The sequence below is a fragment of the Physella acuta genome, unplaced genomic scaffold, assembly GCF_028476545.2.
Source record: "Physella acuta isolate Inbredline_101_S28 unplaced genomic scaffold, ASM2847654v3 ptg000391l, whole genome shotgun sequence".
Classification (NCBI taxonomy): Eukaryota; Metazoa; Mollusca; class Gastropoda; family Physidae; genus Physella; species Physella acuta.
Window position 1 is genome coordinate 197,747 of NW_026731910.1, and position 72,089 is coordinate 269,835.

General features: G+C 39.2%; 3 protein-coding genes across 3 annotated transcripts; all 3 read right to left on the bottom strand.

Annotated features, from left to right (window-relative positions):
- Window positions 1-7,875: 7,875 nt before the first annotated feature.
- Window positions 7,876-17,355, bottom strand: LOC131942156 (uncharacterized). The gene is made up of 13 exons (XM_059301889.1): window positions 17,278-17,355; window positions 14,852-15,078; window positions 14,499-14,607; window positions 13,203-14,210; window positions 12,808-12,923; window positions 12,391-12,478; window positions 12,170-12,255; window positions 11,872-11,934; window positions 11,595-11,686; window positions 11,071-11,144; window positions 10,738-10,969; window positions 10,131-10,233; window positions 7,876-9,733 (listed from the first exon to the last, which is right to left on the bottom strand). The coding sequence occupies exons 2-13, from the start codon at window positions 15,061-15,063 to the stop codon at window positions 9,529-9,531; spliced, it is 2,388 nt and encodes a 795-aa protein (XP_059157872.1). The 5' UTR covers window positions 15,064-15,078; window positions 17,278-17,355; the 3' UTR covers window positions 7,876-9,528.
- A 1,566-nt stretch (window positions 17,356-18,921) lies between these two features.
- On the bottom strand, window positions 18,922-25,476 carry LOC131942154 (putative ATP-dependent RNA helicase DDX56). Its single transcript, XM_059301887.1, has 17 exons — window positions 25,260-25,476; window positions 24,709-24,870; window positions 24,279-24,359; window positions 24,070-24,143; window positions 22,380-22,550; window positions 22,083-22,173; window positions 21,927-21,991; window positions 21,698-21,802; window positions 21,545-21,616; window positions 20,988-21,092; window positions 20,784-20,900; window positions 20,536-20,636; window positions 20,139-20,215; window positions 19,934-20,023; window positions 19,565-19,670; window positions 19,180-19,289; window positions 18,922-19,020 (listed from the first exon to the last, which is right to left on the bottom strand). Exons 1-17 carry the CDS (start codon window positions 25,323-25,325, stop codon window positions 18,946-18,948), a joined length of 1,668 nt encoding a protein of 555 aa, XP_059157870.1. The 5' UTR covers window positions 25,326-25,476; the 3' UTR covers window positions 18,922-18,945.
- Window positions 25,477-40,639: 15,163 nt separating this feature from the next.
- On the bottom strand, window positions 40,640-41,987 carry LOC131942153 (beta-1,3-galactosyltransferase 1). The gene has a single exon (XM_059301886.1). The coding sequence runs from the start codon at window positions 41,595-41,597 to the stop codon at window positions 40,830-40,832; it is 768 nt and encodes a 255-aa protein (XP_059157869.1). The 5' UTR covers window positions 41,598-41,987; the 3' UTR covers window positions 40,640-40,829.
- Window positions 41,988-72,089: the final 30,102 nt, after the last annotated feature.

The window sequence follows — 72,089 nt, forward strand, 5'->3', positions numbered from 1 at the left end:
AAAAGAAACGTGTTTTCAACTGTAAATAATTTGATTAAAATCCTCCGCCTATCTCACATAAGCTTATTTCTATACATAAAACATACACCTAATTCTTCACACACATACATATAAGCGTATAGGATTCACCAATTCTAGCGTTCACACAGACACACACTCATGCATACACACCTGTATTCTTCGACACGTAAATAAAATAACCCATGTTAACTATTATTTTCTCCACCACCCCTTTCCCCCTTTCCCCACTACCCCCTCCCCCTCACTACACCACCCCCAATTCTCTCTTCCCCCCCCCCCCCCCTCTCTGCTGTCGTTCCCGCTAGCTCCAATCGCTGCAATTCACTAATCGATGTTCAAACAACGCCCGTGTCGTACACAATGACACCGTACCTGGGATCGCTTTATAACCGCCACACCCCCCACCCCCCCTCCCCACACACCTCTCCTACAAACCTAAGGTATAATCATCTTTTTAAATTATCTTTTTGTGATCAAAGAACACGTTTTTTTTTTCTTCTCTCCGGTCACAGTTTTTAAACCTGCGAATCGTAACCACGGTTTTTTTTTTCACGGCGAAGAATTAGGGTAGATTTTCGTTTCGTTTTGTAACTTGCTTTATTCTCGCCGCACTATTAACATACACTTTTTTTTTTAAATTTCTGTCGCGATAGGCTCGGAGTGAAAGACATGGGTTTGTATTAGCGAGGACAGTTAAAAGAGATTTGTATGACACCGTCAAGTGTAGCAGGGTGGGGGTACAAGGGGGTGGGGGTGGAGGGGGGGGGGGGGGTTGACCCCGCCCACTACAGCCCGGGGAACAGTTCTTTTTAACGGTCGTGTAAAGAGGTGAATGGAGGGCTTGAACAATATACGCCATGTTTGAAGGGAATAGTTAAACAGTTGAGTTATTGTTACGGGCGAAATCTATCAATGATGTAAAAAAAAAAAAAAAAGTATTAAAAAAGTAAAAAAAAAAAAATATCATCTTAAAATTACTGGGAAAAAATTGATGTTACATCCTTCTAACATGAAATTACTGATTTTTTTAAAAGAGTAAACAGAAACGGACAGTGTCTTATATTGTCTGATTTGTGTGTGTGTGTGTGACACAGATGTGTTAATTTTCACCTAAATTTGAGTGTAAAACTTTAAAAATCTGTATCTAAATATTAAAAGAATGTAGTGTGCTTTAAAATAAATATTTTTCTATGTTTATTTTGTAATATTATTTAAGCCAATACATTTTAATCAGCGTTTAATATAAATACTTTTTAAAAAATCGGGGAGCGTATTGCATTTAAACCCAAAGTATGTTCTGTTTGAAGATAAACGTAACTTATCATATAATTCGTATAATAATCACAAAGCAAACGAAATGTAGTCGGGGGGGGGGGGGGGGGTACGGGAATCAATTTTAAACGCTTTATCAGCAACGTGTAAACTAACAGAAGATAAAGGATTAGAATATCTCGTTTTCATTTATTTTTTTTTCAATTCTCCGGGCGGAACACACGCACACTCGCAAGCTAAATTAACTCCCTGTTACTGTAGCTTCCCATAATTGAAATACATTCCAGCAAAACTACTGAATCAACGACGGTACTAAGAACGTCCTTTTTTTTTAAAACCGTCCCCCCGGTAGAAAAGAAAGAGTTAAGAAATATCGAGGCGTATCACACGGGCCTTTCAGCTAGTAAATTAATCCTTTGACCCGTTCGTATCTACGCGTAGACTTTCAATTCTGCTTGTACTCCATCACCTAGGGCAGACAAACGATTAACAAAAAGATAAACAAGACCTCTTGAGGGTACGCGCATACATTTCATACTGTGTTTATTTGCTTCAAGGCACGGCATATCGCGGAGTTATATTTTTATTTCAAGTTTCCAAAACGGAAGTCTTCATTGGCGACAAAGCTTGAAATATATTGTAATTTGTTTGTTTTTTTAATATTAAAGCGCGTGAAGGAATTTTGTTTTAAAATTTATCCGCGTCAAAGATGCGTACCTTGTATTAAAAATATTGTCTCTTTGATCTTTTAAAGTCATGAATGCTTTGATGTTTACGATTCTGAGCTTAAGGAGTGTAAAAAAAAAATCATAATAATACAACCTCCCTTATTTTTCCTAACGCCAACAGCCCCTTTAATTATATTACGGCTTTTGATCGTTGTTTTTTTAATTTCTTGAATTTGTATACGCTAGACATTCTCACGTTACTGACCTGTTGAGGCGCTGATTGGGGGCTAATAATAAGACTATTATGAACATAATTATGGCCCTTTGATGCTCTCTTAAACTGGATGTCAGAGGATGAGAAATATCATAATCCACATAAAAATAAGGCCGTTTAAACACATATGATATGATATATGAGTATGACACTCGATTTTTTTAGGTGGAGTTGTGTTAGCTTCAAAGCGATCAGGTAGAAAACATGTTTTTTTTTTCATTAAAGGTGTATCAGCGATATAGACACAAAAGTAGAAGGTGTTTTCGATTGAAGTGAGTGAAAATTAATTATCATAACGATGTAGAAATGGAGTTCATCATTGAGGGGTTCAGTTGTGAGGTGGTTGGGTGATGAGGTGGTGTAGTGACTGAGGTGATCTAGTGATGAGGTGGTGAGGTGGTGTAGTGGTGAGGTGGTGTAGTGGTGAGGTGGTGAGGTGGTGTAGTGGTGAGGTGATCTAGTGATGAGGTGGTGTAGTGGTGAGGTGGTGTAGTGGTGAGGGGATCTAATGGTGAGGTGGTGTAGTGGTGAGGTGATCTAGTGATGAGGTGGTGTAGTGATGAGGTGATCTAGTGATGAGGTGGTGAGGTGGTGTAGTGGTGAGGTGGTGTAGTGGTGAGGGGATCTAATGGTGAGGTGGTGTAGTGGTGAGGTGATCTAGTGATGAGGTGGTCTAGTGATGAGGTGATGTAATGGTGAGGTGGTGTAGTGGTGAGGGGATCTAGTGGTGAGGTGGTGTAGTGGTGAGGTGATCTAGTGATGAGGTGGTGTAGTGGTGAGGTGATCTAGTGATGAGGTGGTGAGGTGGTGTAGTGGTGAGGTGGTGTAGTGGTGAGGGGATCTAATGGTGAGGTGGTGTAGTGGTGAGGTGATCTAGTGATGAGGTGGTCTAGTGATGAGGTGATGTAATGGTGAGGTGGTGTAGTGATGAGGTGATGTAATGGTGAGGTGGTGTAGTGGTGAGGTGGTGTAGTGATGAGGTGGTGTAGTGGTGAGGTGATCTAGTGATGAGGTGGTGTAGTGGTGAGGTGATGTAGTGGTGAGGTGATCTAGTGGTGAGGTGGTGTAGTGATGAGGTGGTGTAGTGGTGAGGTGATCTAGTGGTGAGGTGGTGTAGTGATGAGGTGATCTAGTGGTGAGGTGATCTAGTGGTGAGGTGGTGTAGTGATGAGGTGGTGTAGTGGTGAGGTGATCTAGTGGTGAGGTGGTGTAGTGATGAGGTGATCTAGTGATGAGGTGGTCTAGTGATGAGGTGATGTAGTGATGAGGTGGTGTAGTGGTGATGTAGTAGTGATTTAGTGGTGAGGTGGTCTGGTGGTGAGGTGATGTAGTGATGAGTTTTTTGTCGTGATGAGGTGATCTATTGATGAGGTAGTGAGGTGGTGTAGTGATGAGGTGATCTAGTGGTGAGGTGATGTAATGGTGAGGTGGTGTAGTGGTGAGGTGGTGTAGTGATGAGGTGGTGTAGTGGTGAAGTGGTGTAGTGGTGAGGTGATGTAGTGATGAGGTGGTGTAGTGGTGAGGTGATGTAGTGGTGAGGTGATCTAGTGATGAGGTGGTGTAGTGGTGAAGTGGTGTAGTGGTGAGGTGGTCTAGTGATGAGGTGATCTAGTGGTGAGGTGGTCTAGTGGTGAGGTGGTGTAGTGGTGAGGTGGTGTAGTGGTGAGGTGATGTAGTGGTGATGTAGTGGTGTAGTGATGAGGTGATTTAGTGGTGAGGTGGTGTAGTGGTGAGGTGATGTAGTGGTGATGTAGTGGTGTAGTGATGAGGTGATCTAGTGGTGAGGTGATCTAGTGATGAGGTGGTGTAGTGGTGAAGTGGTGTAGTGGTGAGGTGGTCTAGTGATGAGGTGATCTAGTGGTGAGGTGATCTAGTGATGAGGTGGTGTAGTGGTGAGGTGGTGTAGTGGTGAGGTGATGTAGTGGTGATGTAGTGGTGTAGTGATGAGGTGATTTAGTGGTGAGGTGGTGTAGTGGTGAGGTGATGTAGTGGTGATGTAGTGGTGATGTAGTGTAGTGATGAGGTTGTCTTGTGCTGAGGAAGTGAGGTGCTCTAGTGGTTTTGGTGGTGAGGTGGTCTACTGGTGAGGTGAATTTTTAAGGGCGCTATTTCATTAAGCGAAATGTAACCATGAATGGTGTTTTTCTCATTAAGTGAATCACAGTCACTATGGAAATTGAAGTATTTCTCATTAAGTGAATTTACACATTATGAAGTATTTCTCATTAAGTCAGTTCAAGTCCCTAAGGAGGATATTTCTAAAATGAATTATACTCATTAAGTGGATATTTTTCATTAAGTAAATTTTCCCCATTAAGGCAGATGTACGCCCGAGTAAGACGTTTGACGACCCCCCACGGTTGTATCATGACCCACTCATCCAGTCCGTCACAAACAACAGACCCCCTCATTAGGCGGACCCCGCCGCCTATGTCAACCCCACGACTGCTGGATGAGGGCTATTAAAGGAAATTCGCATGTCTTGGCGAATCCCATAGAACCACAGGTCAATGAAAGGGCTGAACGTCTTTCAGCATTTATTTAACTTACAGGTGTGCTTGGAAATAAAATAATAAACTTTGAAATATTTGAATGCGTTTTAGTGCAAAATAAATTAGCTTTGGGTAAGGCTTATAGTTTGTAATGGAGCAGGCCGTTCTATAAATCGTCCGGCTTCGCGGATGAATGTCTAAATTTAGAATTTAGAAGTTAATAAGTTATAGATGATTTAGGTCAAGTAGACGGAAATGACAACACGGTTTTAAAATACGGACTTTGAGAGCGTCATTGGTAATGCAATACAATTTGCAGTGGCGTACCTGTGTTTGTTTACACTTTGGAGTTTGAGCTACCCCTTTGCACTGAGGCTAAACCTACTAATCTTTATTTCTATAATGGTTTTAAAAATAATAATGATTATTATAGATCTATATGTCAGTGATGTTTTGTGTACAAAACAGAGTTGTAATTGTGTTGTTTTAAAAAAAATGTTAACAATAAGATAGCCAATCACAAAGTTTTGTATTTACAGTGAGCCGAGAAGGATATGTCTGTCTTGAACAGCGAGTTTGTTTTTTGTTTATATAAACTCAAATATGGTAACTAAATCCAGTAATAATAATGCGAATAAAACATCTAGTTGAATACGCCCAAAATAACGAGTCGGTTGTGAATGTAGTTGCTACGCCACTGCTGTTAACACTAACAGTCCCCACCTTACGTCAAAATCTACGAAAAAAAAAAGGTAGCTCTAAAGCCTGGTAAGTTGTATTCACTGTACGTCAAATCATCTTTATAATTATTATATAACATAAACACATCCAACGCAAAAGAGCGGGATCTTCAGAATTAATTAAAACAACTGATCAAATAAACTTTGCCCTCATCAGTTCCCCGTGGACAGTTTATAAGCACTCTACTCCTATCTGTAGTGAGACTTGAACTCACTCTCCCCACCCCCTCAACCACGGCCTCGCTAATTATGTGACTAACTCGAGGCCAACCAACACATGAAGGGGACGTGACTCTGTTTTAAAGCAACATTACCGGGTTCTCTTTCCACAGTGCCCCGCCTTTGTTTTTTCACCTCGTAACGAGTCCCCCCGGGGTCCTCTCGTCACCTCTTCATCTTGAACGACAGAAGGTCGATGGGGGGCTGAGTGACGATGTCGTGACGCTCCTGAACACGCAGGTACACACACGAGAGCACGTTTTAAATAAATTCAACGCCACTTCTACAAACGATGTTTTGCATCCCTCTCTTAAGTGTGAATATGGGGAGCAGGACATTACCCCCCCCCCCCCAACCCGTCAATGACCGCCCGGACATTTTCCTCCGGAGTAACAACCCTTCTGTCATTTACCCCCCCCCCCCCACCCAGTTAGGGTTAGATAACGGTTTAGAGTTGGTGTTAGGATTGGTGTTGGGGTTAGCTTTAGGTTTGTGGTTCTTCAGAATGGGGGGGGGGGGGGAATTGTCAGGGGAGGGGGTAATAACTCCGGGGTAATGTCCTAAACCCATGAGTATGGACCCCTATTAACCTTAGATGCAAACCACCAACTGATGTACATACATTCAATCAATACAGAAAACGTTGGGTAAAAAGTATAGAATTGTTATAATTTCCTGTCTGAAGGTCAATACACATTTCACTGACCTTGAAAAGTGAAGGGAAAGCTAGGTCAGTCCTATGTCCAGCCGCCTTGACTTTCCCATGTGCCAGTACAGCTGGTTGTCGACAAGGAAGTCTAACAAGCTTGGAACTTTATGGTTGGTAAGTTGTGCTCTCAACCTACAACAACGTACACCAGTGGCGTAGCGAGGTCGGGTACCACCCGCTGCGACACTTAATGGTGTCACCCCTCTAGAGGCGTAGTGACCCTTCCCGGGGCAAACTTTCAATTTTCGCTTTGCACCCCCCCCCCCCTCAAACTTTCAATTTGCACCTATTAAAAGACTATCTAACACTCGAATTAATCACTTAATGAAGTGGAATTATCATTTTTCTCTATATATTTTGCTATTTTTTGCCTTGGTGTCACCCCCCCTAAATGGTGTCACCCGGTGCGGTCCGCACCCCCCGCTACGCCTCTGACGTACACAATCAGCTGCAGGATGTTCGATATGTAAACAATGATTCCAGATTTTGCATAGGTAATTTGTGCAAACAAGACAATAATAGTCTCTTAACTAGAGATTTTTCATATATCATTTCCTACCACTGTAGTGCTGTATGCTAGTGCTATGAGAATGTACATTTGTGAACGTAGGTTCCATTATAAAAAAAAACAACTTATTTCTCTTAAAAATTGCTTAATGTGTTGAAAATTTTGTTCCTTTATACACTATTGTTTTTTTGAAAAACCAGTCGACATACTTGTTTCATGAGGAGGGAATTATTGAAATGTAATTGTTTGTGAACCTGTTAGATCTAATCAGGCAGGTAAAAAGTATATGAGTATGGATACTATATGCGTAAACACAGGTTTATGTTAATGTATGTCCAAAAACTTAAACCACAAATTAGACCAGTGTATGTTAGAACTAAACGTGAAACAAATCTGTACACAAAATAAACAACACACATTTGTCCACAGAATTGCACTTAAAATTATAGACTTAAGCTTATGTGTATATAGGTGTTTACCTTATGTACATGTACAGACCTACACTTTGTGTGTACACAGACCTCTATTTAATGTGTACAGACATACATCTGGTTTGTAATGAACTTCACCTATTGTTTTCACCAACATTCACCATATGTGTAAACACCTGATGTGTATATAGAAGTTTACCTGATGTACAGACCTACACTTTATGTGTGCACAGACCTACAACTGGTGTGTACACTGAACTATATTTTACATGCACAGACCTATATTTGATAAATACATCTTTATGTAGAGACATAAACATAATGTGTTTAGACCTATATACAATTTGTTTAGAAAAAATATAATAAGTATACATGCAAGCCTGATGAAGACAAATCTAATAACATTTAAGTTCATTAAAATATTTTAGTGGAAAATATCTGTCTGAGTCATTTATCCATCCCATTCCCTAAAAGTTTTAAGGACTATCAAAACAAAAATGAAGTTAGGCTTATTTTTATTAGTAATACCTTTTTTCTTCCATTAACTTAAGAACATGTGTAGTCAAAAATATCAATTAAACATCTCCAGAGATGTAAATAAACAAAGCAATGTAAAACATCAATGGGATTATTTTTTTTGTTTACATAATAAATGTAAATAAATATGTGATTGGAAATTCATAATCAAATCTTTCAAGATACTGTTTAAAAAATTCTGCTTTATTACAGTCAAAATGGGCAATCAACAATTATTCAACACAAAAAAATATCTGTCAGACATATACACCAACTTACCATAACATTGTTGTCAATTAATACTAAATTAAGATCAGCAACACAGCAAGCATTCATTTTATCATTTATAAAAAACATGCAACAGTAATACTGTGATTCCCAGTTTTTTAAATGAAATTGCAATCTCATTTAGGTTAAATATAACATTATTGTATTATTTGCAATAAAGCAATGATTTACTTAAAAAACTAGAGACAAAAAAAAAACATTACAAATTTGTGCCAATAGTGCGAATACAGAGGAACACATACAAAGGGAAGCAACCAAGTTTTTAAATGATGCTTAATATTGCTTCGAACATTTCTTTACATATTTTAATTTATTAGAATGAGACGAACATTATATAGTACTAGAACAACCTAGCTAAGTTTGTTTTTTTCAGCAATGCACAAAATGTTTGTTTCTTTAAAATAATTTGTGAACACATTTCATTTTTCTTCATCAAAACTAAATTACATCATGTAGATTCTGAGAGAAAAAAATTATTTACATAACATACAAAACCAGTTCCAAACATTGTTACTGTGGCTGCCCTCTAAAAGCCATAAATCTTGTCACCTACCAAGCCCTATCACACTTTTTATATAATTTTAAGTTCCGGAGCTATACTAGATATAAGAAGATAAATTGAACGATAGAATTGCAAGGACAAAAAGAATACTTTGGGCCAACATGCAACATTATTTATAAAGCTCTTTAGAAGAGAGAAGGTATAAAACTGTGCATGTACTTGTATGCTTTTCTGCCAATATTATAATATTTGAATAACAAATAGTGTCAACATATTTTGGTAAAATTAAAAAATATTGCATTTTATAAGTAAAAATCATTGTTCCTGTTAAAATATTAGAAAAGTCATTAAATGAATTTATTATTCACATTTTTACAAACCTAATTCATTTTTTATTACTACTGTTGTTAATATTGAATTTCTCTGAATTTTTAAAAGTTTTGATTTTTAAAAATTATTTTTATGTATGGGAAGTAACTAAAAAAAATTGAATATTCGATGTATAACAGATTTTCAACATTGTAATTTGTCTAAACTTACAAAAAGATTATATACATCTGTGTATTTTAATAAGGAACATTTTTGTTAAAAAATCGTGGATCCCTTCACAAAGGGGACACACTTTCCAGTTTGGAAACCACTGCCTAAGACAGCATAATAAATGCAATGATTTTGTTCTCAACAATTAAGGAGTTTAAAACAATACAAAATCACCAAGAGACTCCCTTGTTACCATTCTCAAACAAAACAATCAGGCATATATATCATTGAGCCATCCTCCTATTTTCAATACATCCCTGACTTCACATCAACTATGACTAACCATACATTTAAACTTTTCCACCCACCCAATCCCCACCCCTCACACAAACATGCGTCTGACCAAACTCACAATGCCCAAGTATTACTGTCTTCTGCCAAATGCAGGCATGAGGAATAGTCCAAAATCTGGTCGACCATACACCGCAGATGCCTTTTGATGTCTGTGTGCTGCCGACTGTTCTGTTTGTACTTTATGGTCATGACCAGTTTCTTGCACAAATAATTGGCCCACAGAATGTTTGAGTGGGGACTGAACACTTCCCAGTTGTTCCTGTCACAGCAAAGAAAATAAGTTATTTGTATTGACTGTGAACAAGTTATAAGCACTTACTAATCAATCAGAAAGTATTTAACATCTATAAAAAATTAAAACATAAATTTGAATATGAGCTAACATGTTAACGTTAACTTCATCATCTAAAAACAGTTTAAGTATGAATCAGAAAAAAAATCATTCTCTTAAAAACTAAAACAAGACGGAATATCAGCTTAAAAAAACAATGGAAGTATGAAGTAGAATATAAGTCAGGTCTCCATAGAGATGGGTGGACTTATGGACGTCTAGCAGTCAGAAGTCCAAATCAAGATCCGAACTAAAACCCTTTGGGCTTGTAGCCAAATGCTCTACCATTCAACCATACCACCACCATGAATGAAAAAGTACTCACCCATTTTCTTTCCGCATGTCCCTATACACATCAAACTGAAAGTCACCTGTTCCTTCAAACAAGCCCTCATCTGTTGAGATGTCACAGAAAACTGCACATCCATCTGAAAACATGAGATGAAATTAAGGACAATTAGTTTTAGTGGTATTTTTTTGTCAAACCTCAGATCAAAAAAGATTTTCTCTTTAAAGAGATGTATTATCAATTTTACCAACAAAGCAGTCAATACAATTTAACACTTTTTATGCTTAACAGAGCAGTACAAATTTTAAAGTATAACTAAAAAAAAGTTTATAAGAATTTTTTGTAGAATAAGTTTAGAATTCAATTACCAATAAATGACAACGTTACTTTGTTAAATTTAAGGACCTCGATTCTTTGTAGTATTTTTTTCTTTTTTTTTACATAATTCCAAATATACTTATAGAACCTTTGCTTAACTGAATTATTCATTATGTGGGTTTTGTAACTATTTCTAAACTTTCCTAAAACTTTATAATTCATAGCTTCATGATAAAAACAGGTAAACAGTTTAGTATATACAAGCCAGGGCGATCAAAAAATCAATTATGAATTAAATTTAAAAAAAAACCACAGCAACACTCACCTTTCTGTAAACGTGAAATTGTGAAGTCAATAATTGTAGCCATGACACCCTCTGTTGGAAACTCATAGCTTTCACCCTTTAACTTAAACTTGACTGTCTCTTCTTTACAGGGGCGGACTAGAACGTTTCCAATGTGAAGATCTCGATGTTCAAACTCTAGCGCTTCTTCTGCTACTGCTAGAGCGAAGACAACTTGTCGCAGAACACTGTATGCCTCTCTTTGGTTGGAAAACTAATAAAGATAGATTTTATTTTTATAAATCATCAGAAAAATACAACTTGGTGGACATGAAGACATTTTTTTTTAAAACAATTTATCTTGAGATTTATTACCTTATATTTTTCTAAAGCACACCCGGCATCCACAAATTCAAACACAATAAACAGTTGATCGTTTGTAAACATGTCTGGAAAAATTTTAATATTAACTTAATTGACAAGTAAAACAAGAGACAACTTATTGAGGTCCTGTAGATTTTTGGTTAGCCTTCTTGTAAACTAACATAAGAATATAATGCAGTACTATTTTAATAAGTTATATTTTAAAATTTTTGTTCTGCATAGGCACAAGTTGTAGCCTGTTATGAGCTACCAGTCCATGACCTGAGGTAGATGGACTCAGTCATGCACTGAATTGGAGGAGGGGGGGGAGAGGGGTGAAACAGATTTAAGACAAGGATGGGTCAACACATGAAATCCACAATCACACCAATTCTGTGTCATGCCTCTACAGTGGTGTCGCTTGGTTTGGTGTCACCCGGTGCGGCATTTTTTTGCCTTGGTGTCACCCCCCACCCTGCCCTCGCTACGCCTGTGCCTCTACTACTCAACAACCCAACAACTGCAGATCAACATACCTGGTCTGTCGTTCTCTGAACATTTCTTCTCTGCATACAGATCCCACTGTTCCAGCAGCTTCTCTGGGAATTTCCCTTTCACGTATGAAATTCTTTAGGAATTTTGAAACATTTCATTGAAAAAATGCACAAGCATATTGTAAAATTAATAATTAAAAACAAAATATGTTTATTTTTATTAAAAGTGGAACTACATATTTTTAAGCTTTAATTAATAAAGGCAAATAAAATATAAATTTGGTAATATCTGGTCGAGATCAAACTAACAGGTACTTACTTGTTTACTTGACAAAAGTTTTCAGTTTGATTTGTCTCACCTAATGCTAAACCACTTAGTTCTCTGAAACAAAGAAAGTTTACAATCATCATTTATAAGTGTTCACGCTAAAAACTTAAGAAAAGTGGTGGAGGCATTGACTATTAAGGTATTTGAAATACACAACGTAAAGAAATATTTTTTTCCACATACAATTGAATTCTTCTCACATCATCCAAGTTTTAAGATACTTATTCTACATTGTTCAGCTTACAATCAAAAAATTCTCTCTATACTAGCTTAAGCACAGGCGACTTACTGAGCAATAACCATTTCTGGGAGGATTTCCTCAAACTTCTTTTGTGGACACTCATTAACAATTACATCTCCTTCTATTGGAATGATCTGTGGAAGAGCAATACTTTAACTATTAATATTTTATAACAAACAAAAAATATGTCAATCCAATGTAGTTAATATCAAACAAGGGCTATAATGATCATAAAATGACAATGATTATCAATACATATTTTGTCCTACCTTTAAAGCAACAGACTGTCCATTAGAGCAGGACCTGAATACTTCTCCATAAACACCTTCTCCTATCTTCATACATTTACTCAGCATTCTAAAATAAAGGAAAAACAAAATGCATTTAAGTTGGGTATGGTGAAACTTGCCAGTGTGGCATTTCCTTCAGGAAAGTTCCTTATATAGCCAGGTGCGATCCAAATACAGGCCCCTATACACACCACTCAAGGAAAAACTATATGGGGCACCCGTGGATCTGGAGACCACAGTCCAGTTCATACATGAAATCGGACTTGTTTAAATCCTCCACCTTAAACTAAAGTAAGAACACAGAAGAAGTAGAAGAAAAATACATTTTAAAACTTTTTTAATGGTACAGTTGAATGTTAAACCCAAACTCATGAGCTTTAGTATAACAGTACAAACCTGGAAGGAATACTGTGGGTAAAACTAATTGGTTCCTCTTGACCACAAACTTCTAAAATCTTTTCTTCAGGTGTTACTTCTATCTCTGGACACAGTGAAGAATGAAGCAGCTTTTGCTATAGCAAAGATATAGTTTATTATTTTATTTAATATTGTTCTAATTTTCCTGTTTCAATTTTAAAATATCTGTGAGAAATTTAGCTAAAACAAGTTTGAAATATAAAGCCGACAATTTTAAAAATTTGAGTTTGCAAGAAAATTAATTAAGAATACCTTAATATTATCATCTTTCATAAAAATAAATATATTATACTGTAAAATTAATAATAGCACAACTTTAAAAAAAAAGTATTTTCTTAATAATTTAAAGTAAATATAGATAAACGATGACTCACAGAAAATGATTCTGTACTTATATAAGAATAATGCTGCAAACTTTTCTCAGTATCTGAGAGAATTTCTTCATCTTCAAGTGTCAAGTTACTTTCATCTTCATCACTATCATCTTCTTCTTCCTCCTCCTCCTCCTCTTCCTCTTCCTCTTCTGGTATAACATCATTTACCTCAACTTCGCTACACTCTTCAATTTGAGACAAATTCGAAGCATTCACAGAACCTTCAAATAAATCCCTGGAATTATCAGAAACTGGCAGTGACAACATTTTATGCCGGCCTGTTTTTGAATATGTGATGACAGGCGAACTGGTTTTATTGAACAAGGACGCATTGTTGCCACTTATCCCCAAAGCACTTAATGACCGTGTCAAGCAAGAAAGGGAGTCTGTTATTGATGATTCAGAAAAGGAACCAGATTCTTCACTTGGGGATCTGGGACTTAAGGTGGATGTGATATTTTTTAAAACATTGCAGAAACTAGGTGAAGGTGACTCTATGCTGTTGATTCCTTTCTCTTCAGACAAATTGCCAGAATCTGAAGAAACTTTGTCTACCGATCTTCTCATACAAGACTTTGGCTTTTTATTTTTAGGCCGCCTGGACGTAATATTTGAAACATCTATTTTGACTTGGCTTATTTCAGAACACTCCTCTGCTGTAATATTGCCCAGATTCTCAACATCGTGTAAAATCATGGACATTTCATGGTGCACTTTATGTTGCATAGGACTGGAGTTTCTGTGGATACTGTCACAAATCTTTGCTTTTAAAGACAAGCCGATTGGCGTACTGCACTTGATTGCATCTGAATATTTTTCCACATCTATGACTAGTTCATCTTTGTCTATGTCTTCAAAGTCTGGTAAATTAGTTGGAAATTCTGCTGAATTTTCATTTAGGCATTGCTCTGTGACCTTTTTTCTTCTAGTGGTTTTTATAGCTTTCTTCTCTGATTTGTTTGTCGTGAAGGAATTGATTTCTTTCAATGGCTTTCGACCTTTCCTTTTCTGAAAAAAAAAGTTTCCACAAATTTTACGAAATACGCTTTGGGAAAATAATAATTTTATTCATTATATTTTCTAGATTAAGAAAAAAACTGCAAATATTATAGCAAGTTAGCTTAGATAAAATTTAGTTTTATTTAGATTTGTGTATGAAGATAAATAATTTTATGATCCATTTTTATAAATAATGGTAAAAAAATATTTAAAAAAAAAAATAAAACAAGAAGAAAAAGTTTTTTCAAGTTAGCTATGATAAACAACAATAGCCATAAAATGTACCCAGCAGCTTACAGTGTAACTTTTATTATCACTAAATAACATGTGGTCAGTGTCCAGTGAGTGTTCACCATTTCTTGTACAATTTGAAACACGACTTTGGTCCAGTGATACTTCTGGCTGCCTGTAAATACAAGAACCAAAAAATCAACAACTATTAACATAAATAGATCACAAGTATATGTTTACTGTAATTAGTTGTTCTCACAATATGGAAATGGAACTATTATAATAATAAGGACAGTGAATGTTTTTAGAATAAAAAACAAATTTTGTAAAAGCCTTAAAGCATTACAAAAATTTAAAACCTTCAGGCTAGGCCTCGTCTGATATAGTTTATTTTATTCAACAAAATCTTGCACACTTACTGGACGAATTTTATCTTTTTGGAATAATTCCTTTTACACCTGAGTGGCTTTTTAACTTCCTCTGGGTAGGCCAATATTCTATCACTGCCGCAAGATGAGTTGTTACCGCTGCTGCTAAATATGTGTTCTGGGCTATCTTCTGCTATTTTACTAAACGCGTCTTTTTTCCTTTGTGCATTTCCGTAGACTCTTTTTGAGTATTTAATAGACATGGCTTGCTGTTTAAACTGGAATTAAAATAAACTGGAATTAAAATATTATTAAATTGCCAAAGTTAGATTTCAAGATAAATAGACTCAAATCCTTGACCTTGATTACTTACACCAAACATTGATTGGTCAATATTAGTAATATTATATACTACAACACTAATACAAGTAACAACTTAAAACATTCTATCATTTTGTCCTTTGTTGACATATCATATTATTGGAAACTAAAAGAATAAAGCTAAGTAAGAACAAACAGAGAAAATGTGTCTATCCTAACTTTCAATGTAGGCCCAATGTGTAGTAGGCCTTAGTCAGATATGTACAAATAGATCTACTGTATGTGTAAAATTGAGAATTAATCTGGTGGTTGTAAATTTGTATTGCAAAGCCTCACAAAAAAACCAGAAACCTTTTATAATTTCCAACCAAAAAAAAACTGAACATAACATTAACTAACTAAAATTAATATTATTTTTTTTTATTTTAATAATATGTATAAAATAAATTATTAAGGCCTAAATTTCATATCACAGTCTTTTTAACATCTGAGCTTCATTTCCCTCTAGTGTGAATGATGCCAGCTATCCATCTAGATCCGGTAGTTTCTAAATTTAGCATCAGTATTCAATAATCATTTGCATTAGTAGTTGTGTAGTACAACTATTTATAGAGGCCAATATAATAAAAATCCACTTCAGCATAATTCATTCAACTCTAGTTGAGCGCTTTTATTAAATGCAAACAAAAAACACAAAAAAAAAAAAAACGTTAGGAAGATACTACTGTAGTACTTCTTTATTGAGCTTTAATTAGAAATAGAAAAGCGTACAGAATAGAAACAACAAATAAGTGAAAAAAACAACTGCAGAATTGTAAATATAATTTAAGTGTTAGGGACCTACATAGTTTCAATTAAATAGCTTGACAAAAACTGCGAGATATATACTGCGCAATGGGCTCAAATTATCCTTTGAGCCTTATTCTTCTGGCAAAACTATTTGTACTGTGTTCGAGCAGTTGTGCTTTGGGCAGGTCGTCAGGGGTTGAGGGTTCATGGTATAGTTGTATAGTGTATCTAGTAAGGAGTTCTAGTTTATAAGTTTAAGTATAGGGGGGGTAACATATTTTTTTTTTTTTTTTTTTTTAATATAGGCCTATTTGAATAGGCTATTTAAATCTATTAGGCCTACTTAGGTATTTATTGTGTTAATCTCTGTCCCATCAAAACAACACATAGGCCTAAACAACGAACATAATTAGATGACATGACAAACCAGTTAATTTTAGCACGTGTATGCCCATCTTCTTCTGGCTAGAATCAACTTTATATTAGGGGTCGGCGTGGTCGAGTCGGTAAAGCTCATGGTTGCTAAACCGAAAAGTCTCGAGTTCGAACCCCCGGGCAGATGAGGCTCGTTAGCTGGGGACAGCCACTCTTCTAGGAGAGACAACTCCAAAATTAAACAACTGCTGCCTTGTAGTTTGTTCTTGGTTGGACAAAGGCTATGGAAGCAAATCCAAAAAGAAAAGCAGGCTGAAATCGGAGTCAATGGCCTCAATGGCGCATAACCAGTTGACACGTAACGCTTAATTGTGTTGGAGGCGTGGTCGAGTCGGCAAAAAGCTCATGGTTGATAAATTTGAACAAAGTCTCGAGTTCAAACGCACTGGCAGATAATTCTCGATCCCCTTCAACACTAATAATTAAGAACGAAGAAGAAGAAGAAGAACTTTATATTACAACGCATGCGAGGTATGTGGCCTGACCTATTTAAATAAGAATGTTTAGGCCCTATATTGCCTATAATCAATATTATTGTTTTGAGTTTATATTTTACCTAATGCAACAATGAACAAGCCTGCCGAGGGACGTTCTGACTAGGATTCAAAGGGTCGAGACCAAGAGAACTTTCAGAGTTGGATTAGATTCTAGTTCTAGATTAGTTTGTAATAGTAATAGCTGCGCGCCTTGTTAATTTAATTATCTAGATCTAGTAGTTAGACTTAGGGTGTAGATCTAGATCTAGTTTAGTCTCAACTCAAGTCTGGGTGTTTAGCTGTGATCATTACAGACATTAGTAGTTAGATCTAGATCTAGTACCATTACTGTACTCAGTGTACTACTGTGATGTGCCACTGTGACTGACTGGGCTGACTGGGCCCACTGGCACTTATTTCTAGATCATCGGTGTAAAATTCAATAGCCATACTCACACTAGTCTAGTATTGAGTCTAGATCTACTTTCATACGGTTAACTTTAAAACATAAACAAGGTTAATTAATTAAAGCATTGTAATTGTAAAGTTGTAGGTGCAGGATATCCAAAGTTTCTTTAGTTTACAATATTTTCAACATAATAACGGAAGTGCCTATTGGTCAGTGGTTGCTGTTAAACATATTTTCATTGGTTGATTTCCTACACCTAAAATTGAAGATCGGAAATTCATGTTATAAATGTTTAGGCCTAATGTAGGCCAGGGGTTGGACCTTGTTATTAAATTTAACGTAGGCCTAGCTGCAGGAAACCAATATAAAAAGTTTTTTCCAGGCATTTTTTCGGGAGGGGGGAGGGCGGCTCTTCCCCCCCCCCCCACACGAAATGGCTGAATTTATATAGAAAATATATACTTTTAACAATGTCCCCTCCCCCCCCCCCCGAAAATTTCAAGTGCCCCCCCCCCCCCCCCGCCCGGGAGAAAAAGTCTGAAGTCTGGAAGAAACACTGGGCCTATCACGCCTTAGAGACCTATGTACAAAAAATACTAGTCTTTTAGATCTGATGTATTGAATTTCCTAGGCTATGATTGGCACATGCGTTTCTTTTCAGCTCGGCTATTAATTAACCTAAATAGTGGTTCATTATTATAATTAGGTCTAGATGTATACTCTATCTATATGCTACATTTCATCATTAATTTATTTTATTTTCATGCTTATATTAAATTTCGTTATTATATTGTAAGCATTTTTATTTTAAATTGAAATCAAACCGCTTAACTAAAACCATATAAATGGAAGTAAGATTAGTACTTTATAGAGTTTATAGCAGTCTTTAATAAAAAAAATTTTATTGAATAGAACCACAGGGCAAGGAAGGGTGCGGTTCACACTGTTTAACACCATTTTTGGGGTGACACCAAATTAAAAAAAAAGTAAAATGTACTGATAATGTTATCCACTTAGAACGAAATGGGAGATTGGTAACATTAACCCAACTTGCAAAATTGTCAGAGGGGGGTGACACACACAGTTTCTGATTTAATTATATAAAAGTTTAAGTCCCATTGCATTGTCATCAGATTTTGACCTATGTGTCATGTGTATGCCAGATCTGTAGAGGTGGTTGAAATTTTGCTATTTAGTTTCAGAATAGGACGCAAATAACAAATTATGGACACAGGAATCAAATTGAATAAAACTTTAGAAATAAAGTTGATAATTATTTAATACTACTAATACATTTGTACAAATGTATTTCTGTTAAAGCCAATAATGTGATTCATTATAACCAACAAAGTGTCAGATTAGAAACCAATCAAATTTCTTCCAATCCACTACCATTTTTTAAAACTCCTCATGTAGTACTGATTGCTGGGAATTCAGATGTACCAACTAAGGAGGAAGTGCAAAATGAAAGGTAAGTGTACTAATACCCATGCATTTTTCTCTATAAATATTAAATACAATTTATAAGCCAACTTTTTGCAACTGCAGTCTTATTTTTAAATAGTGTAAGTAAATCCCAAAACTGTTACTTAATAAAACCTTTAACATCTTTTCAGCCTAATGCACAGACAAGTTACACATAAATAGAACATGTACACTACTTTAACTCAAACAAAAATTAAAACAAAATATTTGATTTTTAAAAATCACAAGTTTTATTTTCTCTTTTTCTTTTTTTTGTCAGCGAGGCCAGCAAATTCAAAACTCTTCAGGGGATCAGCTTTCCTCTTCTGTAAGGAAAAAAATATATAAATGTATTGACAGTTTATATTAATATATAACATCTTATTATAAATAAAACAGAAAAACTAGGTTAAGTAAAAACACCACACTAGTTAAGGCAAAAAAAAAAAAAACAATAAGTTGAATAAGCAAAAAGAAAAGAATACCCTGAATTTTTTCTCTGCTTGAGACACAGGTCTGCCCATTTTGTATCTAGCACTGTGAGCTTCATTTGAAGTTTTAACTCTGGGTTTTACACTTTTCAAAATATCAGGAACTGTAAGGTTTAAAAATAAAAATAAATCTATATAGCAAGATCTGCACTGTTATTGATAGCAAGAAAACATTGAAAATAAAAGCCCAAAATACCAATCTATATTTGTAAAAAAAAATTCTGCTTTTAAAAAAATTAACTAAAAAACAAAATCAAAATATGCAGATTAAGTTGATATAAACATCTTGGAATAGTGACTCAAGCATGTAAAATACTTAAGGAAGGTAGAGGACCTAAACAAATATATAACAAGTGCTGTTAAAAGAATATAATCCCACCTATATATTCAGGCACATGTTTCAGCTCCTTGGTCGTCTTCACAGCATGAAGGGGCTTATCATGTCTTAGGACTTGGAGATCTTGTGGGTTATCATCAAAATAGGACTAACAGAAAAGATACAAATATGCAAGCATTTTTACTTTATTTTACTATTGATATTTCCAGGAAAAAAAAATATCCCAAGTCATGGTTAAAAATAACTATACTACTATAAAGTCTACTTGTTATGATGGTAATTTGTTTTATATAAATCTGATTAAATAAAACTATTATAAAAGTGTGTCAGTCCTCACAAGCCGTAGTTGACAACTGTAGTACAAAAACAGAACATGGCAATGCAAACTAAGCTGTAAAAATAAATACATACCCTAAGTTTATTTGAGTTCAAAATTTCCTGTCTAATGTCTTTCATCTTTGCTTCCTGTATTGCAGTTCGAGTTACAGCCTGCAGAGCATCCTATTATACAAAAAGACATATTATTAAAATAAACACTAGCAACAAGTAACAATCTTAACATGCATCACATTCATCTTGCTCTAGACAAAATTACTACTGTAATAACTAATGCTACCTTTGATCTGTAACGAAAGCCTTCTATTTCTTCCATCTTAAAGTTGTAAGGTTTAAACACAGGCTCGTCACTAGCGGCTAAAGAAACAACAGTTAAACACAAGCTAGTAATTTTAAAATGATCTCTAAACAGTGGAGAATTACAGTGCTAGAAATTTTTAAAGTAAAAAAAATGCAATGCTTTGATAATTCTAAATCTGTCACTATGAACTTGTTAAAATCTTTTAGCAAAAAGTATCTTTGCTCTCACCCATAATCACATTCTACACACAGAAAGCAAGTAGAATCAAATTCTTCATTCACCCCAGTTTAATTTAAAATACAGGATAGTACTCTAAATAATTCTACATAGAATGGAAGAGCAATTTTAAAGCAAAGTATCAAATAAAACAAAGTACCATTTTCTGTCTTTAGTGCCAGTTCCACTTCTAGAAGCTTTTCATTGTCTTTGATACTCACAAAAGATAAAGCTGTGCCGGGATTATCTGCTCTTGCAGTCCTAAGAGAGAAAAAAAGCCAACAAAAACATCAGTTACTTGAACCTAAAACATAAAGATTTGTATCAACACATCAAATTAATTTAGCATCTAACAATTACTGTACAACATATGTGTTTGCAATAAAATAAAGAGAAAAAAAATAATACCTTCCAACTCTGTGTATGTAGGATTCTGGGTTTGGGGGAAAATCAAAATTAATCACATTGGAGACATTGTAGAAGTCAATTCCCCTGGAGACACCATACTCTTTATCTTTTTTCACCCTGAAAAAGTAAATACAAAATAAGGAACCTGCTTCATTCATGAATTCTGAACTACTACATTGAACAAAAGCTTTAAAGCTTACTGACCTTTTGGGTTTACTATCTGATTGTTTAGAGGAAACTGATGTTGATTCATCAGATGCAATTATGTAATCGTATAGGCCTTCGTTGAACTGGTTTACTATGTGACATCTGTAAAATACAAAATATATAAAATACATAACACTTCACATCAGCTAACATATACACAGTGCTGCTTCGAAATCAGGAGATAAAACTTTACTGTACCACATAACACCCATTACAACACTGTACTAGTAGTTTGTATAATTTTACACTATAAAAATTTATCATTCCCTGCAACTTATTTCTAGTAGTTAGGTTTATGTTAGGAATATTGTAAAAACAGCCTGATAAAAAAAGAAAAAATGGAACTGCCACCAAAATGAGGAACTGTCTATCAAATATTTCAAGGAATCAGTACATCAGCTAACTATGTTAATTACAATTATGTTATGCAAAAATAAAATGCAACTTCTCAAAATCTGCCTTTTTATCTGCCTTTTTAATAAATGAATAAAATCAGAAATAACTGTGTTAAAGTAATGTATAGATCTCCTTACACTGTCATAGACACCACTTACCGAGAGTTGACTGGAAGTTCTGAGTTAAGGACACACGCTCGTATACCAAACTGCTCAAGAAATAACTTTAACCTGAAAAACACAAAAAACCCAATAAAGAAAAAATAATGTTTTGGAGATTCCAGTATTTAAAATCAACTATAGTGAACTTACAAGTAGCATTTGTTGACTGAGTTGACAAAAAACAAGGTTTTCCCTCTTATTAGGTTGAGCTTGATTAAGGCAGCGACTAATGCAAACTTGTCATGCTCTTCACACCTGATGCAAAATAAAAAGGCTGTCATTTATCATATATTTTTGTCAAACAGATTTTTATTTCACAGCATGGTAACATATAAATTAAGTAATAAAATCAAATGAAAGAAATATAACTAAATCATACTTAATGTGATACTGGTTAAGTTGTTCTGTTTCAGGTAACTGAGACTCATCCAGCTTTAAAATTACCTAAAAACAAAATTAAAAATGTATTAGAACTACACATTTTTTTAAATGTAATCTTTTGTGCTAAAACAATTTAACATGTAGGCCTACTCACTGCATTATGAAGAACCAACTTTTTAAGGGCATTTACATCTTTCCCAAGTGTAGCAGACATCATAAAAGCTTGATAAATCTTTGGAAAGTTACTGTAAATATTTAAAATAATTCAACTAACATTCTTTCTACAAATATAAAAAAATAAATATGGAATACATGCTTATTTACACCCCCCCCCCCTCCCCCCAATCAAAGTTTTTATACTAATCAATGTTACAAAAATAATTTTGAAAAGTTAGTACTAATTTAACTGAAAAAAAAAATTAGCGTGTTTTTTAAAAGAAAAGTAACTTACTCTAGCAATTCCTTCACATCAGATTCATATCCAAAGGAGAAAACAAGATCCGCCTCATCCACCACCAAGATTTCTAATGTGTCTTTTACATTAATATTCCCAGCTCGAACATGCGCCAACAATCTACTTGGTGTGGCAACTACAATGTCAGGCTTTTCCATTAACAATGGTCTTAATAAGAGAAAAACAATACCAATGTGATGATTTTGTTATTTATGGCACATTCAAAATTTAAAACAAAAATTAAATTAAGGAAATAAATTGTTTTTTTTTTTTTAAATATTCTTCTTTTTCTTCTTTGATCTTCATTGTAATGTTAGACGGTCAGACATGCCTACCCCTTTCAGCCAAAAGTAGGAACAGTTATGCCTAAAAAGAGGAATTTGAAGCCAAAAAGAGGAACACACGCACAGACGCAACTTTACTAAGTCAAAAATAAAAATAATTAATTAAAAATTACTCTAATGACATTAGTAGGCTCCTAGTCCTATATAACTTGTCTCTAGGATACATTTAAATACTGCTTAACGTCAGCTTACATTTTTAAAAATAAATTAACCAGTAACCCCCCCCCCCAATAACAGTCCTGACTACAATAGGAAATAATTTACAGCTCCCAAAATCGTTGCTACCATCTGTAGAAATGGTGAAAGGACTCGATTTCATCCTTAAAGCTAAAGACATTGTAGATTTTGCAGCTATTTCTTTAACTATGGCTGTCCCTTTCGATCTCCCACACTGAAATTGTTTAGCAACTTTATCTTCTTTGAACATTAGACCATTAGTTTAAAGCTTTAGAAAATGTATCTAATGAAGCAAGAGTCAAATTCATTTCAGTAACTAGATCAACTAACATAACTTCAGCTTCTATAACATCATTGATTGATTTTTTAGGCTTAGTCGAAGTAAAAAACAATTCAACTTTTTTAATTCTTTGACTAGCTTAGCTAGCTCCACGTGTTTTGCACTTGCATTGTGCTTGGTAATGTACTTTCCTCCATATTTTATTTTAAACTCACAATTCCAAATCTCACAATGAGCATTTGTTTCGCAATTCTTTCCTTTTTTGATAAAAGGAAATTCTTCCGAATATTCCGTTCTGAAGCACTGAACACGTTTTTTTGAGGTTGAAGGGGATTCCCCGATCTCAGATACTGAACGTTTCGGCATTTTTCAACAAGGAAACGGAAGTAAACAGGGAACGCCGTTCACTTCCGTTTCCTAGTTTTCTGGGGGGATATTCGCATTTTTGCTAATAATTTTCTTTTTCCTTTTTTTTAAATAACTTTTTTGATTATTTTCAAAAAGAATTCGGAACAAAACGAGTCCAAGTCGGAACGACGGAACAAATTACTTTTGAGGGTAAAAAAGCGGAACGGTTCCGCTTTTGGCGGGACGGTAGGCATGTCTGGACGGTATTTCCTCTCCTAGATGTGTTGCTGTCCTCATATATCAAGCCTCATGTGGCCAGGGAGTTTGAAATTGAGGCTTTTCAGTTCAGCAACCATGAGATTTTCTGACGCAATCACACGACCTTCCTTTAAATATTCAAACAAGCATGTTTTCAGTCAGCTTCAATGTATAATTTGAGCTTGGAAAACCAGGTGAAGAGGCGATTCTTAACATTAAATTAGATTTTTACTTAAATGCCGCTTACGTCATATTGACACTAATAATAGAAAATAATTACCTTTGAGAAGCTAAAGGAGCCTGGGGTGAGATGTCTACACATTTTATATCTCTGGAACATCCAGTTGTCAATTCCTAGACAGAAGTGTAAAAATATTATCTCTTAAATTATGTTTTCATCAATTAGTAAGCGCTTTGAATTAACATTATTGTTTTAATTACTGAGCATGTGTTTGTCTTATTGACAGTACAGAAATTGATAATTCATACCAGTATATTTCTACGAGCTTGACTGCACAGTTCTTTTGAGGGTGTTAATATAATTGCTCTTGTAGCTTGCAAGGATGCAGTCTTATAAAAATAAATAAAATGAAAAAAAAAACCATTTATAATTAAGACAGTGAAAAGACATTAAGCAGAAAACAGTCTATAAAATACGTATTTAATTGGATAATTTGTTTTCTTTTTTAAGAATTATTCTCCATTCTGTTCTAAATCCACCATTGCAGTTCATATATCTCTACCATTATTACACAAATATTTCATTTCACCAAGTGCTAAATATAAAAACGTTAAGGAAAACATTTTTTTAAAGCCTTATTCTTGAAAATTGGAATAAAGACAATCATGTTCTGGGGAAACTAGAAAGTTCAAATCAATATTAATGCACTAAAATTATAACTGAGATACCACATAATACCTGTTTTATATGAAGAAGTTTCTGAATTACAGCAATAGCATATGCTGCTGTTTTGCCAGAACCAGTGCGGGCTCTTGCCAAAATGTCTTTGCCTTGTAATGCCAACGGAATGGCTTTCTCTTGAATAGGAGTTGGTTGAGACCATCCTAGCTTTGAAATAGCCTGAAGTACAAGTTTGATTTTATAAGAATTTAGAGATAATTTACTTTTAAGTTTAAGTTACTAGATCTAGTCTAGAAACTTACTTAAACTTAGACTTCAGATTAGGTCACTAAGAATAGAATATTTTAAGATAAGAAAGAGAGTAGGTACTAGATCTAGTCATAAATGACAACTAGTCTAGGTAGGTAGGAGGAGGAGGGGGCTATTCAAAATATTAAATGGACCATCTAGTAGATTCTAATAGAGTGTAGAGGCCCAGAAGTGCAGTAGAGACTAGTCTAGATCTAGATCTAGATTTCTAGATCTAGTAGTAGTAGGAGACTGAGAGTTGGTCCGTTTGACAGTTCCAGAGTCTCGATTTTACTAATTTTTTTTTAGGATTAGCCTACCTCTAAAATTCTATCGTCTATACCCATTTCGTGAAACTGTAGAGTTTCTTCGTCATCACTGTCCATTGTTGTAACTTTTTTAATGCGATTGAAAATTATACTAGAACTAGATTTTTAAAAAGTAGTCGACGAAAAGTGTACTAAATTCTACGCGAATTTGTAAACATTAGACCTAACGTGGGGTTCGCTTCCCTGTACCATTAGTGCCAGATAAAACTGTGATAAGTTGCCATATATGGTTTTGATGAGTTGCCTTATTGAAATATTTTAACAGAAAAATTACCTACCTATTTATTTATTTCATAGTCTGAAGTTCGAATCCAGGTTCAAGTCAGTAGAACGCACCCAGTGTTTCTTCCAGACTTTTTTCTCCGTGGGGCACTTGAAAATTTTCAGGGGGGGGGATGGACTAAAATTTCCGGGGGGCAGACACTGTTAAAAGTATATATTTTCTATATAGATTCCATTTCGTTCGGGGGGGGGGGGGGGGGGGGGGAGGGTGGGCGGTAGACTTTCTTCGGGGGAGCTTTTTTATAGTTATTTAAATAGTAGAGTATTAGTATAATATATTTAAAGAAAATCATTTATTCACAAGCATGAAACGACAGGTTGTTTAGCATAGACTTTACTTTAGCCTCACAATATGCTCGTCATAAACCTACTCGCGTAACTTTGCCAAAAATAACAGACATAAAACGGTAAAATATTCTAGACGAGAAGTATATTTTTATACCCGTGATCCGCATTTGTGAATTAGCTGGATATTACGTGAGAAAATTGACGATCATTGACGATCGTGGGATCCATTAACAATTGAACCCAGCAGAGAGTATCGAGTTCCGCTCCCCTTTTTGACACCCCCCCCCCATTTGCGTTTTGTTAATTTCCTTCTCCCATGAATTTATCATTTATTACTTTTTTTTAATTTGTTACAATTACCTCACATACCTGATTGCAATGCCTGACCCCCCGGGGCAATGCGCCCCCTGGGGTGAAGTCTGAACCTAAACAACCTGTTGCTTACGGTATACACAAGTGTAACACGATACCCCGGCACCTGTGCTTTCTAGTGCACTATCATGCGTATCGATACCGCGAAAATAGTAACTGAGCCGAAGTAGATTTTTATGAAGTTTGAATAGGTTAACTTAAGTACTGACGCTAACAATTTAACCGGTACTCGATACTGAAATTTATTCACATAATTACGTGAGTTATCAAAAAAAAAAAAAAAAAAAGGCAAAGAAACTGAAGGGTTGGCTTTTACTAGAAAATAATGTTTTTGTTTATATCGGTAAGCGATCTCATTATTGCGGTAATAATGAAATGTATATTAAAAGTCCATGGTGGGCCTAGCTGGAGTTATGCGAGATATTGTATAAAAAAATACATATTATATTGCTGTTCATATGGACATTCACTCACATACTAACAAAATAGTTATATAATGTTTATACTTTGGGTATTGTTTATTGTTCACAATTGAGATTGTGAATACTCGGCTACCAAAAAATATTAACTCAACATATAAACAAAATTTGTAAACGGTGAATCCCTAACTGATTTATCATCCAAAATTTGTTTCATGACTCTACAACTTACACAAACCATTTTCCACCAGGTTTGAATGAAATAGAACTCGCATTCACTTTTCGTTTTGTTTCATTCAAAGTTCTGACTTCTCTAAAAGAAAAAATCGTGTCCTCGAAGCTTCAATAAAATTTTCAACTAAACCACCCTTAATTAAAATGATATTTTATTACTTATTTCGCTAAACTTTTATTCATCACGATTCATGTTTTTACTCTCAGATGCCAAATGTAAAGACAAAGCCGTTATGTTCGGCAAACACCAGCAGCCAAAAAAATAAAAAATAAATAAACAACCGCAGGAAGTCTAAAACTGCCTTCACCAACCAGCAGAACTACGAGCTAGAAAAAAAACGGTTCTTGTACCAGAAGTAGCTGATACTGGAGGGTCTTTTTTGATACTGGGGGGGGGGGGCGGGGGGTCATGTCTAATGCTACAGGGTCATGTCTGATGCTGGAGGGTTATGTCTGATGCTGGAGGGTTATGTCTGATGCTGGAGGGTCATGTCTGATGTTGGAGGGTCATGTTTGATGTTGGGGGGGGGGGGGGGGCGGTCATGTCTGATGTTGGAGGGTCATATCTGATGCTAGAGTCTGATGCTGGAGGGTTATGTCTGATGCTGGAGGGTCATGTCTGATGGAGGGTTATGTCTGATGTTGGAGGGTCATGTCTGATGGAGGGTTATGTCTGATGCTGGAGGGTCATGTCTGATGCTGGAGGGTCATGTCTGATGCTGGAGGGTCATGTCTGATGATGGAGGGTCATGCCTAATGCTGGAGGGTCATGTCTGATGCTGGAGGGTCATGTCTGATGTTGGAGGGTCATGTCTGATGGAGGGTCATGTCTGATGCTGGAGGGTCATGTCTGATGTTGGAGGGTTATGTCTGATGGAGGGTCATGTCTGATGCTGGAGGGTCATGTCTGATGTTGGAGGGTCATGTCTGATGGAGGGTCATGTCTGATGCTGGAGGGTCATGTCTGATGTTGGAGGGTTATGTCTGATGGAGGGTCATGTCTGATGCTGGAGGGTCATGTCTGATGTTGGAGGGTTATGTCTGATGGAGGGTCATGTCTGATGTTGGAGGGTCATGTCTGATGGAGGGTTATGTCTGATGCTGGAGGGTCATGTCTGATGCTGGAGGGTCATGACTGATGCTGGAGGGTCATGTCTGATGTTGGAGGGTCATGTCTGATGTTGGAGGGTTATGTCTGATGGAGGGTCATGTCTGATGTTGGAGGGTCATGTCTGATGTTGGAGGGTTATGTCTGATGGAGGGTCATGTCTGATGCTGGAGGGTCATGTCTGATGCTGGAGGGTCATGTCTGATGTTGGAGGGTCATGTCTGATGTTGGAGGGTTACGTCTGATGGAGGGTCATGTCTGATGCTGGAGGGTCATGTCTGATGTTGGAGGGTTATGTCTGATGGAGGGTCATGTCTGATGCTGGAGGGTCATGTCTGATGCTGGAGGGTCATGTCTGATGTTGGAGGGTCATGTCTGATGTTGGAGGGTTACGTCTGATGGAGGGTCATGTCTGATGCTGGAGGGTCATGTCTGATGTTGGAGGGTTATGTCTGATGGAGGGTCATGTCTGATGTTGGAGAGTCATGTCTGATGTTGGAGGGTCATGTCTGATGTTGGAAGGTCATGTCTGATGTTGGAGGGTCATGTCTGATGTTGGAGGGTCATGTCTGATGCTGGAGGGTCATGTCTGATGCTGGAGTCTGATGCTGGAGGGTCATGTCTGATGTTGGAGGGTCATGTCTGATGTTGGAGGGTCATGTCTGATGTTGGAGGGTCATGTCTGATGGGGGGGGGGGGGGTCATGTCTGATGTTGGGGGGTCATGTCTGATGTTGGAGGGTCATGTCTGATGTTGGAGGGTCATGTCTGATGTTGGAGGGTCATGTCTGATGTTGGAGGGTCATGACTGATGTTGGAGGGTTATGTCTGATGGAGGGTCATGTCTGATGTTGGAGGGTCATGTCTGATGTTGGAAGGTTATGTCTGATGGAGGGTCATGTCTGATGCTGGAGGGTTATGTCTGATGGAGGGTCATGTCTGATGTTGGAGGGTCATGTCTGATGTTGGAAGGTTATGTCTGATGGAGGGTCATGTCTGATGCTGGAGGGTCATGTCTGATGCTGGAGGGTCATGTCTGATGTTGGAGGGTCATGTCTGATGTTGGAGGGTTATGTCTGATGTTGGAGGCTCATGTCTGATGGTCATGTCTGATGCTGGAGGGTCATGTGTGATGCTGGAGGGTCATGTCTGATGTTAGAGGGTCATGTCTGATGTTGGAGGGTTATGTCTGATGGAGGGTCATGTCTGATGTTGGATTGTCATGTCTGATGGAGGTCATGTCTGATGTTGGAGGGTTATGTCTGATGTTGGAGGGTCATGTCTGATGTTGGAGGGTCATGTCTGATGTTGGGGGGGTCATGTCTGATGCTGGATTCTGATGCTGGAGGGTCATGACTGATGCTGGAGGGTCATGTCTGATGTTGGAGGGTCATGTCTGATGTTGGAGGGTCATGTCTGATGCTGGAGTCTGATGCTGGAGGGTCATGACTGATGCTGGAGGGTCATGTCTGATGTTGGAGGGTCATGTCTGATGTTGGAGGGTCATGTCTGATGTTGGGGGGGGGTCATGTCTGATGCTGGAGTCTGATGCTGGAGGGTCATGACTGATGCTGGAGGGTCATGTCTGATGTTGGAGGGTCATGTCTGATGTTGGAGGGTCATATCTGATGCTGGAGTCTGATGCTGGAGGGTCATGACTGATGCTGGAGGGTCATGTCTGATGTTGGAGGGTCATGTCTGATGCTGGAGGGTCATGTCTGATGTTGGGGGGTCATGTCTGATGTTGGAGGGTCATGTCTGATGCTTGAGGGTCATGTCTGATGCTGGAGGGTCATGTCTGATGTTGGGGGGTCATGTCTGATGTTGGGGGGGGTCATGTCTGATGTTGGGGGGGGGGGTCATGTCTGATGCTGGAGGGTCATGTCTGATGGAGGGTCATGTCTGATGCTGGAGGGTCATGTCTGATGTTGGAGGGTCACGTCTGTTGCTGAGGGTCATGTCTGATGCTGGAGGCTCATGTCTGATGGAGGGTCATGTCTGATGGAGGGTCATGTCGGATGGAGGGTCATGTCTGATTCTGGAGTCTGATGCTGGAGGGTCATGTCTGATGTTGGAGGGTCATGTCTGATGTTGGAGGGTCATGTCTGATGCTGGAGGGTCATGTCTGATGCTGGAGGGTCATGTCTGATGCTGGAGTCTGATGCTGGAGGGTCATGTCTGATGTTGGAGGGTCATGTCTGATGCTGGAGGGCTATGTCTGATGGAGGGTCATGTCTGATGCTGGAGTCTGATGCTGGAGGGTCATGACTGATGCTGGAGGGTCATGTCTGATGGAGGGTCACGTCTGATGTTGGAGGGTCATGTCTGATGGAGGGTCATGTCTGATGCTGGAGGGTCATGTCTGATGTTGGAGGGTCATGTCTGATGTTGGAGGGTCATGTCTGATGGAGGGTCATGTCTGATGCTGGAGGGTCATGTCTGAAGTTGGAGGGTCATGTCTGATGGAGTGTCATGTCTGATGTTGGAGGGTCATGTCTGATGTTGGAGGGTTATGACTGATGCTGGAGTCTGATGTTGGAGGGTCATGACTGATGCTGGAGGGTCATGTCTGATGTTGGAGGGTCATGTCTGATGATGGAGGGTCATGTCTGATGTTGGAGGGTCATGTCTGATGTTGGAGGGTCATGTCTGATGTTGGAGGGTCATGTCTGATGGAGGGTCATGTCTGATGTTGGAGGGTCATGTCTGATGCTGGAGGGTCATGTCTGATGTTGGAGGGTCATGTCTGATGTTGGAGGGTCATGTCTGATGTTGGAGGGTCATGTCTGATGTTGGAGGGTCATGTCTGATGGAGGGTCATGTCTGATGGAGGGTCATGTCTGATGCTGGAGGGTCATGTCTGATGTTGGAGGGTCATGTCTGATGTTGGAGGGTCATGTCTGATGTTGGAGGGTCATGTCTGATGGAGGGTCATGTCTGATGGAGGGTCATGTCTGATGCTGGAGGGTCATGTCTGATGGAGGGTCATGTCTGATGGAGGGTCATGTCTGATGGAGGGTCACGTCTGATGTTGGAGGGTCATGTCTGATGGAGGGTCATGTCTGATGCTGGAGGGTCATGTCTGATGTTGGAGGGTCATGTCTGATGTTGGAGGGTCATGTCTGATGGAGGGTCATGTCTGATGCTGGAGGGTCATGTCTGAAGTTGGAGGGTCATGTCTGATGGAGTGTCATGTCTGATGTTGGAGGGTCATGTCTGATGTTGGAGGGTTATGACTGATGCTGGAGTCTGATGTTGGAGGGTCATGACTGATGCTGGAGGGTCATGTCTGATGTTGGAGGGTCATGTCTGATGATGGAGGGTCATGTCTGATGCTGGAGGGTCATGTCTTATGTTGGAGGGTCATGTCTGATGTTGGAGGGTCATGTCTGATGGAGGGTCATGTCTGATGTTGGAGGGTCATGTCTGATGCTGGAGGGTCATGTCTGATGTTGGAGGGTCATGTCTGATGTTGGAGGGTCATGTCTGATGTTGGAGGGTCATGTCTGATGTTGGAGGGTCATGTCTGATGTTGGAGGGTCATGTCTGATGTTGGAGGGTCATGTCTGATGGAGGGTCATGTCTGATGGAGGGTTATGTCTGATGCTGGAGGGTCATGTCTGATGGAGGGTTATGTCTGATGCTGGAGGGTCATGTCTGATGGAGGGTTATGTCTGATGTTGGAGGGTCATGTCTGATGGAGGGTTATGTCTGATGCTGGAGGGTCATGTCTGATGCTGGAGGGTCATGTCTGATGCTGGAGGGTCATGTCTGATGATGGAGGGTCATGCCTAATGCTGGAGGGTCATGTCTGATGTTGGGGGGTCATGTCTGATGTTGGAGGGTCATGTCTGATGGAGGGTCATGTCTGATGCTGGAGGGTCATGTCTGATGTTGGAGGGTTATGTCTGATGGAGGGTCATGTCTGATGCTGGAGGGTCATGTCTGATGTTGGAGGGTTATGTCTGATGGAGGGTCATGTCTGATGTTGGAGGGTCATGTCTGATGGAGGGTTATGTCTGATGCTGGAGGGTCATGTCTGATGCTGGAGGGTCATGACTGATGCTGGAGGGTCATGTCTGATGTTGGAGGGTCATGTCTGATGTTGGAGGGTTATGTCTGATGGAGGGTCATGTCTGATGCTGGAGGGCCATGTCTGATGCTGGAGGGTCATGTCTGATGTTGGAGGGTCATGTCTGATGTTGGAGGGTTATGTCTGATGGAGGGTCATGTCTGATGCTGGAGGGTCATGTCTGATGTTGGAGGGTTATGTCTGATGGAGGGTCATGTCTGATGTTGGAGGGTCATGTCTGATGTTGGAGGGTCATGTCTGATGTTGGAGGGTTATGTCTGATGGAGGGTCATGTCTGATGCTGGAGGGTCATGTCTGATGCTGGAGGGTCATGTCTGATGTTGGAGGGTCATGTCTGATGTTGGAGGGTTACGTCTGATGGAGGGTCATGTCTGATGCTGGAGGGTCATGTCTGATGTTGGAGGGTTATGTCTGATGGAGGGTCATGTCTGATGCTGGAGGGTCATGTCTGATGCTGGAGGGTCATGTCTGATGTTGGAGGGTCATGTCTGATGTTGGAGGGTTACGTCTGATGGAGGGTCATGTCTGATGCTGGAGGGTCATGTCTGATGTTGGAGGGTTATGTCTGATGGAGGGTCATGTCTGATGTTGGAGAGTCATGTCTGATGTTGGAGGGTCATGTCTGATGTTGGAAGGTCATGTCTGATGTTGGAGGGTCATGTCTGATGTTGGAGGGTCATGTCTGATGTTGGAGGGTCATGTCTGATGCTGGAGGGTCATGTCTGATGCTGGAGTCTGATGCTGGAGGGTCATGTCTGATGTTGGAGGGTCATGTCTGATGTTGGAGGGTCATGTCTGATGCTGGAGGGTCATGTCTGATGTTGGAGGGTCATGTCTGATGGGGGGGGGGGTCATGTCTGATGTTGGGGGGTCATGTCTGATGGAGGGTCATGTCTGATGTTGGAGGGTCATGTCTGATGTTGGAGGGTCATGTCTGATGTTGGAGGGTTATGACTGATGTTGGAGGGTTATGTCTGATGGAGGGTCATGTCTGATGTTGGAGGGTCATGTCTGATGTTGGAAGGTTATGTCTGATGGAGGGTCATGTCTGATGCTGGAGGGTTATGTCTGATGGAGGGTCATGTCTGATGTTGGAGGGTCATGTCTGATGTTGGAAGGTTATGTCTGATGGAGGGTCATGTCTGATGCTGGAGGGTCATGTCTGATGCTGGAGGGTCATGTCTGATGTTGGAGGGTCATGTCTGATGTTGGAGGGTTATGTCTGATGTTGGAGGCTCATGTCTGATGGTCATGTCTGATGCTGGAGGGTCATGTGTGATGCTGGAGGGTCATGTCTGATGTTAGAGGGTCATGTCTGATGTTGGAGGGTTATGTCTGATGGAGGGTCATGTCTGATGTTGGATTGTCATGTCTGATGGAGGTCATGTCTGATGTTGGAGGGTTATGTCTGATGTTGGAGGGTCATGTCTGATGTTGGAGGGTCATGTCTGATGTTGGGGGGGGGGTCATGTCTGATGCTGGATTCTGATGCTGGAGGGTCATGACTGATGCTGGAGGGTCATGTCTGATGTTGGAGGGTCATGTCTGATGTTGGAGGGTCATGTCTGATGCTGGAGTCTGATGCTGGAGGGTCATGACTGATGCTGGAGGGTCATGTCTGATGTTGGAGGGTCATGTCTGATGTTGGAGGGTCATGTCTGATGTTGGGGGGGTCATGTCTGATGCTGGAGTCTGATGCTGGAGGGTCATGACTGATGCTGGAGGGTCATGTCTGATGTTGGAGGGTCATGTCTGATGTTGGAGGGTCATATCTGATGCTGGAGTCTGATGCTGGAGGGTCATGACTGATGCTGGAGGGTCATGTCTGATGTTGGAGGGTCATGTCTGATGCTGGAGGGTCATGTCTGATGTTGGGGGGTCATGTCTGATGTTGGAGGGTCATGTCTGATGCTTGAGGGTCATGTCTGATGCTGGAGGGTCATGTCTGATGTTGGGGGGTCATGTCTGATGTTGGGGGGGGTCATGTCTGATGTTGGGGGGGGGGTCATGTCTGATGCTGGAGGGTCATGTCTGATGGAGGGTCATGTCTGATGCTGGAGGGTCATGTCTGATGTTGGAGGGTCACGTCTGTTGCTGAGGGTCATGTCTGATGCTGGAGGCTCATGTCTGATGGAGGGTCATGTCTGATGGAGGGTCATGTCGGATGGAGGGTCATGTCTGATTCTGGAGTCTGATGCTGGAGGGTCATGTCTGATGTTGGAGGGTCATGTCTGATGTTGGAGGGTCATGTCTGATGCTGGAGGGTCATGTCTGATGCTGGAGGGTCATGTCTGATGCTGGAGTCTGATGCTGGAGGGTCATGTCTGATGTTGGAGGGTCATGTCTGATGCTGGAGGGCTATGTCTGATGGAGGGTCATGTCTGATGCTGGAGTCTGATGCTGGAGGGTCATGACTGATGCTGGAGGGTCATGTCTGATGGAGGGTCACGTCTGATGTTGGAGGGTCATGTCTGATGGAGGGTCATGTCTGATGCTGGAGGGTCATGTCTGATGTTGGAGGGTCATGTCTGATGTTGGAGGGTCATGTCTGATGGAGGGTCATGTCTGATGCTGGAGGGTCATGTCTGAAGTTGGAGGGTCATGTCTGATGGAGTGTCATGTCTGATGTTGGAGGGTCATGTCTGATGTTGGAGGGTTATGACTGATGCTGGAGTCTGATGTTGGAGGGTCATGACTGATGCTGGAGGGTCATGTCTGATGTTGGAGGGTCATGTCTGATGATGGAGGGTCATGTCTGATGTTGGAGGGTTATGACTGATGCTGGAGGGTCATGACTGATGCTGGAGGGTCATGTCTGATGTTGGAGGGTTATGACTGATGCTGGAGTCTGATGTTGGAGGGTCATGACTGATGCTGGAGGGTCATGTCTGATGTTGGAGGGTCATGTCTGATGGAGGGTCATGTCTGATGTTGGAGGGTCATGTCTGATGCTGGAGGGTCATGTCTGATGTTGGAGGGTCATGTCTGATGTTGGAGGGTCATGTCTGATGTTGGAGGGTTATGACTGATGCTGGAGTCTGATGTTGGAGGGTCATGACTGATGCTGGAGGGTCATGTCTGATGTTGGAGGGTCATGTCTGATGGAGGGTCATGTCTGATGTTGGAGGGTCATGTCTGATGTTGGAGGGTTATGACTGATGCTGGAGTCTGATGTTGGAGGGTCATGACTGATGCTGGAGGGTCATGTCTGATGGAGGGTCATGTCTGATGGAGGGTCATGTCTGATGTTGGAGGGTCATGTCTGATGCTGGAGGGTCATGTCTGATGTTGGAGGGTCATGTCTGATGTTGGAGGGTCATGTCTGATGTTGGAGGGTTATGACTGATGCTGGAGTCTGATGTTGGAGGGTCATGACTGATGCTGGAGGGTCATGTCTGATGTTGGAGGGTCATGTCTGATGGAGGGTCATGTCTGATGTTGGAGGGTCATGTCTGATGCTGGAGGGTCATGTCTGATGTTGGAGGGTCATGTCTGATGTTGGAGGGTCATGTCTGATGTTGGAGGGTCATGTCTGATGTTGGAGGGTCATGTCTGATGGAGGGTCATGTCTGATGGAGGGTCATGTCTGATGCTGGAGGGTCATGTCTGATGTTGGAGGGTCATGTCTGATGTTGGAGGGTCATGTCTGATGTTGGAGGGTCATGTCTGATGGAGGGTCATGTCTGATGGAGGGTCATGTCTGATGCTGGAGGGTCATGTCTGATGGAGGGTCATGTCTGATGGAGGGTCATGTCTGATGGAGGGTCACGTCTGATGTTGGAGGGTCATGTCTGATGGAGGGTCATGTCTGATGCTGGAGGGTCATGTCTGATGTTGGAGGGTCATGTCTGATGTTGGAGGGTCATGTCTGATGGAGGGTCATGTCTGATGCTGGAGGGTCATGTCTGAAGTTGGAGGGTCATGTCTGATGGAGTGTCATGTCTGATGTTGGAGGGTCATGTCTGATGTTGGAGGGTTATGACTGATGCTGGAGTCTGATGTTGGAGGGTCATGACTGATGCTGGAGGGTCATGTCTGATGTTGGAGGGTCATGTCTGATGATGGAGGGTCATGTCTGATGCTGGAGGGTCATGTCTTATGTTGGAGGGTCATGTCTGATGTTGGAGGGTCATGTCTGATGGAGGGTCATGTCTGATGTTGGAGGGTCATGTCTGATGCTGGAGGGTCATGTCTGATGTTGGAGGGTCATGTCTGATGTTGGAGGGTCATGTCTGATGTTGGAGGGTCATGTCTGATGTTGGAGGGTCATGTCTGATGTTGGAGGGTCATGTCTGATGTTGGAGGGTCATGTCTGATGGAGGGTCATGTCTGATGGAGGGTCATGTCTGATGCTGGAGGGTCATGTCTGATGTTGGAGGGTCATGTCTGATGTTGGAGGGTCATGTCTGATGGAGGGTCATGTCTGATGCTGGAGGGTCATGTCTGATGGAGGGTCATGTCTGATGGAGGGTCATGTCTGATGGAGGGTCATGTCTGATGTTGGAGGGTCATGTCTGATGCTGGAGGGTCATGTCTGATGTTGGAGGGTCATGTCTGATGTTGGAGGGTCATGTCTGATGTTGGAGGGTCATGTCTGATGTTGGAGGGTCATGTCTGATGGAGGGTCATGTCTGATGGAGGGTCATGTCTGATGCTGGAGGGTCATGTCTGATGGAGGGTCATGTCTGATGGAGGGTCATGTCTGATGCTGGAGGGTCATGTCTGATGTTGGAGGGTCATGTCTGATGTTGGAGGGTCATGTCTGATGTTGGAGGGTCATGTCTGATGTTGGAGGGTCATGTCTGATGTTGGAGGGTCATGTCTGATGTTGGAGGGTCATGTCTGATGTTGGGGGGGGGGGTCATGTCTGATGCTGGAGGGTCATGTCTTATGTTGGAGGGTCATGTCTGATGTTGGAGGGTCATGTCTGATGGAGGGTCATGTCTGTTGGAGGGTCATGTCTGATGCTGGAGGGTCATGTCTGAAATTAAAATTAATTGATCTACCAAAAATTACAATCTACATCAGCTGTCAGTTTATTATTCTACACCATCACTTCACTATATTTCTTCTATTTTCAATATACTACATTAAAGCCACATTCTCTGTACACAAGCAATTGCAAACACACCACACTCACCGTAAAACTACCAAGCCCATTTTTTTTTTACAACAAAATCCTTCAAAAATATTCCCACCTCTATTACCACAGCTAAGCATTCAGCTTTGTTGGTAATAATACATCTGCCACAGCCCGTTTCGCCTTAAGTGGAGTCATTGAAAGCACAACATCTTTCAAGCTAAATCTATTCACTCCCAGTCCACACCAGGTCTTTGATTCTCCACCACGCTCAATCAGAGGCGTAGACTGCTGAGAAGCAGGGTGTGGGTGTAAGATGGAGAAGGTTAGTACGTCTCCTCGCCACATTCTCAAAATGACTACTGTATTACTTGAAGTTAGAAAATTTGGCAACAGCACGGACGTGTAGATGATATTTTCCAAATTATGTCATAAAAATCACAATTTCACGTTCTGAAAAAAAACATTTTGGATAACACAAGTACATACACACAAACACACACACACAGACACACATATGTGTGTGTATATATATATATATATATATATATATATATATATATATATATATATATATATATATATATATATATATTATAAATTTTAACCCTCCACCCTCGTAGCCGAAATTCTGACTATGCCATTTGATATGCAATTTTTACAAGTTTCTACCTGAGTGCATAAAGTGCTGTTTCTGAAGTGTTGACATAACCCTTCTTCTCTGGACGCGGTTCTATTCACTTCATTCGTTCAAGGGAGTCAATTCATCCATGTAGTTTTTACAAAATCAAATTAGTGAAATTGTTTGTTGGCAATTTTTATACATACAATCGCATACGCGTACACACACATTGAATACACACACACACACACACATATACATACATACATACATACATACATACATACATATATATATATATATATATATATATATATATATATATATATATATATATATATATATATATATATATATATATATATAAATTAAAACATCAATTATTTGTTACACACCAATTATCTGTTTCAAAATATGATAATCATCAATTTACAATTCAAAAGGTTAAAAGTATTACTTATGTTTTAAAAATTTTTAATTTGTTAAAAAATATGTGCTACAACTGCATTCAATTTGCATGTCATTCACAATAAGCTCGTAAACAAACAGTAGTACCAAGTGTTACTTGTTTACCCCACCCCGCAAAGCTAATCAATCGCAAAACGCGATCACACACTGCCAGCACTATTAGGATGTCTGTGATTGCCCCCCCCCCCCCCATCCTCCCGCCATTGTCACCCTACTTGATTTATTTGACTTTACCCCTTGTTAAGAGTAGGGCCTCATCCATTATGTTACACTTTGTCCGGTCCCCAGCTGTTAATTTTGGAGTCTCCCTAAAAGTCCACGCTGACTTAAATTCTTCTAGGAGACTCCGCTCTCTTTCCCTAAGCCCCTCCCCCTCCTTCTCCCCCGCCCACCCACAATAATCTGAATCTAACCTTTACTTCAAGCGCTTAAGAACGAATGATCTTATATTTGCAATTCAAATCGAAACACATTTTAATTTTAAAAAGTCATCGAGGTAGAAACAAATAAAACGAATGCCTTTGTTTTATTATGATTAATGGATCAAATAAACATAATTGAAACAAATTGCACGGATTAATATAACACACGATAGGAAATACTTTACCTGTAACAATGCACACAATTTTAATCTCAATCAATAGTTTTGGCATGTTGAATATCAAAGTCTAAAACAAATATTTGTGCCGATAATTTTAACAATACAAGGTTTAAGTTTGTATTAGGACAAAAACATTGCAATCACAAAAATAAATAAATCTGTATCTTGTTATTTTAGTAACACTATGTGTTAAATATTACAAAAGTACATTGTTTCTAAAAGCAAGAAAGCAAATATAAAACGAATTATGTCAAAAACAGTAAACCACAAAAATATATTATTATAGTATGTATTGGTTGTTTTCATAACAATGTATGTTAAATTTCACAACATTCATTTTTTTTAATGTAAGAAAAAAAAATATCAAGAAACAAATTAGGACAAAAACAGAAAAAAATATAGAGGCAACATTTGGATATATTAATAACAATGTATGTTAAATATCACACAAAATTTTTGTTTTAAAAAACATGAAAGTATATAAACAAAAGAATTAGAAAAAAAACACCTAGATCTAGTCTGTATTTAGTTAATATAAGTTAAATATTACATAAACGAGAAAAATGGCCCGTTGAGGAAGGATACACCGGGCGCTAGGTTGATAGTGCTGTCTCTTTTCTCTAAACTAAAACCAACCCACCCCCCACACCACACACCACCCCCCCACCCCCACCCCCCCACCCCACACACCACCCCCCACCCCCACCCCCCACACACACCACCCCCTCCACACACCGCCCCCCCCCCCACCCCTCCACCCCCCCCCCCTCTCCACCCCCACCCCCCCAAAAAAAAACATGTCTACCGTCCAATTCAACGAAATATAATTATATACTTTTTCCAGTGTCCGCCCCCTCCCAGAAAATTCTACCCCCGCCCCCGAAAATTTCAATTACCCCCCACCCCTCTCCGGGGAGGAAAAACTCTGAAAGAAACACTGAAACCAACCCACCCCCCCACCCCCCACCCCCCCACACACACACCACCACCCCCCCACCCCCTCCACACCCCCCCACCCCCAAAAAAAAACATGTCTACCGTCCCATTCAACGAAATATAATTATATACATATTCCAGTGTCCGCCCCCTCCCAGAAAATTCTACCCCCGCCCCCGAAAATTTCAAGTACCCCCACCCCTCTCCGGGGAGGAAAAAGTCTGAAAGAAACACTGAAACCAACCCCCCCCCCACACACACACCACCCCCCCGCCCCTCCACCCACCCCACACACACACCCCCCCCCCCCCCCACCCCTCCACCCCCCCCCCCCCCCCCCCCCCCCCCCAAAAAAAAACAACATGTCTACCGTCCCATTGCAAGAAAACCACTTTTAAGATTAGACACATTAATTAGGCGGTAATTTTATTATAGAGTATCGATGAGGAAATTTCTTTTGAGTTGGGGAGGGGGGGGGGCTCAGACGTTCTTACGCGGGGGTGGGGCTTCGCCCCTACCCGAAGAATTGTATGAAAGAAACTCTTCACGCAAACCACTTAGATTAGACCAAATTGCCTTTGTATTGAATATCGATAATCAATGACGTCATATCAATGTGTGCACTATCCGGCTTGAGATTATTTTCTACTCTGTGCGCTAAATGTGTCGACGTCATACTTCGTTTTTCGAATTACTATGCATGTTTTTATTTTCCTTGTGTTTTCTCTAGAGCGTTCTTGTCAGACAGATAGATAGATAGATAGATAGATAGATAGATAGATAGACAGACAGCGAAACTATTATTATAGATAGTGTTTTAAAAGCATGAAAACATTTCAACAAATAAATAAAAATAAAATACAGCAGCATATTTTTTTCAACAACATTGTATGTTAAATATTACAAAAATAAAAATAAATTGTGTTTTAAAGGCATGAAAACATCAACAAATACATTTTAAAAAATCGCAACCACTATTTTGGTTATTTCAACAACATTGTATGTTAAATATTACACAAATAAAATCAAAATAAATTGAGTTTTAAAAGCATGAAAACATCAACAAACGAGGCTGGAGTTTGTCAGTTCACGATGTATAGTTTCTAACTCACTAGTACTGTACTCATGCCCTGAGATCATTGAGCGAAAAGCACAACCGGACGTACTCAGTTTATAAAGAGAGAACAAAGGGCTGTGTATGATTGTAACGTTGGCCAGTACGGCACAAAATCCGGTCAGATAGACATCCTCTAGCCAAAAAAACGGCACCCTCATCGACGCCTCGTAAAGAAGTTTTGCGGCGGGGGTGGTTAGGGCGTACGCCGTTCCGGAAACGAAATTGGGATACACGCTTCCGTTGAAGCGGGAGTAGGGGACGTACCATTTGGAGAGTGGGTCCCGAAAGGGTTGAGAGTTGGGTAACGCTTGTCCCATGATGAAAGTATTGAACTTGACGTTGGGGTCGGTGTGTGCTTTTAAAGTCTGGACGAGGAGTGGGATGTTTATGTACATATCCGTATCGGCTTTGAGGATGTATTTCGCGTGGGGGCAGGAGGTCGTGACCCATTTGATTATAGACAAGGATTTGTAACTGAGGTTCCCGTAGCTGTCGATGTAGCTCTCCTGAACAATGTCCCTATACAATATGGCCTCCTTCTCGATGAGTCGCTGAGTCTTTTCATTCACCGACGTCCGGTTCTCCGACGTTCTGTTGTCTGTGCTCCCTCCCCTCGCCCGGCCGATAAAAAACAACAATGTAACATTGTTCCTGCTCAGCCAGGCGTTATCCCCCCATGTTTTTCTTATCACTGTCCTCTTTTCAAACATATCATGGCCGCTAGACACGCCTATCACTAGATCGATACTTCGATGCAAGCAATTTACATTAGGCTTAATCAAAAGATCGAACTTATGTGCATTGATGATTTGATTTCCAATAAACGGCCTTGATGCTACCAGCGGTTGAAAGAATAACTCGCTTATTTTTTCCACAGGCGGTTCTGTAATTTCTTCAATATGAGTTACGTTAGAGCTGTCTTGTTTCTGTGTGGGAAACTGACGTAGGACACTGTCATGGTGTGTTATGGGTTGTTTTTTGCTGCGGACTCCCAGGAAGGAGGCCTTGTAGGTGTGTAGATAGAATAGAAGGATTGTCAGACAACATGACAGGAGGAAACATCGCTTTAGCCATTTGGTTACTGAGCCGGATGACGGGGGCATTCTGCTGGGGAAAATAAAATTTACATAAATAAAATGTCGCTTTAATCACTCATGCGTTTCAGTTTTTTATCTTTAAATTTTCATAACTTTTATTTCTGAGGGTTTCGCCTAAGGGCTTGGAGTATGATTTTTTGTTAGGTAACATTAAGATTATGGTTAAGGTTAGAACCAAGATTTTGTTCAGTTTCTTCCAGGCATTTCTTCGGGATGGGGGGGGGGGGAAGGGGTAAATCTTGGTGGACCCCCCCCCTCCCCAAGATTTACCCCTCCCCCCAGAACGAAATAAAATTAAATAGAGAATATATACTTTTAACAGTGTCCGCTCCCCCCCCCCCCCGAAAATTTTAGTCCGCCCCCCCCCCCCCGATAATTTCAAGTGCCCCCCCCCCCCTCCCACCCGGAGAAAAAAGTCTGGAAAAAACACTGATTTTGTTTGGGTTAGTTTTAGGGCATGGGTTAGAGTAATAATACAGGTAAGAGTAAAACAATACACTTCGGTTACTTGTATTCCCATCTATAAAAATGGTCATACATATTTTATCCCACTCGTTTTACGATCAATAAATCAATACACATTATACCACCCTTTTAAAAATTCAACCCTTTCTATAGAATCATTTACAAATCTATTTCGTTTCTATACTCCTTTTTGAAATGCATATAACTTTATATCCACAATCATTTGACGTGTGTTAAAGAATTTTTTAGCAAGTCCACCGAAAAGGGGTGGTTTCATACTACACAATACACAATGCAACTATTTAACTTTAAAAATATTTAACCATGTTTAAAAATCAATGGTCCCTGTACATCTAGCCTGGGCCTAGACAAAAATACATTTAAGGAAAACCCATGACTATAGTAAACACGTAAAAGGAATGCAAACTACGATAGGATAAAAAAAAAAGATCCAGGAAATAGGTTTTAAAATTCTAATTTATACGTAGGTTCACTTGATAAATGGAACGTGGTTTAAAATATAGATGACCTACCGATGCAAGTTTCTTTTTAAATTTTACGAATGCCATACTTTGTCTCGTTAAAGCGCTTTGTATTACACCGTCTCCAGTTTTCTTTTGTTATTGATTGGTGTCTGAAGCTCTGACGGAAATTGTTCAAACGTACGGAAATGTCAGAGCACGGACAAGGACTAGTGAGCAGAATGTATTGTTCGCTAATTTTTTTTTTTTATCTTAAATGTCTTGTTATGCATGCCTTGTGTTGCAGGAAAATATGGATCTTGGTAACCTTAGTTTCAACCCGCGGCTAGAGATCGTGAATTTATGTTCGTAGTTTATTTAGGCATCTTTACGTGAGGATGGGGGGGGGGGGGGGGGGGGGGGGGCAGAGGCGTAGCGATGGGGGGGGACATATGTCCCCGGGCGCCGACCTTAGGGGCGCCAAAATGAGCTTTAAAAACAAATTAAAATGTCATTTTAGCTGCATTTTTTTAGTTTGACGGGGGGGGGGGGGGTGCAAATCGAAAGTTTGAGGGGGGTGCAAATTGAAAATTAGCTCCCAAGGGGGGCGCCAAATTGAAAGTTTGGCCCCGGGCGCTGGGAAGGGTCGCTACGTCTCTGGGGGGGGGGCTGCCACCTTGAAGGACGTATACTCTCTTCCCCAACCCCCCAATCCAAATAAAATCCTTCCATAGGAAATGTAAACCAACCCGTAAAGTTTCAAGAGCCCCCCCCCCCTCCGCCCTCCCACCCGTGAAAAATACCTCAAATGAACACCGTTTGTTATTCAACTTGACGGTGTGTAGAGAGGGCGCAGGGTTCTCAGGCTTGAAAGCTGGGGATCGTATCATAAGACTCCATGGTTTAATTAAGGGCGTGCGTCGTCTTATATAATGTCATCGTAAGCGCAGGTTCGACGCTTTTATACAATCTAAGCAGGATTAGGTTTCTATAGTGTAGTGCTTCTAAACCAAACATCGTCCTCTTTTATCATTGCACAAAATATGCCATAAAACTCTGACTAGCTTATCTAGATGTCAAGAATGTTTTATTACAACTAATATTTTTCTAACAGATAGAAAAGGTGTATATATTATGCATATTATGTATATAAAATATATTCGAAACATTCCCTTTAAAAACAAATTAAAATGTCATTTTAGCTGCATTTTTTTAGTTTGACGGGGGGGGGGGGGTGCAAATCGAAAGTTTGAGGGGGGTGCAAATTGAAAATTAGCTCCCAAGGGGGGCGCCAAATTGAAAGTTTGGCCCCGGGCGCTGGGAAGGGTCGCTACGTCTCTGGGGGGGGGGGCTGCCACCTTGAAGGACGTATACTCTCTTCCCCAACCCCCCAATCCAAATAAAATCCTTCCATAGGAAATGTAAACCAACCCGTAAAGTTTCAAGAGCCCCCCCCCCCTCCGCCCTCCCACCCGTGAAAAATACCTCAAAGGAACACCGTTTGTTATTCAACTTGACGGTGTGTATGAGCGAAGGTGTAGAGAGGGCGCAGGATTCTCAGGCTTGAAAGCTGGGGATCGTATCATAAGACTCCATGGTTTAATTAAGGGCGTGCGTCGTCTTATATAATGTCATCGTAAGCGCAGGTTCGACGCTTTTATACAATCTAAGCAGGATTAGGTTTCTATAGTGTAGTGCTTCTAAACCAAACATCGTCCTCTTTTATCATTGCACAAAATATGCCATAAAACTCTGACTAGCTTATCTAGATGTCAAGAATGTTTTATTACAACTAATATTTTTCTAACAGATAGAAAAGGTGTATATATTATGTATATTATGTATATAAAATATATTCGAAACATTCCCTTTTTACTTAGGGGTCATCCATAAATGACGTCACGCTTTTTTGACGATTATTACCTTCAACCAACCTCCGTCACACTACGACACCAAAAGCCAGACCCCCCCCCCCTCTAAAATGACGTCACACTTCAGCCGACAATCCCCCTTGAAATTGCATTTGGATTTGTTCTTAAAACATCGATATTTTTTTTTCAAAATCTTGTCTGAGTATTTTAATGAATTCCTACTACAATTTATTAAAACAGTTTTCTAAAATAAAATAACAACTAAAATTCCTTTTCTAGCATTGCTTTTTTCTAATGCAAAAGTGTGACATAACACCATCTGAACCCCCCCCCCCCCCTCTCCCCCTTCCCAACTCATCACACACCGTTACAAAACTAGGGACCCCCTACGAGTGTGACGTCATTTATGGACAACCCCTTATCAGACCTACTTTCTAACAACACAAAATTAAGTCGTCTTAGTTTACCCATACCATTTACACCATATTTCCCCCTAAAAACATAGCTTCGCCTATACTGGTGCCTATTTGTGGAACAATCTTCTTAAAAATATATTCAAAACAAAACTTAAAAAAACAAGTTAATTAAAAAAGTCTAGTGACATTTATGCGCAATTTCCTTATGTTATCTAAAAATAGCTCTGACGTATAATGCTGGGGTGCGTTCAAGCTAGAAGAACGATCGGTTTGTAGGTGTTTATGTAATTTTAAAATTTGTGCCCGAACGAGAGGATATTTTTGAAAACTTTCTTCGGCAATATTGTTCTAAATTATGGCAGAAATCGATTGGTACATGTTTCAAGTCGCTAAGTGGTCTGGTTGCCGAGATATGGGGAAAAAAAACTGCATTTTTTCGACGTTTTTTGGCTTTTCCGGGAAATACATGAAAGAAACCCGGAGTTTTTATGGCCTATGCTCATCCTCGTAACTTGCTTAACATAATTGCTTTTGGAACTAGTCATCGATATTGCTTTGTTAAGGAGGAGATACGACTTAAAGCTGCGGACACACATCCATCCATCCATTCATTCATACATCCAGAAATGACGGGTTAATAAACGCAATTCTCCAGAATGGAAATTGCGCTAAAAATACCAACTGTTTCATGACCTCTAAAACTGATTCAACGCATCACTTGTCATTTATCAATTCTATTCTAATTCTATTATACAATGTATAATAGCTGTGTCTTTATTTCCATAAGCCGGGTACGGTCTTGGCGGGCGTCGTGGTATCGGCGGGATGTCGTCTTACACGACGGGTGTCGTATTTCAGGGCGGAATTACTAGCAGAGCTTCTTTTGGGCGACACCCCCCCCCCCCAGGGCTACCGACTCCACCCTTCGTACGAATTAGAATTTATATACAAAATATATAATTTAGTCCACCCCCCATCGGTAATTTAATATAACCTCCCGAAAATTTCAAGCGCCCCCCACCCCTTTTTGAAGAAAAATGTCTAAAAGAAACACTGATTACTATTTTAACTGATCAAGTGATAATGAGCTGTTTTTTTTTCTCCTGATTTTTTTACTCTTCACGTCGATTTGAGCCGAGTTAATAAAAATGTAAAAATTAAACAACGGTCTTCGCCATTTTGTTTTTAAATAGACCAGTTTTCAGTCAGTTTCCACCAGCCTGTCGATCGTTTTAAATGCCAATTTAATGCACACATGTGCACCATTTAATGTATTTACGACTGGGTTTAGGGCCCCTTCGACTTCCGGGGCAGCACGCCTATTCTGCCAGTTTTTTTTTTGTTTTTTTTTTGAATTGGATTATCCCTTCGCCACAGTAGCGGCAATAAAATTTAGTTTTAACACGGAGATTTAAAAAAAAAATCTTTTTATGCCACCAAAGACCGTGCTTGTAGGCCTAAGTTTAAGGTTTCAATACAAGCAAACAAACGGTTGTAAGAAGTGAAACATGTAAAGGACGAGTTGGAATGGCAAATAGAATGGCAAATAGAATGGCTAATGGTATGGCTAATGGAATGGCAAATGTAATCGCAAATAGAATGGTCAATGGAAAGGCAAATGGAATGGCCAATGTAATGACCAATGGAGTGGCCAATGGAATGGCAATTAGAATGGCCAATGTAATGGCCAATAGAATTCCCAATGGAATGGCAAATAATAATTCAAACTTCCTTACTAAGTAGTTGTCATCGCGTTTTTAAATAAACCGGGAGTGATCTCCCCTAAACTTTCTCGAATATTCTTATATAAAACAACAGGGGATGGGAACTCGGGATATAGTTTTGATTTTTAATCCATTTTAAATACATAAACTTTTTAAAATAAAAAAGTATTGCACACCAAGCGAACGCCGAATGAAGATGTTCATAATGGTGCGCAATATTATTAGTACTTTATAAATTTAGATGAGTTTTTGAGAAATCGGAAATAGCGTAAATTAGTACTTCCCCTCAAGGGAAATTACTCAAAATTTGACAGAACAAAGAGAATTAGATCTTTTGCTTACATGTGAAATTTCATTTATCTATCTGAAATAGTACTCAAGTTATAGGCTTTTGAAAAATTCAAAGTAGAAAAAGTACCACTTCCGGTTATCGGAAATCGCTCAAAAGTTGATACGGATCTACGATTTTGATAAAATACTTATATATGAAATTTCATCAACCTAGCTGTAACGGTACTCAAGTTATCGTGTTTACACACACACACACACACAGACACACAGATACACAGACATACGGACAAGATTGGAAAATTATGTTTTTCCGTATCAGTGAGATGTAAAACGTCGAGATTTGTCAAAATCTCGATTTTTTTTTGCACGATTACAAGACTTTCTCTATACTTCGTATATACGAGAAAGTAAAAAAATGACTTAATCTAAATTAAGTTAAAATAAGCTAACCTGAACTAACTAAACTTCAAGTAACTAAGTCAAAATAGAGTAGTTGACTCTCATTTGGAGCCTAACGGTCCATGGGGCGAATGTAGTAAAGTTCGGCATATGAAGGGATAGTGTGGTTAGCGCTATACCCAGCCGCCTTTACTTTCCCAAACGTGAGTCAGGTACCCATCAGACACGTATGCGAACTCGAGACCTTCGGGTAAGCAGTCATTCGCTCTATCATTAACTAAAGTAAAATAAACTAAAGTAAATTAAAGTAATCTAAAGTAAAATAAAGCTAATAAAAGTAAACTAAAGTAAATTGAAGTAAACTAAAATAAATTGAAGTAAACTAAAGTAAAGTAAATTGAAGTAAGCTAAAGTAAACTAAAGTAAACTAAACTAAAGTAAACTAAAGTAAACTAAAGTACACTAAAGTGAACAAAAGTAAAAAAAAAAGTAAAAAAAGTAAACTAAAGTAAACTAAAGTAAACAAAAGTAAACAAAAGTAAACTAAAGTAAACTAAAGTAAACTAAAGTAAACTAAATTTAAAAAAAAGTAAAAAAAAGTAAACTAAAGTCAACTAAAGTAAACTAAAGTAAACAAAAGTAAACAAAAGTAAACTAAAGTAAACTGAAGTAAACTGAAGTAAACAAAAGTAAACAAAAGTAAGCAAAAGTAAACCATAGTAAACCAAAGTAAACCAAAATAAACCAAAGTAAACCAAAGTAAACCAAAGTAAACCAAAGTAAACTAAAGTAAACAAAGTAAATTTAGATTAAAGTAAACTATAGTAGACTAAAGTCAACTAAAATCAACTAAACTAAAGTAAACAAAAATAAACTAGAATAAACTAAACGGATGTTAACAGATGTAAACAAACCTAAACTAAATCAAACTAAAATAAACTGCCGTAAACTGATGTAAACTGATCTAAAACGAAAATAAGCTTAAACTAAAAACAGCATCATATGGTAACCCAACATTACCTAAATCTTCATAACACACCGCCTCAAAACTTGCTCACGAAAAAAACCGATCACTTAACATCATCATCATCACCAACATCAGCACATGCACACATCAACGACCCCTCGCTGTTCTACTGTCGCCTACACAACCCAGCCATTTCCCCCTGTCAACGACTGTGACAGAGCCATCCACGTACTGAACTGTTAATGTTCAGGTACGGACCGCGTCATGCTCAGACTTTATTGAACGAGGCAGAGGGCAGCTAGCGTTATTCAATTGTTATGACAAGCGTTGCAGTTGGCAGTGGAATTTTTTTTTTCACGGATGGTTGTGGGGGTGGGGTGTGAGAGGTTATGCAATGGGAGTGGGGTGAGGAGCGGGGGTGGGGTGTGAGGGGTTATGCAGTGGGAGTGGGGGTGAGCGGGGTGGGGTGTGAGGGGTTATGCAATGGGAGTGGGTGAGCTGTATGGTGATTGGGTTGTGGGGTGAGAGGGGTTATGTAATTGGAGTGGGGGAATTGTATGGTGATTGGGGAATTTTGATTCCGTAATAGGATAAGATTGAGTCAAGTTACCAAATATGTGTTGTTGTTTTTTTTTTTAAATAAGGCCCACGGCGGTTTTCTTAGGGACGAGGCTTTAATTGTAAATGGGCATATATATTTTTGGCCTCTTTTTTTTCTAAAGGGTGTTATTGATAGGCCTACTTAACCGGGAACAACTAGATTTAAATTTAATCATTTAGGAATTCTAGTAAATCTCTTATATACACTATATTATAGATTATATAATGTTTTATATCTAATAATCATCATCTTTTCCCTTTCATGCCCAAGACACATGGGCAGATGAAGTAGAGTCAATCAGTGACCTCGGCATATGAATAGATAGTGTGGTCAGCGCTATGCCCAGCCGCCTTTATTTTCCTTAACGTGAGTTATATACACATCAAAGCTGGGTGGACTCAGGGACGTTCTACTTACTTGAACTGGGATTCGAACTCGAGACTCACGGGTTAGTATCTAATACTTTACTAACATTTTTCCACTTTTCTTTCTTCGTAGTTCAGTGTATGTGGCATTCCAAATTGTATTTTTTAAACGAATAGTTAAAATATAAAAAAAACCAAAAACAAACTGTTACTGGTTTAAAAATGTTTATACGTATTTTATTGAATATAAGTACATGAATAAAATAGCAAAAGGAATGATAATATACAAAGATGAAGCAAAACTGAAATTGAAAATTACGTTTAAATACTAATGCATTTGTATTTTATGAGTAATATGATCAAACGAGGACTTATTTTATTTATTAAATGAACCAAACTATGGATTTATTTATAGTGCATATGTTTTTGTGGCTAGTATGTCTATTTTGACGAAGTGGCTAGAATGACTTTTAAGTGTATACGGGAGAGGGGGGGGGTTGTTGATTTATAATGTTATTGTTAGATATGTTGTGGCTTCCTTTGAAAAGGGGAAATCACTCCTATATACGCTGGGTGGAAGGTGAATACTTGTACAATATTGCAACAAATTGCTTCCTGTGGCAGATGTCTAGGTGGATGGTAGGGGGTGGGTATTAGTGTGTGTGTGTGTGTGTGTAACATTGTGAAAGTTGTAGATAGGGGTGGGGGGCAGGGGGATAAGTGTGTGTATGTGTGTGTTAGAGAGAGAGAGAGAGAGAGAGAGAGACAGAGAGAGAGAGATAATATTGAGGAAGTGGATGCTTCTGTCATTGCTGAAATCTAAGTGGATATTTCTAGAGTGGTTGCAGTAGAGGGGTTACAGCTGGAGGAGTTACTGTGAAGGTGGATGCTGGCGGCGTAGCTGATTGTGTTGAGGTAGATGCCGTTGGTGGAGTTGTTGTTGGAGTGGTAGATGTCACTGGAGGAGTTGCAGCAGTGGATGTGGTTGGTGGGGTTCTTGTTGGACTGGTAGATGTCGTTGGTGGAGTTGTTGTTAGTGTGGAAGATGTAGTTGTTGGTGGAGTTGTTGTTAGTGTGGAAGATGTAGTTGGTGGAGTTGTAACAGTGGGTGTGGTTGGTAGAGTTGTTGCTGGTGTCGAAGATGTCGTTGGTGGAGTTGTTGTAACAGTGGATGTCGCTGGTGGAGTTGTTGTAGAGGTGGATGTCGTTGATGAAATTGTCGTTGAAGTAGATCTTGGTGGAGTAGTTGTTGAAGTGGACTGAGGTGTCGTCGTAGAGGTAGGGGCCGCTGTGGTTGTCGCGTTCGTACACTTCCGCTGTGGGTAATTCGCGAAGGCTTTGTTATAGACGGCTTTACTGAGGCATTCACCAAACTTGACATCACACGTACAGGCAGCAAAGTTACACGTAGCAGGCGGGTCTGTGAAAAAAAAATGAAAATGTGATTCGCTTTTTAACTGTGTTGTATATTCTTGTGTTATTTTACTATTCTTGTGTAAAATCTAGTCCGTGTCTAGACTGCAAGAAGTTTGTAGCACAATGAAAGTGTTTGAATATGTCGACTGGTGTTGATTGTCTTATCAACGAATTTTATACCGTGGGATGTTCTTCCTAAACAATTTGAAAATTTAATTGAAGATGTGTTGAGATTGGTTTAGTGTGTTGAAAGAACGTGTGTTGAAATGTGATTTATAGCATTTTTTTCCAGAAGTCATTGTTTATTGCGTTTATTGCGCACTTTAAAAAATCAAACATCATGCTAGAGGGATAAAGTATAAGGTGCAATAAATAGTTTAAACATGTGTATGCATTTTGTTGATATTATAAAAGTGTTATTAAGTAATGAAGTATCTCATGCTTCAAATTAATAATTTTAATCGGTGCTCTAAAGTTCGTAAATAGGCGTAGGTCAATATGCTTCAAATAAGCTGGAGCTTAATTAAAACATGGTTTTAAAGTGATAAACACTAATTATTACAAGACCCTGTCGAGATCTACTTTTTGTCTCAATAGCGTGTTGAAATAGCATTGTAGTCGAATTGAGTTGTGTGTTTAGCAATATTTTCTCCACCCCACCTCCCACCCTTGTCAAATAATAAACTTTCTGCTGAACGAAGAATTTACGGTTCGCAGACAATATACATATATATATATATATATATATATATATATATATATATATATATATATATATATATATATATATATATATATATATATATATATATTAAAACATATATACATGTGTGTGTGTTTATATGTGTGTGTATGTGTGTGTGTGTGTGTGTGTGTGAACGCCTTCAAGAACAGACGATCTGATTATGCAGAACAAAGAACAATGTCAGCAGAGAGCTATGGACAGTACCTCTACACGTACAGCTTCCTAAGGCACAGTCGACGTTGGTCCGTACAGTTTTACCATTGCAGGCCAGAGAGCCGTAGCAGTTGTCGTGGGCCTGGCAGCACCTGGAAGTTAAAGAAAAGAGAACCGTTATCAGATCATCATCATCATCATCATCATCATCATCGTCGTCATCATCACCATCATCATCGTCATCATCATCATCATCATCATCATCATCATCATCATCATCATCATCGTCATCATCATCGTTATCATCATCATGATTATCATCATCATCATGATCATCATGATCATGATCATCATCATCATCATCATCATCGTCATCATCATCATCATCGTCATCATCATCATCATCATCATCATCATCATCATCATCATCATCATCATCATCATCATCATCATCATCATCATCATCATCATCGTCATCATCATGATCATCATCATCATCATGATCATCATTGTCATCATCATCATCGTCATCATCATCACCATCATCATCATCATCATCATCATTATCATGATCATCATGATTATCATCATCATCATCTTCATCCTCATCGTCATCATCGTCATCATCATCATCATCATTCCTGTTGACCCCCTGTAAAGTAAAGGGACGTAACCACACATCTCCATCGTACTCGGTTCATCATCATCATCATCGTCATCATCATCATCATCGTCATCATCATCATCATCATCATCATCATCATCATCATCATCATCATCATCATCATCATCATCATCGTCATCGTCATCATCATGATCATGATCATCATCATCATCTATATCAGCATTATCATCATCATCATCGTCATCATCATCACCATCATCATCATCATCATCATCATCATTATCATGATCATCATGATTATCATCATCATCATCTTCATCCTCATCGTCATCATCGTCATCATCATCATCATCATTCCTGTTGACCCCCTGTAAAGTAAAGGGACGTAACCACACATCTCCATCGTACTCGGTTCTGGGCGATTCTTCCAAGTTGTTCCCACGACATTCCGGCTGCTTCTGCTTCACTAACAACTGATTTTGTTTCACGTTTTTGTCTTGGCGTACCTACTTTCCACTTTCTTTTGGGATTTCAATCTAAAGCCTGTCAGGTGATTTTGCTAGATGGTATACGCAGATTGTGGGACCTATCCGTTGCCTTTTGTGCTTTTGTAGTTCTAGCAAATATAATACTAGCAATAAAAAGACAACCGTTATCTGATAATATTAGCAAGATAAAGACAAGAAGATCATTCGTAAGTGAAATAAAGAATATTTTTTAACCCCCACTCCTTCCCCGACCCAACACCTCGACAAACATCTTAACAAAAAGTCAGACTTCCCCGATCCCTACATAAAATAGCGTCAATTTAATCTCCACTCCCCCATTGCAATCTATTTTCTTAAAACATCTGTTTGTTTGTATAGTATTCAGTGTGATGAGTTGCTAATGTATGTTATGAAGTTGTCTTCAGAATTTTGTAGTACCTAATTTCACCATTGGTGATGATAGTGGTTTAGTTGAACTATTTAACTCTTATGTAGTCACACAGCTGTTCTAGAAATATGAAATACTATGAACTGTGTGGTAAAGGGGAATGCCATATAACCGTAACTGTAGCACGGTGTCGGTTAGATATGCATGCATATTCTGTTGTACACAATAGCGACACGATCTGAAAACGCTATGTATATGTACGGATGACTGGTGAAAAGTGAAATGTGAAGAAATGGAAGCGATGGCGTATTCAGATAAAGGTAAGGAGGATCTCATGCAGAACAGGGTCGCAGTGACCCTACACAACAAGTTCTATTTATAGTTAACCGCAGTTAGTCTCTAAATAAAATATTAACTTGTTCATTTTTCCACAACTTAATGAAATTTGAGACGTACGAATTAAACAAGATATGAACATTTTTGTTTTTGGTTTCAGCGAATACTTAACTCTAAACGTTATTTATTGTCCACAGCAACGAGCTAATTTCTAACCACCCATTCTCCCTCACTCCCTCTCTCCCTCCCTCCCTCCCCCCTCTCTCCCTCCCCCCCCCCCCTTCCCTTACTCAGGTCACAGACAATATCTTCAGTGTTCACAATCACATTTAACAATTTAGTCTAGTATGACGAGCCGACAAAAGTTGGAAAGGTGAATAATAATTTCCCAGGGTAATAGAACTTTTAAAACAAGTTTACCAGAAAATTATATCCGAAGAAAACAAGTCCAAATTAAAAAAAAAAAAATTACGTCTCTTATATTTCTATTACAGTCTTAATGTTGAATAAATATCAGCTTGTAAGTCTCTGAATCTTTCACTTCCACTGTCTTCCTCTTTATTCCCATGCAGAGTTTCTTCCAGGCATCTCTACGAGGGGTAAAGCCCCCCCCCCCCCCGGAAGAAAGTCTACCCCTCCGAACGAAATGGAATTTATAAAGAAAACATATACTGTTAACAGTGTCCGCCCCTCTCCTCCCGAAAATATCAAGTGCCTCCCCCACCCCCCCCCCCCCCCGGAGAAAAAAAAATCTGAATGAAACACTGTTCCCGTGTCAGCACATCCCATAAAAGTTTATTTCACACTTTACATGTATCAACAACTTCTTTATTTACCACACAGCTTGTAGGAGTGAAGGAGTGTAGGTCACTGTCAACGGTTTCTTTGAGGCATCTCTCGGTAGAGGGGGGAGGGTTTAATGTACCCTTTATCGGAGCACCTACACAACCCAACCCCCTCGGTATAAAATAGAGAAAATCTCATCTATAGATAAAATATAGTTTAACCAATGGGAGCCAGGAGCACGAAACATTACCCGGTCGGGGCTCCCTGTGACACGCCTGGTTCAATTTAATTATTGAACGATTATAGCAGCCCATCGTATCTATTACGTATCACATTGTGTATGAGGTACCCTGAAGCCATTCTAAAAACTGATGAGTCGCAATGATTGCATATTACAAATACAAAATGTATGTGATCACACCTGTATGTTAAAGACAACATAACCGTTGCTGTTGTCGTGTATGTGACCAAATCTGTATGTTAAAAACACGCGAAAAGTTGTCATGTATGTGACCACACCTATATGTTAAAGACAACAGAACCTTTGTCGTGTATGTGACCACACCTATATGTTAAAGACAACAGAACCGTTGTTGTGTATGTGACCACACCTGCATGTTAACGATTTTGTTGACTTTTATACCACATTTTAAAATTGTAAAACAGGATGTTAAAAGGCACTCAAAATTTACGCCCAAGGCAATTCCTCCTGCATCGCTTCATTTCCACAATAGCTGAAAATGGCAATAAAAAATCACATTCGCAGATGATATAATTTAAGGTATAACATGAAACCGTATACACACACTAGTGGTGATTAAAACTGAACATTTGAATTTGATTCTGATGTACCGTAGTATTAATATGTTGCTGTATTTTCACCCCCCTCCCATCCCCTCGTCAGTCGTCACACATCGTACCAATCAAATAAATTAATAATAAATATATTATAAGTCTAATAACAATTAAATATAGACCTAATTTAATTATTCCTTTATTTAAAAAAAAACATTTTTTAAACGCGACAGGATAAGCTAATAGCAATTTAAAAAAAAAAGAAATAAATTAACAGGCTAGACCAGGGGTCTCCAAACTTTTCAGTCCGAGGGCCGCATTAACTATCAAATTTCAGTTCGGGGGCCAGTTTCTTTCAGGCATGTCTTTGATTTTTCTGGGCAAAGTTCCTTAGCCATCACCAACAAACGATTTTCCTTTGGACAAAAAGATCTCTGCGGGCCGGATGAGAGGACTTCGAGGGCCGCATCCGGCCCGCGGGCCGTAGTTTGGAGACCCCTGGGCTAGACTAGTTATTGACTTACTGAAATATACTGCGAGGTTTGAAGATCTATTTTAGATCTCCCCCTCCTCCCTCTCCGCGCCCCCCTCATCATTTGTAATTTTGTTACTTTTGTGTTATACAGAGTAGTATATGATGTATTGATAAATGGGATGAAACAACAATTTTCATTTACTCGATTCGATTTTTCAAAACCTTTTCTATATTTTAAAATTTTGGAAGAATATGTTGACAATGATGGTTTGTAAACTACAATGTTTTCCTGTAATTAACTACAAGACTTTGTGGTTGTTTCTTAAGATGTAAACAAACGATTTTCTTAGCAGCGTGGCGGATATCTAATGTATTTTATAATCCCTTATGATTTAGTCGTGCCGTACTGTGTCGTGGTTGATTTTAGCCGAGATAGGGGTGGGTGTTCAAAACATGATTTTATAATTCAGTGCCTGTGATCTATGGATAGGGTTACACGAAGCAGGGGGTCAGTCAATATTTATATACGTCTGTCATAAGCAATAGGAGCACACAACCATATCGCAGCCAGTGTTTCTATCAGCCCCCTTCACCCCGAAGCATGTCTACCGTCCCCTTCCCGCCCCCGCCCATGAACGAAATAGATATTATATAGGTAATATATGAAGACCTTATGGGATAAACCACAGTTGTCATAATTTTCTACTTTTGAGAGAGATGAGATTTTGTGTTTGAGATCTTTTGATATTCCATTCAGGCATGATTTTAAAATCCTAAATATTGAGGGGGACCGAGATAAAAATAGCACTAACTCAAAATTTTGCAATCTGTGGATATCTGTGGTTTATCCCGTGTCCACCCCTTCCCCGCAAGTTGCAAGTGCGCCCCTCCCGCCCTTCTCCCACCCTGGAGAAAAAAGTCAGAAAAAAACACTGATAATACAATTTCGAAGTTTGCACATAAGACTATTGCGTTTCATGCCAGATTTTTCTGAGGCCACCTCGAGCCTTGTAAATCTAGTCCTGTTTGTAGTTGATTACACCCAATTTGAAAGAAAATATTAATATTAGATTTATTTTTAAAATTTCTTTAAAATTTTGCTTCAAAAAATAAAGTACTACAGACGATGAAGTTAGATAAATACGTCTTGTTTTAAATTAATTACAGGCCTGGAAGATTTAATTTAAATATATAACCTTAATATAATTAATTGTAAAATTATATTTGTTGATTTTAAGCTTATTTATTTTATGTAATTATACATCCGTCCTTTTTGTATAGGTCTTTTAATAAAAAAAATCAATTAACTATCAAATCGAAACAGTACACATATTATTATTTCTTTTCTGTTATCAAACTAAAGACTACATACATCGAAAATGTACACAATTTTTTTCTTATTCTACGATCTAAATAAAGAACACATACATCGAAAATGTACACATTTTATTTCTTATTCTAAGATCTAACTAAAGAACACATTAGTTGTATGCTAGTAATCTGAATATGTGTAGATGTATGAAGGTCACGCGGCGTGTGATGGTGTCATATGTCGCGGTATATTATGGTTATCTGAGGCTTCACATGTACATTTGTGTAGCAATAATTACATTTACGCCGACTCAATGCTATTGACGTTGACTGCTATGTTACATGACACGTCGGTGTTTTTTTTAGGATCAAGCAAATCGTATTATTTTCAGAATATCTTTCTGTCTGTCTGCGGTGGTTGTTTAAAGACATTTTTCTCCGCGGTGTGGGGTGGAGGCGGGTGGGGGGGGGGGAACTTGAAACTTTAGTAAGGGGAGCCCTTGCTTGAAGGGTGGGGGGGGTGTTTGTTCCTGAACACATGCATAGAAGAAACTGTCTACTATTCTGTCTGTCCTTTTGTCTGTCCTTCTGTCTGTCCTTTTGTCTGTCCTTCTGTCTGTCCTTGTGTCTGTCCTTTTGTCTGTCCTTCTGTCTGTCCTTTTGTCTGTCCTTCTGTCTGTCCATCTGTGTGTCCTTTTGTCTGTCTCTGTCTGTCCTTCTGTCTGTCCTTCTGTCTGTCCTTCTGTCTGTCCATTTGTCTGTCCTTCTGTCTGTCCTTCTGTCTGTCCTTTTGTCTGTCCTTCTGTCTGTCCATCTGTGTGTCCTTTTGTCTGTCTCTGTCTGTCCTTCTGTCTGTCCTTCTGTCTGTCCATTTGTCTGTCCTTCTGTCTGTCCTTTTGTCTGTCCTTTTGTCTGTCCTTTTGTCTGTCCTTCTGTCTGTCCTTCTGTCTGTCCTTCTGTCTGTCCTTCTGTCTGTCCTTTTGTCTGTCCTTTTGTCTGTCCTTTTGTCTGTCCTTCTGTCTGTACTTTTGTCTGTCCTTCTGTCTGTCCTTCTGTTTGTCCTGCTGTCTGCCATTTTGTCTGCCCTTTCTGTCTGTCCTTTCGTCAGCACTTGTGTTTGTGGAAAAATCTCGTAAGTTAATTATTTTTTCGTAATCCAGTTATATTTTGTCAATAAAGTTAAACCATGTTTCGATATTGAACACTAGATTAGGAATCCAGATTCTTCCAGCAATTGATAATCCTGTTCCTGCACAATGATAATCTCTATATTGGTGCTAATTAAAAATGTAAAGACGTCTGCGCCTATGTCTAAGCCTGTTGCTGATAGGCTACTAGTTGCTGCAGGGACTTTCGTGGATTTAGTATATCTGGTTATTATAGAGTTTGTCGATAGGTTGTATTTAATATATCTGGTTGTTATAGAGTCTTTGCAGAGGCGTAGCGATGGGGGGGGGCAGGGGGGGGTACATATGTCCCCGGGCGCCGCCCTTAGGGGGCGCCAAAATGGGTTGTAAATTGTAAAAACAAATTCAAATGTCATTTTAGCTGCAGTTTTGCATTATAAATAGTTTGAGGGAGGGGGTGCTGCAAATCGAAAGTTTGAGGGGGTGGGGGGATGCAAATTGAAAATTTGCTCCCGAGGGGGGCGCCAAATTGAAAGTTTGTTCCTGGGCGCCGGGAAGGGTCGCTAGGCCTCTGGGTCTCTGGATAGATTGTCGGCTGTGGGATTATGAGGTCAATGTTGTCTGGGGTCGCATGAGGGGTGGTCGGTCTAGAGGGGGTCATGCGGGTGTTGTCAGTCTAACTTACACTTGGTAGAACGAGAGTTTAGTGGGGGTGGAGGTCGGAAGAGGTGGGGGGAGATAGCTACAGTAAAATTAAGCGCATGAAAACATCTTTTAATAAGTAGAGAAACATCATTCTTATGAAAAAATCAAATTGTGTGATATGTTATTTGTGTGTAACGTGAAAATAAAATGAAATAAATACTAGGGACTAACGAGTGGGAAGTGGTGGTGGTGGTGTGTGTGTGGGGGGGGGGGATATATACAATGGAATTTAGCACTCAAAAACATCTTTTGATAAGTAGAAAAAAAATATTTCTCACGAGAACATCGAAATGTGTGATACGATATTTTAGCGACCCCCCTTCTTTAACATAGAACCATAAACACCTGATGATAAAACACCTCACCGATCTACGGCGTCCACAGGTACACCTGCACCGCCGTTTCCACAATAGCAGCCATAGTTCAGGTAACTAAAGCAATTTCTTGCGGTGTACGTGTTCATCACTGCACACAGTTGTAAAATACTTCGCTTCATACGCTGGTGAGATGTAGGCCTTAAAACTGTGGCTCTCACATCTCCTGGGGGAAAGATCGGCAAAGTTTGTTACACTTTTATTTAAACAGTATAATATAATTGTTATTTTTTAATAATTATATTTTTTTATTATGTATTTAGATATTGGGCTCGGTTTCTGAACAGTTTTTGCATTTTTATTGTACGTCAAGTTATCAAAGTTTTTCACAATAAAATTGTGTTGTTACAGAGTTAACCTTGGCCTATATAGTTGGCAGCTAACAAAAAAAAAGACTGATTCAAGGTAAAAATGTTCCAACAAAGATGGCGATTGTTTGCTTATACACAAAGGAACGTGAAAAACAACATAGCAAAGCAGGCCCGGAGTTCATAAGGCAAAGAATACGTTGCAGGCTGAAAACATACCCGGAGACGTGGCTTGGAGGATGAACTAGTGTAGACGGGTTAACACTGGGGAATGCTGCAAAAACTAGCATAAAAGATGGGTTACCAATGGGGACGTGGAGAAACTAGCACGAGAAAGATGGGTTGCCACTGGGAACTATCGCAAAAACTAGCATACAAAAATGGGTTACCACTGGGGACAGTTGGAGAAACCAGCTCAAGGAAGTTGGGTGACCAATGGGGACAGTTGGAGAAACTAGCTCAAGAAAGGGGACAGTTGGAAAAACTAGCTCAAGGAAGTTGCGTGACCAATGGGGACAGTTGGAGAAACTAGCTCAAGAAAGATGGGTTACCACTGGGGACAGTTGGAGAGACTAGCGCAAGAACGATGGCTTTCCATTGACAGTTTGCAAAAACTATCCCAAAAAGGAGTTGCATGAATGGTAGTTTTTGTTGTCGGGGGAGCAGCCTATCTTCATGTTAGCCGAGTATTCAATTGATGTTTAATTTTGTTTATACAAAAAAATCTATCTCAGAAAATTTTGATAAATAAAAGGCTTCTTCAAAATATATATCAGTTAGGTTTAAAAAATTCTCCCACAAGCGTATACAGTTTTAGACTCACCTAGAATCAACACTGTTGATAAAACCATCAAGGCATATCTTCGTTGTAAGAGTAAAACCATCTTCATCCACTCTGTTTTAAACAGGATCATAAACATTATTATTACTACGTTTATAATACTAAAGCTAAGGACTCAACACAAAAATGAACATTGTAAACCATAGAATACAAATTGCTTTTTATTAAGGCTGTAATAAATATACATTTTTCTCTTCCCCTCAATAAAGCTCAAATTATTAAAGCAAATTTAGATATACCGTAAAATAACCTTTACGGAAACGGCTGTGCAAAATTTTGTATATATAAGGCAGTCAAGCTATTTATATTCTTTAACATGTTTTTGTGTGGACCATTTCGTGTAAACATCCGTCAATGGTATCAGTTTAATCATTGAAAAATATGGGCGGAGATGGTAAGTAGTTTAAACAATGTGCAAAAACAAAAACGTGGATTTTTAAAGTAGGTTAGTTGGTACAATGTAAGAATCATCAAGATGTTTTTGTCTGTTTTAAAATGTTGATTATATGCAGAGGTGTAGTGAGGGTGGGGCGGGAGGTGCGGACCCTAAGGGTGACACCATTTAGGGGGGGGGGGGGTGACACCAAGGCGAAACATTGCAAAAAGTACAGAAGAAAAATTCCGTTTTTTGTCAGATCCATTAGTGATTAATCAAAATTAAATAGTCTTCTAAGTACAAAATGACAATTATTGTACAAGGGAAGGGTATTAAAGGCCTATGTAGGCCGACACACACACACATGATTGGACAAGATTGTATGTGGTTGGACATGATTGTATGTGGTTGGACATGATTGTATGTGGTTGTACATGATTGTATGTGGTTGGACATGATTGTATATGTTTGTACATGATTGTATGTGGTTGTTCATGTTGATTGTATGTGGTTGGACATGATTGTATATGGTTGGACATGATTGTATGTGGTTGTACATTATTGTATGTGGTTGCGCATGATTGTATGTGGTTGTTCATGTTGATTGTATGTGGTTGGACATGATTGCATGTGGTTGGACATGATTGTATGTGGTTGTACATGATTGTATGTGGTTGTTCATGTTGATTGTTTGGGGTTTGCACATGATTGTATGTGGTTGGACATGATTGTTTGTGGTTGGACATGATTGTATGTAGTTGGACATGATTGTATGTGGTTGGACATGATTGTTTGTAGTTGTACTTGATTGTATGTGGTTGGAATTGTTGATTGTATGTAGTTGCACATGATTGTATGTGGTTGGACATGATTGTATGTGGTTGGACATGATTGTATCTGGTTGTACATGATTGTATGTGGTTGTACATGTTGATTGTATGTTGTTGTACATGTTGATTGTATGTTGTTGTACAAGTTAATTGTATGTGGTTGTACAAGTTGATTGTATGTGGTTGTACAAGTCGGTTGTATGTGGTTGGATATGTTGATTGTATGTGGTTAGAATTGTTGATTGTATGTGGTTGAACATGATTGTATGTGGTTGGTCATATTGATTTCTCGAGTAGGACATGTTGATGTATGTGCTTAGAGAGAGATGTAAATTGTATATGGGTGAAAATGTAGACTATATGTTGTGTTAAAAGCATTGCCTGCATATGTTTGAGACTGTAAATTGTTGATTTCCGTAGTTGAAAATTTGGAATGTATGTGACTTAAAATGATGAATTGTGTGGTTGAAAATGTTAACTGCATCTAGTGTTACTGTTAGTGAAAGTATTGGCCGTCACATTAACGTCATTTCTAATTATAACGGGGTGGCGTAAACAGTAGAGCGCTAGGCTGCTAACCCGAAAGTCTCGAGTTCGAATCCGGGTTCTAGTAAGTAGAACGTCCTTGCGTCCACCCAGCTCTGACGGGTACCTATCTCATGTAAGTAAAACAAAGTGCTGACCACACCTTCCCTTCATATGCCGAGGTCAAGAAACATACGAACTCTACTCCATCTGCCTAATTGATCGCTATGTCTAAAAATGATTTTTTTACTTTACTTCAAGTCCTCCCTATACAAATATCGAAGCTCTAAATAGGACGTTAAATTACGTCGCTATACTCGACGTGTGTTGCTACGCTGGTGGGCTCATTTGATGAAAGTTTTAAGCAGGTGAGTAAACACCAGTAACACCGTGTTCCACAAGAGGAGACATTTAATGGTTGCTTTAAGTTTCAAGTGTCTTTTCAGAATATTTGAGCTCCGACTTGGACAACTCTAGCCGGAATTACCTCCCTGTATAGCTAAGTACACGATTTTTGTTTTAACTCATGTTTTATATAGTTAGGCCAATTTTATATAATTGTTTGTCATTTTTTATACGCCGATGTTCTAAAAATATTATATTACAAAGTAAAAAAAAATTAATGTGGAAATATTTGATTGTAAGTTAAATTAAAGACGACAGAAAAACAGTCAGTAATATTAGTTTGTTGTGATAGATACATAACAAGTGACAGAGATAATAGTCAAATTCAGTGGCGTAGCGAGGTCGGGTGTCACCCGGTGCGGCACTTAATGGTGTCACCCCCCAAAGGCGTAGCGACTTCCCGGGGACAAATTTTCGATTTGCACCCCCCCCCCCTCAAACTTTTGATTTCCACCCCCCCCCCCCCTCAAGTTTTCGATTTGCACCCCCCCCCCCCCATTCAAACTTTCGATTTGCACCCCCCCTCAAGTTTTTCTCTATATATTTTGCTATTTTTTGCCTTGGTGTCACTCCCCCTAAATGGTGTCACCCGGTGCGGTCCGCACTCCCGCCCCCCCCCTCGCTACACCTCTGGTCAAATTTACATAACGCCTTACAAAATATAAAATAGACTTCAATTTGTATATTCATAGTACTTATAGCTGAGGAAGGCAGCGTTTTAGCCTGGCCTTTGCCTCAAGTGAAAGTGTAATCCAATGTATTGTTAAGCTGCTGTTGTGGTTGTGCCCGGGGATGGGGAGTCTGGTGAAGCCTAGCATGCTATCTGTAGACTTTTGTTAATACACTTTGTCTGTAGGCTCTAGTTATTAATACCTTTCAACTCAAACATGATCTGTGTAAACTCAAGTTAAACATATCATGGGAAGTAACCACTCATCGACCTAACAATGATATTCTGTGGTACCCAGCAAATGTACCAATGCGATAAGTAAAATATATCAGAGGAAGTAACCATTCATCGACCTAACAATGATATTCTGTGGTACCCAGCAAATGGACCAATGCAATAAGTTAAATATATCAGGGGAAGTAACCACTCATCGACCTAACAATGATATTCAGTGATAGCCAGCAAATGGACCAATGAAATAACCCATTTCTTTTGTCTCCGCCGCCGTGTAGTTTAAAATAAAACGCTGATATAAACTACCCAGGCGACATGATAAATCGATTAGCTGTGGAAACTAGTGTTGCAATTGGACACTCGTTAATAGGAAAAGAATTAGGTGCCTGGCAACAATGGCCGCGGCAAAGCAATTGAGAATCGATTGAGTGTGAAGAGTAAAATCAACATTGATTTTAAATGAGCCCAAAGTTTGTAAAAATAAAAAAGCCAATGGATTTTGATAATACAGTACTGTAAAAAAATAGTACAGTGAATTCAGGGTTTTAAAATAGTGTTTATAAGAGTGAAAAATAAATAATGTCTACACTGTTAAAATATTCTTTAAAAATAGATTTATGAATATTTCGTGTGTGAAAAAAAGTACCCTTTCGAACCTGTCGTCCCACGGGTCAAATAAGCAGAGATCGCCTGTTTCTGTGACCCAACATAACGTAGGTAGGCCTATAGTGTGGACCGAACTATGCCTAGCCGCCACAATTTTTTTCTTTATCGAAAATGAGTTAGGTACCCATCAGAACTCGGTGGACTAAGAAACGTTCAACGGATTTGAACCCGGATTCGAACTCTTAAAACAATTTTTTAAAACTGTTTTGAAATAAATCGTATGTGTAAGTGTAAACAACATACAATTCATATATTTTAGAGGAATGCAAATGGGTCAAAGTGGTCAAGTCGGTAAAAGCTTATGGTTGCTAAACCGAAAAGTCTGGAGTTCGAACCCTTAGTCAGATGAGGCTCGTTAGCTGGGGACGGCCACTCTTCTAGGAGAGACAACTCCAAAATCAAACAACTGCTGCCTTGTAGTTTGTTCTTGGTTGGACAAAAGGCTATGGAAGAAAATTAAAAAAAGAAAAGCAGGCTAAAATCGGGGTCAATGGCCTCAATGACGCATAACCAGTTGACACGTATACTTAAGTGTGTTGGAAAAGTGGTAGGCGTGGTCGAGTCAGTAAAGCTCATTGTTGCTAAACCGAAAAGTCTCGAGTTCGATTCCGTCCAACACTAAAAATTAAGAAGGAAGAAGAAGATAGGGATACATACACACTCTATATCCAACGAGTAGACGTTTTCAATTTTTAAATTTATTTAATTTTACCAAATAAAACCATAAAGGGATATACTTTTTTTTTTAAAATTGCCTCAGACATGTAATTTACAGCGTCAGCTTGCCTAGTCATAGGCCTATAGACTTGCATGTCGTGTAGTATTGATCTCATTAGAAATTAACTTTTACAGTATAGGAAGTAAGCATATAATAACTTTCAGGTTCAAGGTTCGGATTTATCGATTATTTTTGCGAAAGTATATATTGTTTTTTGGAATCGGTGATATTCATTGATTATGTAAGCTTATATTTATTGTGGTGTTGTCGTTCCTAATTAACCTAATTAGCTGCATTGACTCTCAGCTTGTTTCTCCTCTGTAGCTTCTATGCTGTTGCGTTTTTATGGGTTCTGGAAGTATTTTTTATGATACTGGAGGTAAAGGGTTTAAGCCGGAAGTATTTTTATGATACTAAAAATAACTATTGAAGCAGTATGTTCTATTTAGGACGTCGTGGGTGTGATGGTTAAAAATATCCTGCATAGTCTAATTCAGAGGCGTAGCGACCCTTCCCGGCGTCCGGGGACAAACTTTCGATTTACACCCCCTCAAGATTTCGATTTGCAACCCTATCAAACTTTCGATTTGCACCCCTTCAAACTTTCGATTTGCACCCCCCCCCCCCCCTCAAACTTTCGATTTGCACCCCCCTCAAGCTTTCATTTTCATTTTTCCAACCCATTTTGGCGCCCCCTAAGGTCGGCGCCCTGGGACATATGTCCCCCCCCCCCCGCCTCCCCCCCCCTTTCGCTACGCTACTGGTCTAATTAGTTACGGTAGTTGAAACAAAAATATTTTCCCCATCCTGCTTTGTAAAGAAAAAATAATAATTTTAATACTCATCTGGATAAAATTTATCGATGAAATTAGTATTTGAAGTCATTTAACAGGAGTGGGGACATCTCTTAACACTGATTACTGTGATTTTGTTGGACTATAATTAGCTGGACTGTTATTTATTGGACCATAATAAGTTGGGCACAACATACCGTTCACAATAAGGTTTGACGTTACAATTATATGATTTATGAGTAAACATTGTATCAGCTTTATGTTTTTTTTTAAGAGTTAATTTTGTTTGCTCTTTTGTAACTTAATTTTGTTAAATGCCGTGGAATAAGTCGTGATTGTAGCACGGATGTAAGCGGTGTAAGCTTTTTTTTTGCCGACCAGGCCAGTCCAAATGGTGGGGGGGGGGGGGGGGGGAGGAGAGAACAGGCCGGTGAAAGCATTGTCCTCAACATAATCATGAATAAAATGCAAATGCAGCATTTTGAATAATCAATTATTTTTTCTTCTTCGTTATTAATTGTAATTTTAAAGGGACTTTCTCCAATAGAAATACAAATAAGTATCACGTGTCAAATTGTTATGCTCCAAATGGCTCGTTCACTCCGACTTCAGCCTGCTTTTCTTTTTGGATTTGCTTCCATAGCCTTTGTCCATCCAAGAACAAACTACAAGGCAGTAGCTGTTTGATCCTGAAGTTTTCTCTCCTATGCGGGTTGCTGTCCCAGGTTATCGGGCCTCAACTGCCCGGATAATAAGCCGAGGGAGGTAGCAATCATACCCTGTCCCACTCCAGTTCGCCCTCCCTAAACATCGATCAAAAATCCGGTTGTCCCTGTGTCAGAATTTAGATCTGTGTTGTTTCCCAAGTTATTTCATCGGACTGGATTAAGCGATATGTGATAGGAAAGAATATTAGTAAGCTGTAAACCTAAAGTCCCCTTTTCGAACTTGAATGTCCATGGGGCAAGTGAAGTAGAGTTCACATGTTTCTGTGACCTCGGCAAATGAAGAGATAGTGTGGTCAGCACTATCCCCAGCCGCCTTAAATTACCCTATCGTTAGTTAGGTACCCATAAGAGCTGGGTGGACTCAGGGAGGTTCGAACTCTAAACTTTCGGGTTAGCGTTCTTGTGCTCTACTGCTAGGCCATGTCGTCCCTTAGTTTGGCTATATGATAGGATCAGGGGCGTAGCGAGGGGGGGCGGGGGGTGCGGACCGCACCGGGTGACACCATTTAGGGGGGTGACACCAAGGCAAAAAATAGCAAAATATATAGAGAAAAACTCGAGGGGGGGGGTGCAAATCGAAAGTTTGAAGGGGGGGGTGCAAATCGAAAACTCGTGGGGGGGGGGGGTAGAAATCGAAAGTTTGAGGGGGGGGTGCAAATCGAAAATTTGAAAGTTTGTCCCTGGGAAGGGTCTCTATGCCTCTGGGGGGGGGGGGTTGACACCATTAAGTGCCGCACCGGGTGACACCCGACCTCGCTACGCCACTGGATAGGATAACAATTATTTTGCAGGTTAGTAATATAACCCAATCTTAATATGTTTACTGCGAGAATGTGTAGCATATGTATAATACCCAACGTCATATTTTTTGTTTGGGGCGGAATTTAAAAAAAAAAAAACGATTTCTTTCTTTTTTCTTTACTTCTTTCTAGTTTTAAAAGTTAATGATTAGGAAAAAAAATATAGACTAATTCACATGAAAAAAAAATAGCAGAGGCTGTCAACTTTATCCATTCTAAAGACATTCAATGGCAGACTTCACTCGGTGTGTGTGGTGTGTGGCTGTATATTTATATATGTGTGTGTGTGTGTGTGTGTGTGTGTGTGTGTGTGTGTGTGTGTGTGTGTGTGTGTGTGTGTGTGTGTGTGTGTGTGTGTGTATGTGTGTGTGTGTGTGTGTGTGTGTGTGGCGGGACGCAAGCATTGAGGGAATGAAGAATGACAGGAAATCCATTTAGCATTGGTCATCCGTGCTAAGTTCCCTCAAACTTGTGCCGAGTAAATAAAAATACCGCAGTGATGTGAACACCCCCCTGACATTATTGATTGTTCCATCATGTCAATTGTTTTCACATTTCTGCATCAAATAGTGTTGTGAACACGCCTCTAGTATTAGCATTTCATTTATACTCCACCATCCGTACTAATTTTTGTACGGGAATGCTTTTTATAAACGCTAAAACCATATTACACTATATATTTTTATTGTTCAAGATACATTTAAATAACTTTAAACAAACCTCATGTTTGGAGGTGTGGAGAACAATAAACACTACTTACACAACCCGATATATAGCTAGCAGTGAGAAATGGATTGTGCTTATCTTATAGATTTAACAAATTGTGTGAGTGACCTCTAACTGCTAATCAGATATTGCGAAGTTTGGCATTTTAATTTTTTAAAATAAAATATGATTAAAATCACATAACCATAACATCACATAACCATAAAATCACATAACCATAAAATCACATAACCATAACATCACATAACCATATAATCACTTAACAATAAAATCGCATAACCATAAAATCACATAACCATAAAATCACATAACCATAAAATCACATAACCATAACATCACATAACCATATAATCACTTAACAATAAAATCACATAACCATAAAATCACATAACCATTAAATCACATAACCATAACATCACATAACCATATAATCACTTAACAATAAAATCACATAACCATAAAATCACATAACCATAAAATCACATAACCATAACATCACATAACCATAAAATCACATAACCATAAAATCACATAACCATAAAATCACATAACCATAAAATCACATAACCATAACATCACATAACCATAAAATCACATAACCATAAAATCACATAACCATAAAATCACATAACCATAACATCACATAACCATAAAAGAATCGTACTTGGAAGGAACTAATTTAGATGGCAGAGCAGTTAGGGGGAAACAAGAAGAAACAAATGACCAAGAGGTAATTAGAATAAAACAATGTGTTTCTTTCAATCGTCTCTACGAAAGGGAGGGGGGGGGGGGGGGCGAGGAACGTCTACCGTCCCTTACCTCCCCCCCCCCCAAACGAAATATAATTTATATAATTTATATAGAAAATTTATACTTTTACCTGTGACTACCCCATCCGTTCCCTTCCCCTTTTATCCACCTCAAAATTTCAAATCCCCCTTCCCCCCCACCCGGAGAAAAAAGTCTGAAAGAAACACTAATCCTATGATCAGTTTAGACGAATGAGTATGAGGGGGGGGGTAGTCGAAAATGGACGTGTGTGGACGGGTGGGGGATGCGGGGGGGGGGGGGGGGGAGGTCTAAAATTTCAAAATTTTGTGGACGTCATAAATGGATGATCCCTAATGTGTCAGCCAATTGTTACGACTTTTTCTTAATATTCAACTACTCTATGTAGAAGAAGTTTTGTAAAAATATTTTTTAAAAAAAATCACAGGTTGTGTTATATAACATTACTCTCTATCACCCCTACACAATTTAAGCATGGGGTAGGTGAAGTAGAGCCTATCTGTTTCTGTTACCTCGGCCATGTAGGTTCTATGTCTAGCCGCCTTTACTATCCTTAACGTGAGTCGGTTACCCATCATAGCTGGGTGAACTCCGGAAGGTCCTATGGACTTGGATCCGCGATCCGAACTCAAGGCTTCCGGGTTGTCTAAATAACGCGCACTATACCTAATAGAATCACGCGCCAAATTTAGTCCTACTACCCTTTTTATCTGGGAGTTGGGTATTGCTATAACAATCTAGAGGTGCGATCACATTTCAGTAGACCAACAGATCAAACTCAAACGGTGACAAGCATTAGCGCTAAATAACAGGGAGTGACGGTACTGGTTCTAGCACAGCCGAGTAACCGGGCTGACTGCACCATCGAGCCGGGCTAACTAACCGGGCTCATGACACTGGTTCTAGCACAGCCCAGTAACCGGGCTGACTGCACCACCGAGCCGGGCTAACTAACCGGGCTCATGACACGGGTCCTAGTTGGGCTTGATAACCGGGCTGACTACACCATCGAGCTCGCTCGGTAACCGGGCTAACTGCTCCATCGAGCTGGGCTAACTAACCGGGCACTAACCAGGCTTATTGCACCGGTTCTACACAAACTCACTAACCGCCGGACAGCACCAGTTGTTGCAGAACTTCCTTACCTTGCTAATGCACCGTGAACGTGAGAATGTTATAGTTTAGGAACAGAATTTTAGCAAGATTCTATAGAGATCAGGCTTAGTTAACTTATGTTTAACAATTTTTACTTGTTTTTATTTCAAATGTAAGAAATATCAGTGGCATCGCTAGGTCGGGTGTCACCCGGTGCGGCACTTCGTGATTACACCCCCCACAAGTAACAATATATATATATATATATATATATATATATATATATATATATATATATATATATATATATATATATATATATTTGTGTGTATGTGTCTGCCTACAAAGGCCTTTAATTCCAATATATGCCCATACGCTTACATGTATCCGTATAAGCTCTGATCACTGTGTTCTCTATATTTCGTACATTTACGTCATGGTGTCACCCCCACCCTCTAGTAATAACTGTCAATTCGTACGTAAATGACTATTTAACTTTAGATAATCAAAAATGGAACTGGCAAAAGAAAAATTTTCTTCTTTACATTTTTCATTTTTTGCCTTGGTGTCACCCCCCTCCCCCTAAATGGTGTCACCCGGTGAGGTCCGCACCCCGCCCCGCCCTCGCTACGTCTCTGAGCACTATATTTGTAGGCCTATAGTTTCGCCTTGTTAGTTAGATCTATATGTCCTGCTCTATTGTTTAGCTTATTTTATATTTATACTTTCGTGGTTGCTTAAGATATTTTAAAATAGAAACAACAATGTCGCGATTGAAAATTAATATTTAAAATATAACAAAGCAGTTTACTTTCAACGACTAAAACAAGAAAGCGTAAGCTGATACAATTTTAAAGTTTTTTTTTTCCTTTTCTTTAATTACTTTTCTATTTTTTTTTCAAATGTTTGTTCTTTTGTATTATTTTCCATCGATCTTTATGTTAAATGCAGAGCCGGCGTTAGGAATACGCGGGGCCTAGGGCCAACCATCCGCGCGGGGCCTTTCCATTATATATATATATATATATATATATATATATATATATATATATATATATATATATAAAGGCCTATATAATGTGATGTACACATAATAACACAAATGTTTTGGAGTTTATTAGCTAATGTCAAACTTTCCACTATAATAGCAGATTTTTATCTGTCCCATGTGTCAACCCAATGTTCGTAGTTTTTTTTCCTTTGCTAAGATATTAAATCACTTTTGACAGTTATGTAATTCATACCAAATCACTTAAGAAAATTTAATCACGTGCCGAATAATTAGGAAAATAAAGTTTACAATACAGCGAACTCGGCCTGATGTATCAAAACAGTATAGACTTCAAAATTTGTTTAGAATTCATACAATATTTTAAAACCAAAAACATTATTGTCTTAATTATTGAACGGGTGAATCCTTAAGGTGACACAACATAACAACAGTTTTAACTTTCTTCCAAAAAATAATAATAAATCACTCTGTTTAATGCCCCCCTGATATAGATCCTAAGCCCCCCCCCCCCCCCCTCGTCGCCCTCCTCCCACCCCTCTGCACGCAACTGAATGTTAATTTTGTTATACCAAGACAAGTAGGCCTACATATAGTTTCTTCCAGGCATCTCTTCGGGGGGGGGGGGGGGGGGGGGGGGGAAAGAGAGAAAGCCCCCCCCCCCCCCCCCGCAAACGAAATTAAATTTAAATAATTTATATAGAAAATATATACTTTTAACAGTGTCCCGTCCCCCCCCCCCCCCCCCAACCCCCCATCCGGAGAAAAAAGTCTGGAAAAAACACTGTACATATACATTATATGACATCTACCACAAGAAAGTCAGGACTAGAGTTCATCAGGTCACCAACTGTCTACTACAGACATCCCGTCTGCTCACTAAAAGGACGTCTTCATGGGTCCGCATACAATAGGGTATCTCTTTACGTCGTGGGCTAATTCTCGACCGCCATCTCCAGTCAGCTCAGGTCAAATGCCAGACGACCGTACCCTACACAAAGGGGAGGTGTGACACTATTTTTGTATCGAATTACGGCCTGTCCCAGTTCAGGTGGGTGATAACTCACTAACATCAACCGTGGCCTCAGTTATAACAATCAACAACGTAGGCATTCGACCATTTAGTTTTTCCCAATTGAATTCAGCAACAATTTATTTAAGTTTACAAACTAATTCAGATAATAATGACAGTGCTGAAGCGCGGGGCCCCTTCAAGCGCGGGGCCTATGGCGACCGCCCCGTTCGCCACCCCCTAACGCCGGCTCTGGTTAAATGCGTTAGGAAAACCATTTGTTTTTTATCATTAA

Excerpts from the sequence above, each read along its gene's own strand:
- LOC131942156 (XM_059301889.1), bottom strand. The coding sequence starts at position 15,063 with ATGTCTATTAAATACTCAAAAAGAGTCTACGGAAATGCACAAAGGAAA. Across the intron at positions 11,935-12,169 it reads CCAGAAATGGTTATTGCTCA|AGAACTAAGTGGTTTAGCAT; the intron begins GTAAGTCGCCTG and ends TCTTTGTTTCAG. Across the intron at positions 9,734-10,130 it reads GACATGCGGAAAGAAAATGG|GAACAACTGGGAAGTGTTCA; the intron begins GTGAGTACTTTT and ends TTGCTGTGACAG.
- LOC131942153 (XM_059301886.1), bottom strand. The coding sequence starts at position 41,597 with ATGTTTGAAAAGAGGACAGTGATAAGAAAAACATGGGGGGATAACGCC.
- LOC131942154 (XM_059301887.1), bottom strand. The coding sequence starts at position 25,325 with ATGGACAGTGATGACGAAGAAACTCTACAGTTTCACGAAATGGGTATA. Across the intron at positions 24,871-25,259 it reads TAGACGATAGAATTTTAGAG|GCTATTTCAAAGCTAGGATG; the intron begins GTAGGCTAATCC and ends CTTGTACTTCAG. Across the intron at positions 20,216-20,535 it reads GGCACTAAAGACAGAAAATG|CCGCTAGTGACGAGCCTGTG; the intron begins GTACTTTGTTTT and ends TTGTTTCTTTAG.